The following is a 72,089-nucleotide window of genomic DNA, read 5'->3' as shown; positions in this document are numbered from 1 at the left end:
CCCCTCTCTTTCTCTCTCCCTTTCATTCTCAGATGTCTTATCTCTTTCTAGTTTATGTATGTGGCATGCATGTGTGAAAATGTGCTCGTGTGCAGATGCATGTGCGCGTGGTGCCGTTCATGTGTGCGAGGAAGGGGAGAAGCAAGAGAAGCATTGTGTGGGTGGAGCAACCTCTAAGTATGAGGCGATCCTTAGTATTTTGGTAAGATGTATAGTGGGCGGGCGACTGCCTGTCCAACCTCCGACAGAGGCCTGACATCTTTACCCAAACAAGCTCCCACTTAAAGGTGATGCACCGATGAGTGGAACATACTAACTAAACTACTATTATGTATAAGAAAACAGGCAAGAGACTCTCTCAACCTATGCCCACTGGCTCGCTTAGTCGATCTACATGCAGTCGTATCGGCTCTAGTGATAGGCAAGCGTGTGTATCCATGCTGGAGCATGCATGCAAATCCCGCAGAAAATTCTGTATGGCTTGCAAAGCTCCACAATGCATCACGTTAGTGTCATACACCATACAACTGACAATACATGCTGCAAACGCTCGCTCCCGCTACAGTTGATAGGTCAGGTCTTGACACTACTAGGTTGTACATGAGACGCCCAAATGTTGAATAAATCTGCACAAACTTGGATGTACTAGCCTCTCATGTGCCATCTTCATGCACTGCATCATCAGGGATACTCATCACATATGAAGGTGTCATCATCGACACTCGGATGGTTACGTCCCTCTCACCCATAGACGGAACTATGTGTCTCGACATTAACTCATCCGCTCTAGTATGAACATATCAAAGAACTTCATGTCTGTCATCTCTGCATGTGTCTCTAGGGAGTAAACCCGCTCTACCTCTATCTGCATAGAATCTGACAACACCTGTTGTGTCTCACTAGAGCAATGTCACTCTACCTCTGTCTCTACAGAGTCTACTTGCATGTCTTGCATAACTAAATACTCTATCTCATGTCCACCCGTCCTTAGAATTTTTTCTTCATGGCATTATTCTCCCAGTTTCCACACTGTACTCACACCACTTTGCTTGTTATTACCACATTGTGAAAAACATTCAAGTTCTTTTATTTGTTGATGACACATGTTTGTTCCAGTCGCTTTTTAAACAATACTTGGAAAAAAAATGGAAACAAAAGGAGTTAGATCACTTTTCTCTAAGATACTCTTGGAATAGATTTCTTTTAGAAAATTTTACTTGCACAATCAGAACAAATTTGTATATACATTATTAAAAACCCTTGCCTCTTGAGCATCCCATGCTGCTTGGTAAGTAACTCACTGAGCCAAACTAGGCCTACTCACACCACAACAACATGCCAAGGAAAAACAAGAAGTTCGTAGTTTTCTATTGGGCCAATGTGGTCTTACTCATACCATAGCAATAGTGGTGCACTGTGGGTGTCATCGTATGCCACAACAACCGCTACCTATTATGAAAGCTAGTAAGTGGAGAGTTTAAGTGAAATTGTACCAAAAGGTTCCATAATCATTTTGAACTTTTAGGAATAAAACCTATGTTTTGATTAGTGATTTCTTAAGTTCGATCTCCTATTGACTTTCTAGGGTCACGTGTGCAGTGTATGTATAGCCTAAATGACATTACTAACATGCAAAACATATGTAACATCGGTGTAGGGTGAAAGCATGTTAACCTGTGGCGCTTTTTGTGCTAGTTAGCAGTTTCAAGTTAGCACATCTTCGAAAAGTTGGGCGTCCGGTAAATTTTTTACAAATAATATCAAAATTTGTCGGAGGTTGTACATTTGGATTCCTTGTTTCAAGTGCTTTCTATTGATATATCATATGTCATAGATCTTGGAGATGTAGCTCAAGTTATTGTACTAGTTAGCATATGTCAAAATTGTGCTAGTTAGCATTGTCCGGGACATGAAAAAGCATGACAGGTTAACATGCTTTCACCCTGCACCTAAAGTTGGTCGGTGCTGTGAAGAGGACAAAGCAATGCTATGGGTGTTATTGGTGTATGCCATAGTGGTAAAGTAGATATGAAGCTCAAGGGCAAGCAGGTGGTTGTAGTCAATAAGATGTGTATGCATTATGGTTTTTTAAGGCCAAGAGAGATCTATATGGGGCTAAATAGATTGATTTCTCAAGGTGCTCAAAGTGTTGAATGGAAGTTCCTCACCTCCCCCCTCGCGGGCCTACACAGGCGACGGTCTTGGCGCTACTAGGCGGTTTCATGGAAGCCGTTGGTGGCGATTGTTGATGGTCTCGTTTGTTGGTAGATTTGGTTATCACCCACAGGGGCTGCTCACACGAGGGGCCTTGAGGCCCTTCCTTTATAATGAAGATAAAGGTCCTCCCCCTAGTGGCATTGAGCGAGGGGTCCTTCCCACATGGAGAGATAAGATTAACGTGTCAATAAAAAAGGCACCGTACCTAAAGTGCAATTCTTATGGATGCATGAAAAATGAGACTCGTCCAATGGAGAGAAATTACTAAAAACAAAAATTCCCCCCTGTTAGTGGTCCCCTTTTGCTAGTTGTAGGGGGGTTTTTGCTTGGCAGTCTACAAGAAGCTAGAGGGGAGCTATATATGGTGTTTTTTTTGGCTAGAATCAATCACAATTTCCCCTCCTTACTATTGATTCCTCCACCCCCCTTCTTCTCTTTTGCTTTTTCTGTTTGGGTGTTGGTGCCAACATGTGGGTATGGCCCCTTGACCATTTTTTTGTGGTACAGAGAGAGAGAGAGAGAGAGAGAGAGAGAGAGAGAGAGAGAGAGAGAGAGAGAGAGAGAGAGAGAGAGAGAGAGAGAGAGAGAGAGAGAGAGAGAGAGAGAGAGAGAGAGGTTGTGTGATGGTGGTTTGCGTCATAGGAATAGTGCGAGTGGTGCATGGTTGTTGATTCTACAAAGAGTGTGTGTGTGTTTGTGGATTTTAACACAAGTGGAGACTTCATATAGTTACAAATAGTATTCAAGGAAAATTTTCCATAATAACACTTGATCACCTCATAAATCCACGATCGCAATGTGGTTTATGGATGCCCTTCTCTTGAGAAAAGTATATGCCTTGCCAACACCACGTGTATGTGAGTGAGGTATCTTGAACTTTTTGGCAAGCAAGGGACTTTCTAAAAGATGCCCCTCTATTGCAAGAGCAAGCCCCCAGCTTGCAAACTCTCTCAAGCTTGCTAATTTAGTCAAGTAAGATTCTGTAGGAGACCTAGAGCTTTTACACTATCCATTTGGTCGGTTCTAGGGCTTTTAGGTCTTACTTGATTCCCTGTTTTCTTTGAGAACTGCACTACCCCATTGAGACTACATATGCAACCCATGCGATACCTTATCCACTCTAGCCACCCTTGAGATTATAAAAGATGTGCAAAAAGTCTAAGGTTTGATTAAAGCTTTATGATGGTGTCCGATTTTACTAGTAAAAAGAATTATGTGAAGTAATGATAAACTTAAGATTTATAAAATATCATACTTTATCTAATTTGAAATTTCTTTGAGCCATTTCTAATAAAAAAATTCTAACTTTTAGCTGATAAGAAAGTAGGTAACTTACACTTTACCAATGGTACAAAGACCATGGAAGACTATAGCCATGGATCTTATCTTTGGAGTTCCTACATCTGTTTATAGAGACAATGGTATTAAGACAATAGTAGATCAGTTTAGTAAAAAATCTCATTCTACATTTTTCACATAACTATAAGCCTCATATATCCCATGGCTACTCTTTATAGTGTCAAATATTGGCTCACAAAGCTGATTGCCTCTAATAAAGACCCTTGTATGACAAGTCTCTTTTAGAGAGCGTTATTTGCATCAGTTTTCAATGAGCTAGGGTTTCTCTATAGTCAATTTTAATTTCCTTATCATAATGACCTCATATACTTTTTCTTTACATACCATGAATTAGCAATATATGTGACAAGGTATTGATAAAATATTCAAACAAGGTATAAGCGGCTTAGTTTTTAAAGACAAGCAGATTAACAACATTGGTAGAGTTTCAAAGGTGATATGAGGAGCTTCATGTTCTCCTTCAAACTTCGTATAGGCAAATACATATACAAGAGGGATGTTCTCATATCAAAGGATGATCTTTTTCATACACTTGGGAAGAGAACACTCATATAATACAAGCTCCTTTGATTTGGGTGACAATTTGTACATGTGGAGATGTCTGTTATTTTTGTGCTCATTGCACATATTTACAATCCCTAAATTGGAAATAATTAAAATCGAGGCACAATGTCAGGAAATCATGCATGTTTACCCATACAGCCTATGGACTTTGCTATCATCACAATGAGACATCTGAGGAACATGCAATTGGGATGCTTGGGGGCCTATGGATGTTTTAACCATCACAATGAGGCATCCCAAGGAACATATTAGTATGAGATTATGTAATTGGAATCCTAGTAGCCAATGAAAGAAAGGAAACTTAAGAATGAGAAGATATTATTGGCACATTAGTATCCGATGCATGCAAGAATTCCCCTTCGGTACGGTAAAGAAGTCCTCTTCGACGTGTTTTCCTTCAAGGCACGTCGGGGATTATAGGAAAGTGCACGTTGGGCATTGTAATGAAGTGCATGATTGGAAGGTGAATTGTGCACAAAAGTTGTGGCCTTCTTGAGATATGAGTGACCATTACATGCTTGACCTTCAAGTGAACTAACCTTAGTTCGATGCGGAGGCTCCTTGAGCAATTGGGTTTTGCTTGAAGGAGAAGAGCATTCGTCCTCAGCGTGGAAGACCTTGCGCAAAGGCAATAAAATAGAGAGGGGTTTTCTGGATGCCACCTTCTTAGCGACAGATGTACGTGCCAGCTCACTATTCTGACAGAGCGGGTTGGAGGCCGCACGTTCGGGCTCTGCTCTATGATGAGAAGTGCAGCAAGGTGCAATAACTGTGAGAGATGGAGAGGCAGCAGCTGGGTGAGGACCCTCATCAATATGCACTTGCACTAATGTTTCCGAATGGAAAGAGTCTGCATATAGGGCCGTTGCTTCGACGATGGAGAACTGCAGCTGATCATGGAGAGGCCGAATTTTCCCGTTAAGGAAAATCTCGTCTGCGTAGGCAGATTGGGTCTGACAGTGGCCAGCTTGCTCATGTCCGCCTGCTGGTTTGTACGCGGCAGAGAAGCTGAAGTTGCTGCTTTGGCCTTCGGATCTGCACGAGGACGAGATCGAGGCGCTTCTGCTGAGGTACGTCGCGAAGCTTGAAGGGGAGTCTGCTGCAGCTGCTAAACATGGGCGCCGGACTTCAATCTTGAATTCATCCTGGATCAATGCCAGCCTATCCAGGTCGAGGTATAAATGGAGAGGACTCATGATGTTGTGTAAGCCCAGGGCCGGATGGCGCAGAAGCGCTCTCTCTCTCTCTCTCTCTCTCTCTCTCTCTCTCACACACACACACACACACACAAAAGTGCCTCTGTTTCCTCAAAAGTGGCCGAGGCTCACATGGGTAATCCTAATCTCTCTCTCTCTCTCTCTCTCTCTCTCTCTCTCTCTCTCTCTCTGCTGCCCAGGCCTGCGCATGCAGAGAGGCAGACGAGGTGCTCGAGGTGTAGGACTTTAGCCCCCTTCCTACCAACCGTGTCTGCCCGCCAGCACACTATATACGTGAGCTGCATGCATGTACACACTCTCTCTCTCTCTCTCTCTCTCTCTCTCTCTGTGTGTGTGTGTCTGTACGTGCACCAGCTGGAGTATGGTGGCTTAGTAGCGGATGAGAAGCCACCCAACACGCTGTCGAAATGATAGCAGGCAATTTACAAACGTGGGCAGGGGCGACCCTTTGCTGGTCTTTCATCTTCATCAGCCCTCCTCGACAACAACAGCTTTTGTAAATTGTCTCGATCAGCAAGACCAGTCCTCTTCCTCCAGTTCAGCAGCCGCTCTCGGACTCACTCCCCTTTCTTTAATTGGCTTCTAACCTTTTTTTTCCTCGGTATGTTTTGCATGTTGCCATATAATTATTCCCCATCATCGTTTGCTCACTAACGTTTTCCACTCCCCAATCATTTGTCAATCATTTCTTGCACTAGTGCCCATCATGTTCTACAACTTTTTTCTAGGGCCTCCCTTGATTCCCAATCGTTGTCAACAAAAACTTGTTTACTTAACCCTCATTGGTCAATCATGTATTTCTCTCTAGACAAACTACATTGCTAGCACCCATTGCACCCGCAGGACTAAGTGACACGGATCATTTAAGAGGAGGTGGGTGAGGGGATCAATGGACAGGAACTCCACGCGCGACCATCGAGGTGTTCTGGATCGCAGATAGCTTATTAAAACTAAACCCGGTCAAGAACTAAACCCGGCCAAAGGCCCCGTCCGGGTGTAGTTCTACGCCGTCCAGGTTTATCGTTTATATCATTGTGTAAAATGGGAGTTCTTTCACATGTGCACGGACGGGTGACGTGGTTAGTCCATGCTTCCAAAAGCATTGGGGTGGGACGTCGTGGGTTCCAATCCCAACCCCTCAACAATGCCGCCATTTTTTGAGTGCACTCCTCCACCTCCAGATGCCCGCCATAACCCTTCGTAAAGATCCCCTTACCCGTCCCCACGTGCCCCCATGTGTCAGTGTTGTGGCCCATTGTACCCCAAAACACAATCATTACGTCCTTATAGATGCACTACAAAAACTATCATACTCGTCTTGTTTCTTCTACATACTCGTCTTGTTTCTTTTGTAAGGTGCCCCAATTGAAAAGCTCTTCAAAAGGCAGAGTTGGCTCCTATATGGGCTTCTAATGGCGAGAATAAGCCCTAGATGCGATGGTGTTGCCTTGCCACCTTGCAAAGGATAAAGCCCTTTCTGCCCTCTCACCAACTCCAATTCTTAAACAACATAATTTTGCTCCTCTCTTAACTTCCTGTTTTTGGTAAGTTTCACTCCTAGCTGAAAGCAAGCTTTGGTGGTAAAAAAAAAGGCCCATTTTTTTTCCATCACCTAGGTACATTTAGAGATGAAGTCCTTTTGTATTTTGGAGGGAATACCTTGACTTCAAGCTTAAGGATTTTACTTCTAAACAAAAGAAAACTTATTAAGATTTAGGATCAAATGAAGATCATGGGCCTCGACCACTTTTGTGAAGGGTGGTATCATCATTTAGAGTAGTGGTGAGCGTTTGAATGTGACCTAGGATGTCCTTTCTACTTTTGTGTTTCCTTTTCCCTGCTCTACGTTGCTACACTCCTCTACTGGTTCATGCCCTACTGCCTACTCCTTATTTTGTTGCGAGAGTTGCTCATTGTGACATGGTGCGTAGTCCCATTGTGAGCTCTTGACCTATTGTGTTGTGTGTGCTCTTCTTTGGGCCATGAGGACTCCATCCCGCAAGGTTGCTCCCAAAGCCTCACCACAAAGCAAGCCCAAATCAAAGGGCAATGAAGATGCAGTGAAATTCCCCCGCAACATCAATCTAGATTCTACACTATCACCGTCACCTGAGGTGCAGCCCAAAAGCATGTCAAACATACGAACAAGTGTTAAGCAAAGGCAAACGTAGACGACTCCGAGTGAGCCTTTGTGCTCCAATATGATGGGGAGAGAAAGGCATCTAATAGGAGAGGTGAAACTTTATTTGAGTTGTTGTACCTTTGTTAGTACGTTTTGATGTGTTGCATGCATGCTTGAATGAAACATTTTCATGGAAGTTTGGTACATTAAAGTACCAATTTTGGTACCATTTGTCAACAGTTTGAGGAGGAAAAGGGAAAGTCTAAATGGTCTTTATCCTCTCATATTTTAGACCAAAAAAAAATTTATACACACTTGAAGAGCTACATGAGTAGTATGAATTAAGCCTTGAGGGAAAGCTTGCACAAGATCCGCTTGATGAGGATCTCCCTGTAGACCAGTGGCTTACTATTTTTCAAGCAAAAACTCAATGATATACTTGAGTCATCTACATTCGCACTTGCATGATGACTGCAAGTTTTTATACTACAAAGTATATCAATTTCCCCCCTCGTGTGGCGAAATAACAAGCAAGTTTTTCATGGTGCTGTGCTTATGAGAGATGACATGTAGCCATAAAGGACCCTAGGGGCCAAAAAGTGGCATGGGCCTACTTTGGTGAGTGTGTGGTGAACCACTATGAGAGCTATCCTGCAAGGATGGAGAGAAAAATATAAACTGGAGGAGAATGAACGATGCCTTCCATGGAGGTCAACAACATGCTGACAACAAGAAGCCTCCTCTGACACAAAGTAGAAGAAACATCTACATTGAAACATGGCATCTCTATTCAAAGGTAGTTGTAAATTATGTTGCTGATTTGAAGGTAGTTGTTGAAAGGATTCCATGGAATAGGCTAACATTATTCGTTATTCGGGAGATGGATAATACGCGAATAATGGGCGTATTATTTGTGTATTTGAATTATACGGTCGTATTATACGGTGCCACATTAGCATAGACGGCCAAACGTATAACTTCTTAGTTTTTCGATCGAAAAACTTTTCGAACGAAATTATTTTCGATCTAAAATAATAACGATCAAATATGTTAGTATATAAAGCAACACGCGACATCTAATTTTCACACCATCATTCACAGTCAGTGTTTTCCATGTGAGTATTCTCACCAAACAATTAAAAGAGTAATATGTAAAAAAATAAAACAATTTGAATTAGATAAAAATTAAAATTCAATGGATTTTAAGTTTTGTGTTTCAAATTTATAAATTTGTTTTGAATAAATTAGTAAATAGTTGAAAGTTTGTATTTTGTGAAGAGTTTAATCTCTCACCTGATACAAAACGTAATTATAAGAATCACTTGTCAATGTGTTCAATTAATTGACACTTGAAAGTGACTAATTAAAAAAATTAGGATATTATCATTGTGTGTAGAGTGTACTCTCATATGAGATAATTAGTTTAAAAATTCTATGCAATTTAAAAAAATTCTATGTAATCACTTGTCAATGTGTTCAATTAATTGACACTTGCAGGTGACTAATTAAAAAAATTAGGCTATTATCATTGTGTGTAGAGTGTACTCTCATATGAGATAATTAGTTTAAAAATTCTATGTAATTTAAAGTTCGATTTTGATGTGTAGAGATTTTCTCTCACTTCAAAATGAATATAATGAAACAAAGTATATTTTACGTTTTGTGTAGAGCTATTCACACTGCTATGCTCTCACTAGAGTATAAATTTAGGAAAAACATGTCCAAAAATATTGATATTCTCTTATCTTTATTTGGACTGTAAAATCTATCGTACTGTGTGAGAGCATACACATGCTCGCATGGTAGATAGATAATTGCTTAAAAATCTATGGTAAAGTGTAATAACTTTTTGTTTGCACTTTACATAGATACGATAATTATCAAGTATTTTAAGTGATTATCGTTTTGACATTTAAAAATGTCACTTATAGCTCTTGTAGGTATAACAATTTATAATGATAATCATTTAAATACTTGATTTAATTGTAATTATTGATTATCGTAATGTGTTAAAGCTACAAGCTTACACTTTAGATAAATCGATGCAATTTATATGTAATCCAATGGTATTGTTTTTTATTATTGTATTTTTGTTCAATCATTGTTTTTAATTATTTTAATTTCGTTCAATCATTGTTAGTTAAAATAATTTAATGTTTAAATTGATTTTGATTATGAAAATGATGATTGACTTTGTTTTCACTAGAAAATTACTTTTGTGCATCATGGTGAAAGGACAAGAGTGGAGTTATGTGCATGAGTTGAAAGCTGGGAGAAATACATCTCAACTTAAATGTAAATCTTGTGGCCACCAGTTTAGTGGTAATGCAACTAGAATTAAGGAGCATTTATTTAAAGTCCTTGGCAATGTTGAAAAGTGCGGGGCACCACCAAAAGATATTCATGAAAAATTTCCTATGTATTCTCGCAAAGTAAAGTTGATTCTTGCAGCTAAACATAAAGGTGATGTTTCTAAAGATATTCATACAAATATTGAACCATCTGTATGCAATGATGCAACAGAAGAGGTGTGTACCACTCAAGTAAACGATCAGAGTTCTGAATTGAACCCTCTTCATGGACATGCTTCTACATCAAGAGGAGTTCCTAGCACAAGCAAATCCGGCAGAGCGTCATCCAATGGACAGACCATGCCTGAAGCATTAGGTAAAAAATGGTTGCTTGAGTTGCATTTAAAATGGACACAAGCATTTGTTGCGTGTGGCATATCGTTCAATGCTATGCGCAATCCAATATTTCAAGATGCTTTGATGAGTACAACCAAAAAAGGATTTGTGCTTCCTGACTATAACAATATGCAAACTGAATATCTTTATAAAGTCAAAGACAGTACTGAAGCCATTCTCAAATGCACAATGCTAGAGTTTGTTCCAGCATATGGATGCACCATGGCATTGGATGGATGGACTAACTGTCAGAAAAAACCTTTAATCAATGTAATGCTTATTAACCCTAGAAGGGGCTATGTTCGTGGAAGCAATTGACAGCTCATTGAAAGAGAAGACTATCACCTACCTAGTAGCTAGGGGTGTATGAGTGTGCAATTGCAAAGGCAGGTGGACCAAAGAATGTGACTGCTATTGTCACAGATAATGCGGCCAACTACAAAGGAGCAAGAAGAGCTATTCAAGTCAAGTATCCGAAGATTTCTTGGGTACCATGTGCAGCTCACACTTTAAATTTGCTTTTAAAAGATATTGGTAAAATGGCATGTGTGAAGCAAACTTTATTGGATGCAAATCATGTGGTGAAATTCATTAGAGAGCATCAATTTTTGTATGCTCTTTTTCGAACCAAGTCACCAAATAAAGCTTTGCAAATATTTTGCGTGATAAGGTTTGCTACGGCATACTATGTTCTTGCTGCTTTGCAAGAGTTGAAGCCTGCATTGATGGAAACCTTAGCAGACAGAAGATGGGATGGATGGCTCAGCAAGTATCCAAGTTATCAGGAAGGAGCTGGTCGATGTGCGCAAATAGTAAACTCGCCAGTCTTTTGGCGTAATGTAGAAAGAATAGTAACTATGTCAAATCCATTTGTAGATCTTTTGAGAGCAGTTGACACAGATTCTTTTATTTTTGGTCGGGTCTACTGGTATATGTCAAAGGCTATACGCAAGCTAAGAGAAAATGTCAGTTTTGGTGCAAAGGATAAAGTTACCATTGCATGGTGCGGCTTTTGTATTGGATCCTAGGTTTCAAATGCATCAGCAATCCGCCAACAAAGAAGTTATGTCCGACTTCAAAACAGTGTGCTCCCGCTCCCAACTCTTAGGGCACGAAGATGGAAAAGTAGCTTTTCATCAGCGAGTAGATTATGCCAACAAAACTGGTATGTTTCAAGATCCGTGGCATATAGATGCCATTGGCAAAACAAGTGCACCTTTATGGTGGAAGGAGTACGGTGGAGAGAAAGTGGAGTTGCAACACATCGCAGTTAGAGTTTTATCAGTAGCTGCATCAAGTGGAAGTTGTGAGCGAAACTGGTCAGCATTTGATTTTGTGCACACTAAAAAGCGAAACAGACTTCATACTAAACGGGTTGCTGATTTGGTGTATATTTTTTGCAATATGAGACTTATTCATAAGCCTCAAAACATTGCAACTAGAGCCGCTCAAAAGCAATATGGAGTCTTCCAAACGCATGAAGCTATTTCTGCAGAAGTTGATGATGATGATGATATGGAATGGGAGATAGTTTCAAAATGCTAAGATATGGACGAAGTAGATGATATGCAGTTTTTGAAGATGGAGATGATTTGTGAGAGTACCATTGTAATATTACTCAACAAGTTTTTGTATATGATGAAAGAAAGTGTTATCTCGTTGTCATTCACATCAAAACCTCTCTCTCCCTCTCTCTCTCTCTCTCTCTCTCTCTCTCTCTCTCAGACACACATATTCACTCACACTCAAATATATACACAATTAAGAGATGTGGTCTCTTCAGTTGAAAGTAATAAACTGCCAATAATATCTTGTCAAATAAAAGTTACATAAAGTTGATGTAGGTTTGAAATTACAACAAGGTTCTGGGAAATTACTCAATCGAAAAGAGTTTGATATAATTTTGAGATTACAAAAAGCTTCTGAGTGACTTATGAGTTTGATAGATTTTTATAAGTTCGTCTATGGTAAAATCTGTAATTCCTAGCTCAGGGGATAGTTCAACAACATCTTTATGTGAAGTGGCTGTATCATCTGGCAAAGGTCCATACAATGATTCATATCGTTGAAGCTTTGCTTGTGTATCACTTAACTCTATTTCAAGCTCAAGAATCCGGCCACGAAGCATGTCCGGTGTTTCTCCTTGGCTGGCAAGGTCTTGTCCTTGGCTGGCTAATTCAGTCAGTGTTTCTGACTCTTTAGGAAGTAAAACAATAGGACGCTTGCGAGGAGGCATTGGATTACTTGCATTGCATACTGCCACCTTTTTTGCAATGCGTCCACGTCCAACGCCAGTGGTGCCTGGACGATCTGACCAATCCACTCTCTTCAGCAAAACATATCGAACATAGCATTGATGGATAAAGTAAATTGCTACTTGGTTGTTGTTTGGTAGGCATCTCTCTTGTCGTATAGACCTTTGCAACAATACACGTGTCAGCCCTTTATGTTGTAAATCAGAGAGCTTTAACGGAGCTGTATCTTTTGCATTGCCACTTATTTGAAATAGTTGATGGCGTACAAAGTGATTAGGGCAAAGCTTTTTGCACTCTTTAAGGGTTAATGGTTCGCCCTGCAGCTCAGATTCAACTTCTTCAATGGTGGCAATGGTAGAAAGATCTGCTTGTCCACATCTAACTTGTTCTTCTTTAAAAATTACCTGAGCGTCAGCGTGGTTGAGTTCTTCTTCCATATCTACATATCAGGTGAACATGTCATTACTTTTAAATACCCATTCAATTAATTTGACAGTATATCGAATGACAAATATAGAATTTTTGCTCAATTAAACATACAATTAAATCTAACACCAAAAGTAAAACAATGATGAAATCATGAGACTGCGTTTTCATTAATCATCAACTGGTCGTAAGCCAGATGTCATTACTATGTTGTAGCCCACTCTATGGGCACCATTTAAACATAATGAGAGCTCAAAAGCATTAGGCCGGGTTTTGGGGTGAACGCGCTTGCCACTTTCAAGATGGGCAAGTACATTACTCAAAAAATGTCTCTTGCTTTGTTCTTGGGGCTCTAGTAAGCACTTCAAAATGCATTTACATGTATGACACATGGAATAAATATCCATAGCTTTGGTCCAGGAGGGAGGAATACTAGATATATATTCAGGGGCTGCCCATGGATAATCTCTCTTATATTGTTTTCTAGTTTCTATATGCATATCGCGTAGAGGAGGAAAACTGGCTGTCGTATTTGTTTTGGTGCATGAACCCCAATCCACAATGCCGGCGTAAACACCTTTTTTGCCAAAATGTAGCATCATGTTGCGAGAGTGTAGATCATTGTCGAGGTAGTTATGCGTATGTATATACTTCAGAGTTTGGAGGGGAGCATTGATGATCTGCAAAATATTCTCCTGGAATAGCTCTACTGTTCATGCAGTGAGTACGTAATCGTGAATGACAGGATGGCTGCCGTCTGCAGTGCATTCTTTTATCCATTGCTCCACATGGCCGCCATTCCAAAATCGAGAAATGAGCATAGGTCCCTCCACGTGGCGCACCATGGCAAGAGGGTAGATAATACCATAATGTGAAATATCCAAAATTATTGCTTCGTCTTTGACCTGTTGCTCCATGGTGGGCCCATGTAAGTGTACTTTGAACACTTTTGCAGCATACACTTGATCTTTGAAAGCGGGATGTGTGACACCCACACGCTTCACATGTGCCCATCTTCCCTCTCCCAGCTGTGGAGCTTGGATATTGAAGACGGCTGTGTCGGGTAAAAGGTGTAAAATAGGTGGTAGCTGAGAGAGGTCTAATGCAACAACGGATGATGCTGCAGGCTCTATTCTAAGAAGGATTTCTGGTTCAAAAGCAGCTTCGGAAGAGCTGGCTTCCACTCTTGCACGCTTTGCTACTCTTTCTAACTTTTCCTTACTCTTGAACTCCGTATAAAGCTGTTACACAAGATGTATGCGCTCATCTATGTTTGGCAAGGAAGTAATTGCAGGATTTTTCAATTCTTGAAAGGTTTTCATGATCTGCCTAATGGTTTGTTTGACCATGTTTACTAAAGCACCTGATGTCAGGAGGGCTATGTCAAAAATAGCTGGTGCAAACTCTGCCTGGAGCTGCTCAAACACAGACTTGGTCAGAGTCTCTATGAGCTGATAAAAATGCTCCGGAGCGACAGGGTTTAAACAATGCCTAATCTCTGCCTCTGACATGTAATGAAAGTGTCTCACAATCACTTCGGAGACGAACTTTCGTTGATGTTTCGCTAGCTTCGGGTCTGCCATATCTGTATGACAATATTATAAATTAAGAATCTTACGAAAAGATTGTACACCACAGTAACATAGTTATTATATAATGAGTGTTAACCCTATATATATTAAATGATGATACAAATTTATTAAACAATATTAAATTATTGCAAATTAAAGAGAAAATCTTATGATTACAAACCACATTGTGCGAATCACCATGAAAATTAAATTAGAGAGAGAGAGAGAGAGAGAGAGAGAGAGAGAGAGAGAGAGAGAGAGAGGCCAGGAGTGTGAGATGCTCTCAGCACAAGAACTAGACCCTGCTATGTGCAGAAGTGTGAGATGATGAAAGAAATCACATCTAAAGGATTGGAAAATCGTACATGTGAACAAGTCAACTAGTGTGAGATATTCTCAACACAAGTTCTGGATGCTGTTGTAAAATAGATTGATAGTTTTTATCAATCTAATCCCTCATAAAGTGTGTGGAACTCACAACACAACTATCAACAGATAAATAACAATTGCAGATATAAGTTACCTATCGTATGTGTTTACGTCCAAAACAACACCAAGTCATTTATTGATGAAAAATGATGTTCCTTTGGAATATGAAACACACGAGTAACCAGTATGTCACATTAAGATGAAGAGGGCATGAAAATATGCATCTCTTCACTCTTAATATAATGAGTGGTAACGCTTGTGTTTCTATGTAACACATATGATAAAAAAACTTAATCTAAAATTGTAAATTTTATAATCTTTTTCTAATGGAGTGTGTGGAACGCACAACACAACCATCAGCAAACAGCTCAACAATCTCAAATGTAAATCAATTGTTGTATATATCTACGTTTAGAGTAACACCAAGTCATCTGCTAATGAACAATGATGTTACTACAAAAATAGAAGCACAAAAATAACGAAAGTCACATTAAGATGAAGAGGGCATAAAGTATGCATCTCTGTACTCTTAAAATGGCGAACATTAATCTTTGTGCTTCTATATAGAATAATCAACAATGACTTAATTTAAGATTGTAAATTTTATAAGCCACTCTGAAGTGAGAGGTGTAGCATCATGCCTACTACACTCCATGAGTCGACCTCTAATCCTAACTCACCTCTATGGTGAGAGGTAGGGATTTAATATTTACGTAATTACCAAAAAATTTGTGTGATCACAAGGTCTTGTTGACATATTTACATAATCACAATTAACATGATCACAAACAAGCCGGTTCAGAGCAATCTCGAAACCCACAAAAAGCCCGCCGGGCATCTGCGTTTTCCCGTCGGGCCCCGCAAGGGTTATGCATTTTCCCTCCGGTCCCTCTGGGAAGACCCTATAGCCCGGCGGGCTGTAGCTTAATATCATAGAGGGCCCAAATCGGGCACGTTCGGTGTTTTTTGTTGAGACACACACACACACACACACACACACACACACACACACACACACACACACACACACACACACACACACACACACACACACACACACACACACACACGCACACACAGTTGACCATCTTTGTAGGTACGTCGAGAGGAGAGAGGGGGTCATGAGAGAGAGAGAGACAGAGAGAGAGATCAATGACTATCTTCGTTGTGGAGCTACGTAGTGTCGCCACAATTATAATGACTACTTGCACGCAAAAAACAAACATCATTTGATACACTTACAACCATAAATAGCTCGTAGATGCGTTAGCACATGTGCTCCAATTTGCAAGGAATGGTTGGCATTGTTGTGTAGCTCTCTCCAAGCCAATTGTGATGGTGCAGTTGAATCTCCAATGCAACGAGGAGGCAAGAAGTAGAGTTAGGATGAAGTGCCATTGCACCCTGGCTTCTACAAGTAGAATAACTACTCATTATAAATGATGTTTTTAACCATAATCCGCATCATATCATAACTATCAAAAAACAAGACTTTAATATGGGAAATTGAGTTATGTCGTGTTGTTGACCCATGGGTCAACACTCCCCCCCTCCGAATTCATGTCCTCTCTGACATCACCTCATTGTCAATGTCGGTGCGGTCTTTGTTGTTTTTTTTCTTTCTTGTGATTTATGTCCTTCATATCCATCTATTGTTGTCATTATAGGGCTATTGCTAGATCTAAATTCAAAAGAAGCCAATGTCGTTCAGCTTGACTCTTATCATCATCGATAGATAAAGCTGCAAATGCATCCATTGGAAGTTGTTTAGTAACTTGATCACAACCTCTTTTTGTTTCCATAAATATGATCACTTTACTTGCCAGATTTGCTAAAGCGAATGATGGATGGAAGTAAAGTGATCATATTTATGGAAACAAAAAGAGGTTGTGATCAAGTTACTAAACAACTTCCAATGGATGAAATACAATCGTTTTGATTTGAGATTCAAAACCCATGTTTGCTAGGGGCTTTTTAATTCTTTGCCTTCTTCGTATCACTGGTGCTGACATTTTTCTCCATTGCTTTCAATTTAATACTACAGACATAAGAACTAGATGTTCAGTTAAAATAAATAAATAAAAAATTCAATATATTAGAAAAACAATCACTAAGAAAGCAATCAAATCTACACAATATGAGATTTGCAATGCACTCTAGTCAATTCCACATATCGACCACATATGTTATGAGAGAACATACACATTGCAATGCACTCTCTACATGACATTATGGAAACAAAAATAATATGAAATTGTCAATGTAATTATAAATATAATGTTATATATCCTCTGCCATTTGAAAACAATAAGACACAACTATTTTCACATGCTACAAAGAATCATCAACATTTACATTGAAATGATCATAATTATTTGCAAAACACACATGAAAGAAATAATGTCGATGATTGACCGTCTCATGCACTAACAATCTTTTAAATATAATACATAATTCACTCCCTATATAAAACAATGCATAAAACAAGGCAATGAAATATTCAATACAATTACACAATTAAGCAATGAGGACTACTTGTACCCAATCAAGGATTGTAGCCCCCTTATGCATCCAATTCAATATATAAAAGCTACTTTCACCCAATTAAGGATTATAGCTCTCATATTGTGGAGTGGAAATGTTCAAATCTATGATGTGGAAAAATGCAAGACTTCAAGGATCTTTATATACCCAGTACACTAGTACAGGACATCCGACCCTTGACTATCAACTCGTTATTTAAATATTCTCATCTTCTAAAACCAACTACAACCCTTTTATGGACCAATGGCTTCGTCACAATGAGCATGACTCTCCAAATTCTCAATTGTTTTGGTTTAGTACCTTTATGTTCGGTGAAGAATTTAAATATTTTTAGAAGTGTTTACCGAATTGAGAATCACGTTCGGCCCAAAAAAAGGACCTGTGACTCTGTAACCTTAGGTCAATTCACAAGAAGATGACTATACCCGGTGCTCGGATATACTCCCCAGGGATTTGCCTAGTTAAAATGCCCGGCGGTAAAACTCTACAGCCCGGCAGGGTCCGCCGGGAAAATGGGAAAGCCCGACGGGCCTACTGGCTCTATTGGTTTTTGCAGGTCACCATCAAGATCACGTTAACAATTAACGTGATCACGTGATTTTCTTGTGTAAATACTAGAGTTATTAACGTAATCACACGATTGTGATTACGTCAATGAAATCCCTGGTGAGAGGTATACTACTACACCATACGAGTGAGAATCTAAATTTACCCTAGGCCTTCCCTGGAGTGAGTCATATGACTACACACCACGAGAAAGGAGACTATATTCTACACACTTCTGGAGTGATCCATATGGCTACACACCACGAAGTGGCCTACTACCTGCAAGCCAACTTTGTGGTGAGAGTCAAAACTACTGCACCACACAAGTCTGGCACAACAAAAAAAAAAGTTAGTATTTACTGAAAATTAAAAAAATATATCTGAAAACTGTTGTAAACCGAAGGGGCTATCGCTATCTGCTAATCTCTCAAAATCTCCAAGCTCTGCAAACTCCCAAAAGCTCCAGAATGCTTTTCGATCGAATACGGCGACGGTTGTATATATATAGAGGTTTTCGATCGAGATATTTTTCGTTCGAAAAATATCTTGATCGAAAACTGTTTTATACGGGTATTCGGGTATTATTCGGAAATACGACGTATATTGACGTTTTATACGTATAATTTTTGTTATACGGGCGTATAAATGCAACGCAGGGAATAGGTTGGATGCGGTGGCACATCAGACTGGTCTTAAGGCTGCTATCCAAGAGAGGAAGGATGAGTTGCTAGTGTATGGTGGTAAAGAGTGTGTGGCAATAAGCATAATGGAAGATATCGCCACCTTGGAAGTGCGACATGAACATTTGCTACGAGAATGACCTTGTACGAGATATGGGAGGTGGAGGCTAAATTGGTTGCAAGTAGACGATTGTTGCAATGACATGGAGTTGTCAATGAGCTGAAGAGGCAGAAATCAGAGCTTCACCACCAAGAGATATTCTACCCTTGTGGTTATGTACTGAGTCGGATTCTATTGTTGTTGTTTTCCTCAATGATCATTTGGTGTTTATGTTTGTCCACTCTTCAATTTCTCATTGATCATTTGGTGATTATGTTGTTATGGTGCACATGCGATACTCTCGTAAGTTATGTCCAATTTGTACTTTATCAATCCCTTGGGTACTTATTGGCACACTACAAGAGGCTCTTCATATTAGCGACGCTCACACAGCGACGCTCAAAAAAAATAATTCCCGGCGTCGCTATGAGCGTCGCTATGAGCGTCGCAAATTTCTTTGTAAATTTGCGACGCTCATAGCGACACTTATAGCGACGCTCATAGCGACGCCGGCTGGGGTAAAAAAATAACCGAGCGCGCCCAAAAACTCAGATCTCAGATCTGAGTTTTTCGGCGCCCTCAAGCAAGGAGCAGGTAACGCTCTCCCTCTCTCTCTCTCTCTCTCTCTCTTTTTCTTCTCCACACACACACACACACACACACACACACACACACACACACACACACACACACACACACGAGGAGAGGAAGGAGAGCCAGGTATGCTCCTTCCCTCTCCTCATTCTCATGTTCCCTTCCCCTCTTTCTCTCTCCCTCTCTCTCTCTCTCACACACACACACATACAAACACACACATAGTGTTTTTGAGAGAGAGAGAGAGAGAGAGAGAGAGAGAGAGTACAAACAAAAACAAAAACGCACACACACATACATAAACAAAGAATGCACACACACATTGAGAGAGAAAAAGAGAGAGAGAGCATGCATAAACAAAAAACGCACGCATTGAGAGAGAAAAAGAGAGAGAGAACATGCATAAACAAAAAACGCACACATTGAGAGAGGAAAAGAGAGAGAAAACATGCATACGATCCAAAAAAACGCACACACATTGAGAGAGAAAGAGAGAGAAACTAATTTAACGTCGTAGGAAACTAATTAAAATTAAAAGACCTAAAGATCTAGCCGACGAGGAGTTGAACTCAAGACCTATTATTCAAGAGGGAAATGGCATAATCAATCTATCATACTTGGCATGGGTGATAGAAAGGTTATACCATTTATCTCTTTTTATTGGCACACACATCCACACACGCGCACACACACAAGAAGAAGAGAGTTATAACGTCGTAGGAAACTATCTTAAAAGACGTTAAAGATTAGGTTATATGTAGACTTACATTAAATTAGATTTAGGTTTATTTTTAACTAGATTTACGTTTATTTAAGCTAGATTTAGATTTACGTTATATTAGATTAGATTTAGGTCTCCATAGACTGCGATGCCTGCATGAAGCGGGTGAAGAAAGCCCTCAATGGAATATAGGGTATTGCTGCCTTCACTCATGGTGGGCTCCGTCGATCCAAAAGTACTGGTGAAATGTCTTCAGAAGATAGGGAAGAAGGTGGATCTTCAGGGCGGCAAGAGTCACTACATCCCCGACACAATGACCATCTAGACAACCTCTAGTCATTAGACTTACGTTAAATTAGATTTAGCTTTATTTTTAGTTAGATTTACGTTTATTTAGATTTACGCTTATTTACGTTAGATCGAGTCCACGCAAGAATTACTTACGGTTTAGGGTTTACAGTTAGACGAACAGTGAAAAGATCTACTGTGAAAAGATGTTAAGATGAAGTGAAGTGCTACAGCTAGAGAAGAGGCAAAGGGGTTTTGTCCACTACATGCAGTATCATGTAGACGTGGGTGTGTAGATTTCTTGTACCCACAAATATAGGTATTGACCAATAAAGACGAGATTATAACCCGATGGTTCTGATCTCCATGCACCTCTAGACCGAGGTGTGCGGGGATTGGACATGACTAGAGAATGTGAGGTAGAGAGAGAGAGAGAGAGAGAGAGAGAGAGAGAGAGAGAGAGAGAGAGAGAGAGAGAGAGAGAGAGAGAGAGAGATAAGACGAAGAATGCCAATAGAATATTAAATTTGTTGTCCAGGTTATAAGTTTTTTATCCTCATTATGAGTAGCGACGAGGATGTGGGACCGTCCAACCGAAACACCTATCTCTCAACGAGGGTCTTATGTCCTTGTAATCAATGCAAGCATGTTGTGCGACGGACAAGACGTGTTTCCTTGCAGCACGTTCGCGAATTTGGCGAGTTCGATCCATCTATTATAGATCGAGTTGTTGCCAATTATAACTCGTCGGACTCTGACGCTGGCCAACAAGCAGCAATCTTGCAACCCAATAGACGTGTTCGCAGGCGCTTTGGTCAAGCAGCATATGTGAGGCGACAAGATGTAGCCTCTGACAGCTCGGGGGATGATCATGCAGAGCACATTCCCAACGAGGCAATGTTTGAGCGCGAGATTGATGAAATGATCGAGACGATCATGGATTCAGAAAGGCTTATCTATGATGATATGAAAAGTGAAGCCGATACGCCATTGTATAATGGAGCACGTATGTCTAGATTGAAAGCACTCCTGGTTCTTCTCAACATGTAGGCAAAGTTTGGATGGAGTGACACTAGCATCACAGCGCTTTTCAGGTGATCTATTACAATTAGTTTCCTTTAATAGAACTCTAAATGTATAATGATCTGATAGATTTTTACACGACTGTATCATATTTTTATGTTGTGTAGATTGCTGAAAGAGCACATACTACCAGCTGACAATGTGATGCCAGATTCCCGAGATGAAGCAAGAAAGATTTTGCGAAACTTGGGGATGGATTACAATTCTATCCACGCTTGTCCTAATGACTGCATTCTTTTCAGAGGGGAATACATAGACATGGAGAAGTGTCTGAAATGTGATTCCGAAAGATATCGAGTAGATCTCCACAGGACAAAAATTCCACAAAAGGTTTTGCGACATTTCCCTCTGCTTCCTCGCATCAAGCATTTCTTCGAATGTAAGTCCATGGCCGCCCTAGCATCATGGCATGAGGAGAATAAATCTTCGGATGGTGTGCTACGAATTCCTGCAGATTGCGTAGCGTGGAAACATATAGATGGAACATGGTCGGATTTTGCCAGGGAAGCTCGAAATTTGCGCTTAGGCCTAGCTATGGATGGCGTAAATCCATTTGGTCAAAGATCAACATCTTACAGTGTATGGCCCGTTGTCATCGTCAACTACAACATTCCCCCGTGGTTGACTACGAAGAAGGGGCACCTATGGCTAAGCTTGATTGTGCCAGGGCGATATAAAGTGGGGAATATGGATGTGTATCTTCGTCCACTATTGGAAGAGCTACAACAATTGTGGATTGGCATAGAGGTGGTGGATATGAGCCGACACACAGGACGACGGAATGCTTTGATCAGGGGCATTCTAATGTGGACCATGCATGACTATCCCGGGCTAACAGAATGCTCAGGTGATCTATTGACACTCCTCACTCAGACACTGTAAATCTTGTTTTTTCCCATAGTTGATCTATTATCATGTGTATACATGCAGGGCTTCAAACAAGCGGATACAGAGCATGTGTCACATGTGGACCTAGACTGAATGCACGTAGGGCACCCTCACTGAAGAAGCAAATCTACGAAGGTCATCAAGCGTATCTTCCAGAGAATCATGTGTTACGCGACGGCTTTTTGGGAAGAGAGCCACCAAGGATGTCTGCACAAACATGGTTAGAGCAGAAGGAGATGTGCGATGACGGATTGCCTCCAGGGATGAAGAGACTATCTCTATGGTACGAGTTACCATACTGGCCCCGACTCATGATCAATCACTTGCTCGATCCAATGCACATATTCAAGAATGTGGGTAATCTACTATGGGACCATCTGACCTGCAAGAAAGATACTTTGGGAGCCAGAGTTGACCTTAGAAATGTGGATCGTATGGAGCAATATTGGCCGCAAACAGCGTCTGATGGATCGATAAAACTCCCTAAAGCACCATGGATTTTCACAGGAGCCCAAGAACGCAAAGTAAAAGAGACCATTCGATCTTTGCGGACCCCCACTGGCGTAATGCACTCGCTCCGAACGTGTTTTACTAAAGAAGGAAAGCTTACCGGTTTGAAGTCACACGATTGGCATAAAATGTGTCAGGTACGTTCATAGTGGACTTTAATATCATTGCATAAAATGTGGACTTTAATATCATTGCTGCACATACTTTACAGTTTATTTTACCGGTTGCCATTGAGGGATGTTTGTCTCTCGACATCCGTAACACAATCTACAAACTTGCAAAGCTGGTGCAATGGATCTCACAAAAGGAGATCAACGTAGACTCCATACCATTCGCCAAACTAAATGCTGCGGAGCTTGTGTGCATGTTTGAGAAACATTTTCCTACTACAATGCTAACCATTCAGGTGCATCTTCTTGTTCACATAGTTGATGAGGTGGAAATAGCTGGCACAGTTCATTCCAGATGGATGTTCTTCTTAGAGCGTTTCATGAAAACGCTTAAGGGATATGTGCGTCAAAAGGCACGTCCGGAGGGTAGCATGGCAGAAGGTTGGTTGGTATCAGAGTCCCTAGTGTACATTGGAGAGTGGCTAGACGGATTTGATAAATCCCGGGACACGCTATGGCGAACCATAGATGATGAGCGCATATTTGGGATTGTCATGTGCAATCTCGGTGTTGAGAAGAAGATGACGAAAGATCTAGAGGCTAAAATCAACCGATTTTGCATGCTTCACAATCCAGTGATGCAAAAGTGGATTTCACAATATGAGGATGCAAAGCAAGAGCGACAAAGGGCACGAATCGAGTGGAGACGGGGAAGACGACCACCGGTGCACTATCCAACGGTTTTGGAGAGCCTACCAACCTTCATGAGCTTAAGATGGTTGCACAACCAATTGAAAAGCGCACAACAATGCGGTGACGAAGTGACTGAAGAAGAGTGGGAAGAATGCGCGAATACTGCAAACACAAGCGTTCCGAAGTGCAAAAAGCAATCAAGAATGGGTGGAACAGGCCAGATTGGCTGGCCAAAGAAGATTGGAAGAATGCGAAGAAAGCAGCGCGCGAGAATCCCGACAAGTGGAAGCAACAAAAGGATGCAGCCAGAGCGCGAGTAGAGGCAGGGAGCTCGCACCACTTGGGGAGCGGTGGATGGGCATCATTTGAGGCCGATTTTGTAAGTGTTTTCACATTGCTCTTTATGCATGTTCGATAGTTTAGGGTTTATGAGTTTTTTAGTTTTAACATAATGAAATCTTTGTATGTTTTGACAGTGGTCGATGACAGGACGTGATCCCACACCGTACGAGCGCGAGTACGCAGGCAGGAAGGGCTTAAACGCCCTGATGGACATTCTCAGTTCTCGCGGCGGCATGGTTAGTATTAGGGTTTACTCTTTTTTATTTTTTGTATTGTTTTATAAATGTCGTTATATGTTTATACTTACTGAAAGCTGTCTTATTGTCTTTTTTTGCAGAATCCGATAGATACGCCGCTTGGACGCGATGAGACGTCTGACTAGACGACGTCAGTTTAGCCGTAGCTAGATAGCATTAGTTTAGGGTTTCTCACAGCTTATGTATCATGAGACGGATTTTATACGTCTTTTTGAACCATGTATATTATTACATTTGTCACCGCAGTTCCTTTTGCCAATCAATTCTTCATGCCTATGATGTTGTACAATTGTCATTATTACATTTGCCAATCAATTCATTTTGCCTATGATGTGCACAATTGTCAATTTTGCAAACAATGCGTCTTGTGGGTGACTATTTTGGTTCTATTATCTACCCTTGCACTTTTTTTAAAAAGTGAATCAAGTACAATATGGTTGATGGGTGGTAGGGCATTCAATGCCCTGCCACCAAAAAAAAATTCTCTCGGGCGTCGCTATAAGCATCGCTATTTATGGCTCTGTAGCGTCGCTATGAGCGTCGCTATAGTCTTCTGTGTAAACGTCGCTATATACGTCGCTATAGGCGTCGCTATGAGCGTCGCTATATAGCGACGCTTATAGCGACGTATATAGCGACGCATATAGCGACGCTCTCGTAGCGACGGTTTTGGCGACGCCGGGGGTTATAAAAACCCAGTGTATTTCCGTCGCTAACAGCGTCACAAGAGCACACAACCTCTTGTAGTGGCACTTATTTATTTTTTGGAGTGTTGCCCTCTTTGATGGCCATTAGGAAGAGAATGGAGTTTAGGAGGGCCTCTTTATTTGACAGTTTAAGGAAGTCAAACCTTTAGTATTAAGAAAGCAATCAAAGGATAACTTTTGAATTCAAACAGGTAAAACGGCTAGTTTATTTGAATTCAAATTTTCCCCTCAAAATGAAATTTAAAATCTAGTTGGCAAAAATATATCATGTAGCATATCTATGGAAAGAGCTCGACGTGTAGATTCTAGATCTATAGTCTCCGCTCAAATTAAAGATCATATGTAGGAGTTATGGAAGGCCGAAAATCATAAATTTGTCCTCCTCCTTTTTGGGGGGAAAAGTGCATCCTTTGACCACTCTTACACCTCTCTTACACACCCACCATTCTTGCACACATGGCATGTATCTATTCGTCCAAATTTTAATCACCTCCATAATCTCATGGCAAATAAAGAGGCCCACCTCGACCCCATCCTCTTCCTAATGCATTTGGTTATTTGGTACACTATCAAGTACAAAGTTTGCATTGGATATCTTTAGTACTTTCGAGGACACTGCTTGAGATCTTTAGTTGCTTGGCTCTCATTGGTGTTTCTTGATATTAAGGTACTTTATATGCAATTTTAGTACTTTTTAATATGTTTAAACTTAATGGAATTTCTTGAAATTTTTTGTTTGTTTGAGTCTACTCGATGTTATTCGTTGATAATTTGGTATTTTCTGTACGTCTTGTAGCCTTTTTAATCAGTTGGTACTTTGTGACACTTCTTGAGGTTGTTTGATTGGCTGGCTTGGTGTTGTTTGGTACTTTGTCACCTTGGTACGTTTTAGTCATTTGGTTCTTTTGGGCACTTCTTGAGGTTTTTTCATGCTTTAACTCTCTTTGGTGTTGTTTGATGATTTGGTACTTTTTTGCCTTGGTGCTTTTTAGTAGTTTGGTTCTTTTGAGTACTTCTTGAGGATTTTTTAAACTTTGATGCCCCCTTTGATGTTGTTTGATGATTTGGTACTTTGTCACCTTGACACTTTTTAGTCGTTTGGTACTTCTAAGAGCTTCTTGAGGTTTTTTTGGTGCTTTGGCTCTCTTTGGTGTTGTTTGATAATCACCTCGGTACTTTTGAATTGTTTGGTACTTATTGGTACATCTTGAGGCTTTTGGTGCTTTGACTCTCTTAGTTTGTACTGTTTAATTAATTTGGCTATTTTCCATCTTGGAACTTTTTAAGCGTTTGGTACTTTCTCACACTTCTTGACTAGGTTTTTTCATTTTGGCTCTCTTTGGTTTTGTTTGTTAATTTTAAAACTTTATGTACACTTGGATACTTTTCTAATGGTTTTGGTATTCCCTCATTTTGGTACTTTCTTGCATCTTCATGTCTATATTTTTTAGAAAGAGTATGAGCAACTGCAAAACAAGAGCATGGAAAGAAAAATACATGATGAGTTGAAGCCAAAAGGTTGCTGATGTTAGGATTGATAAGACATTCATTTTTTATCCAAGAAAACATACCCTCAATGTAGAGAACAGAATCGATGTGTTTGACACATGTGTGGCTTGTGGGGAGGCCTTGGAGGCTTCTGTTGTCATGGGGAGCTAGCATGCAGACACCAATACCATTTGCTATGCTTTAATCGTCTATTGCATTCAAATGTAGTTTATGCAGCTAACCTGGTTGTAATTTTGCAATTCTTGTGGAGGCAAAGGCTTGGATTTCTAGAGAATCCATTTTTAAGAGTATATCTTACATGAATCTTTTTTTGTTTTGTTTGTGCGTGAGTATATTTGAGCACAAAAGACTTAAATTTTTTTGTGATAATTCCAAGTCCCTCTAACCCATATGTTTAGCTTTACCTATAAATGTATTCTCAAAGACAAAATACTAAAGATGATTTCTTTTTAAACTCAATCAAGACTTTAACTATAAATTGAATATATGAACACTTTGGAAGTGCCTAATGACAAAATTGATGAGAAGCAGGGATTGTTTTCCATTAAAAGAGAAAGAAAGTACGAAAATTTGAGTACAAAAAAGCAGATAATGGAGATGCTATATAAATTTACAGAATGGTTTGCAAATTTAGAGTAATCAATGGATATCATTTTTGTGTCATGCAGTGCTAAGCTCAATTAATAATACCAAATGAAAAACCAATCTAAGTACTTAATTTTGAGAATTGTCAAAAAAAAATTCCTAAATACGACCTTGTAGATACATACTTACAAGTTACACTTGGTAAAGAGTTAAAAGCATGAAGCTAATCCATAAAGAGTAATTGAACTCGTGTTGAAATACAAAGATATGTGATGACCACCTATTAGGATAGGCTATAATTAGGTCTCATAAAGGTGTTGGTATCAAATTCTGGCATAGAAGTAAGTACCCTTCAATAACCGTAACCATCTCTATGCAGATCACAAAATCTTGTATTCTGGCCTCTAGTGATTCTTTGTTTTCAAATTTATCTGATTGCATGGCACAAAATATTATAATCAAGAGACCATGCCACTATGTGAGGAAAACTATGGACTTGAAACAAAGAAACTTTGCCAATGGGAAAATGGGTGCAAGCTCTACTTTTGTGACATTGTAAAATGGCATAAAGCAGTCTAGAGCCCAAGATTGATTGAAATTAATAACCACATCAACATAAAGATACCCCCTAATATTCCACTTAATTCTCCTTCTCCATAAAGGCCCCAACATTGTAAAACCAATGAAACCAAAGCACCAAGGGTCTTCAAAATCATAAGTTGAACAATGCCAAATTTGAATGCTTAACAGAATTCCATTTCAAGATCCTAAGATTGCAAAGTATAACTTAGAGGAAGTTATGTTTAACACCAGCTCAGCCTGTAGTCTGAACAAGGAATTGAGTGCAAGGACCTGAAACTGCTTGCCTCCCCATTGATTCCATAGAATTTTCCTCTCCACCCAAGCAGGCGATGAGATAGAGTCCAAATGAATACAATGCAAAAGCCCCATAGCAATCACATATGATCTCAAATACAAGATGAATCGCATGGGAGCTGCATAAAGATACATACAATTCAATTGCATACAATGGCCACAATTAAAACTACTCCTATAATCCATTTTTTCTCCTCTAGATTGTTGTACCAAGAGAGATTTTCAAATATCAAAAAAGTTGAGAGGGTAATTGCAAAGAGTACAAAGGTCCCTGCTATGACAACAATGATCGTGTGGACCCCACTCAATGTTGAGACTCAATTATATAACCCACAGATTTTTAGGGGTTTATAAGTGCTATCATACCCAACTTAGTGCTTTACTAAAAAATCGACCTGCAGCTTGACCAGCATGAAACACACATGAGCTGATGTGCACTCAAAGTTTATTAAGTCGTAACCCAAAAATACTTCACAAGATTACGCACATAAAGCTAGACTTCGACCAAAGCATCAGCTTTAACAAGACTGACTGCGTTTCTGCATCTATACATGAGAGGCCAACTTGCTTGTGTACCTTGTGTGAATGCGAGCACAAACGATGTGTGTGTGTGTGTGTGTGTGAGAGAGAGAGAGAGAGAGAGAGAGAGAGAGAGAGAGGAGGAGAAGTAATTCGGCCCATGCATCCTAGCAACGAGGAGTGCAAACAACCATCAACCCGGTAAAGCCTGGGGCATACAAGGGCGGCCAGTAGCAGCACTTGGTTTCCATGCAATAGACATCGTCGACAAATGATATGGTCGTCAACTAGAGAGGGGGTGATAGATCAACAAGTGGTGTATCCCACATTGGTCGTTGGCATGCTGCCACAGCCATGAAGGAGTCGAAGATGGCTAGATGGTGGCTATAAGAAGAAAGAGCGAGAGAGAGAAAGGCTAAGCTTTCAATGTAACTACATGTCGAGTGGGAGGGGTGAAGAAAATAGGAAAAAAACAAAGTGATAATAAAATTAAAATAAAAAGGCGCAACTGGGTGGTCGTTAATCTACATGCATTTGGGTGCCCCATGTTTCTTGTGCATGTTGTTGTTGTGATGATGTGGTCGGCTACAACTGCTAGCGTCAAGTGCAGTTCATGTGGTGGAACATGCAGATGAAATGTAGTAGGTATCCCTCATTGCATCGCATGCAAGATGTCGTCGTTAGACACCACACACCCCATGTTGTTGTTGCACGTCGAGGGAAAAGTCTTCACTACCAAACTAATGATCTCCCTCCTGAATCCTCTATTATTGCTTCCAATCCACTACCAGTAGGTAGCTTCCGCATCTTGTGATGTCCCTTTGGCTCTTAGGTAGGGAAATGCTTACATGTGGGTCTTGAGATGATGTCATCAAGAAGAGGATGGGTTCTAGGAGGGACTCTTTATTTGCCAAGAGATAATGGACGTGATTAACATTATGACAAATAGATACATGCCATGTGTGCAAGAATAGTAGGCATGTAAGAGAGGTGTAAGAGTGGTCAAAGGATGCACTTTTCTTCCCAACAAAGGGGATGGACAAGTTTATGATTTTCGGCCTTCCATAGCTCCTACGTATGATCTCTGATTTGAGCGGAGAAAATAGATTCGTAATCTTCACGCCGAGCTCTTTCCGTAGATATGTTACATGATATGGTTTTGTCCGTTAGATTTTAAATTTTATTTCGGGGGGAAAATTTGAATTCAAATAAACTAGCCGTTTTGTTTGTTTGAATTCAAAAGTTGTCCTTTGATTGCTTTCTTAATACTAGAGGTTTGAATCTTTCCATTGATATGTTGCATGATAGGGTTTTGCCCGCTAGATTTTGAATTTGGAGAAAATTTGAATTCAAAAAAACTATATGTTTTCCCTGTTTGAATTCAAAAGTTGTCCTTTGATTGCTTTCTTAATACTAGAGGTTTGACTCCCTTAAAATACCAAATAAAGAGGCCCTCCTAGACCCCATTCTCTTCCTAGAGTGTGATGAGTTTTGGGTTATGCCAAGCTAATGGGCACATTGTGATCGGTTGCGATGATGCCAAGTTAATGGGTACGTTGCTTTTTTTTTTGCAATGGTAACCCAAATCATTCCTTTGAACGAAGGGTAATTTTGACCTCACATTCATTAAATTATGAGGTTGTGCAACCAATTTGGACAGAGAAATATTTGTGACAAAAAAAAAGAAAAAATTATACTTAGACAAAGTGCCTCAATTTGAGGTCAACAAAGGCCAGTTGGGACTATTCCTATGACATCAAAGGCTTTCTCTAATTCTTCTTCTCCAAGGCAAGGCATGTTGAGGATCATTTTGGAAATCAGGGAAGCTAGAACTCACAAATTATGGGTCGCTAAGATAGGTAACTATGGAATTACGTTTAACGTTTGTACTCTCTAATTTGCAAAGCTTTCCAAACACAACAAACATACATAGCTTTGATGATGCAAAGGCAAGATCTACTACTAGCCTAAATGAAGAGTGCAAGATGTTCCGCGTGGCTAGCTCTTGGTTGTTCAAGAAGCAGGCATAGATATTTCTCTACCTACCTTAGAATTTTGGGTTTGACTCTTGCTACGGCAAGGCTCCTAGGCAAGTTCTTCTGAACAAGATGAATCAATATAAACATGAGCTATCCCCTTTCAATACTGGGTAATCTACGGTACATTTTTTATTATCACTAAGATATATGAATCGACAAGGTTGAGTCTCTGTGAAAGCTAGACAAGGTCAGTTTTATTTTGCATTGACATCTGTATGTCAACAGCAGTACATGTTGGCTAGTACATAGGATCTAAGATGTTTCATCTTTCAGATATATTTATGTGAAGCAAGGCTTCAATTTTAGAAAATATTTCATAGAAGCTTCCAAATTTAAATATCTAGCTCGCGTACAAAATTGGAAAAAGATTTGCATGCTTTTTCATGGAAGGTTACCACCATCTCTTCATTTATCAACATACATGGCTATGAGCCACATTCAATCGAAGGCAACGGTGTCGTGCAGCTCCGCTTCTATGACAAGAAAATGAGCAAAGGGATGCCAATCAGGTTTATTTGAATCCTACATGATTATTCAACAGTAATAAGGGCTTGCTAACAAGCCAATTTTAGGTTAAAATTATGCCGATGCGGCTCTAGTGGGCCAAAAGATGTCTTGGTAATTCTAACAGTGAGTATACTTGAAGTGGTCATAGCTGGGATTTTACTCATTAGAGTTGAAGTACTTGAAGTGCTCTACAGGCCTATCTTTATGGCTCGTCAATTGGAGCTACAAATAGGAAGTTATGTCAGTTTGAAGTTGAGTTAGTAGCAGATCCGTACCGGATTGGGTAGCTGCTGATAAAGGGTCAATGATGATATAAATGCATGGGCCTGAAGTGCTCACTTCCAAGAGCATGTCGGTCTTTCCAGTTCGTCAGTTGGGGTTTCGGTTGACAAGATATGGCCAGTTTAAGTATCACCGGGGGCTAGTTCTGTACCGCTCTGGTCGCCTTGATCAGTCAAGTTCATCCGATAATGTTTGAGCTTCGGCCAGGTTCTAGGAAATGGAGCCGACGGAGCAGAATGTTGTGCCTTGGGAGATGTAATCACCAAATGTGATGCTTTCATTAACACTAGTTTGGTACCAAAAAGGACACTATAATGTCCTTTTTAAGCGTTTTTATTAAAACTCTAGCGTCTTTTTTGTATACCATTTGACCACTAGCTTTGGAGGGAGTGTTATATACAAGATAAGGACTTGAATAAAAAATTTAGACACCCAAAAAAATGAAGATGACCTTTTCATAAATCCTCCCAAAGTGGATATGGTATAAAACAGCACACTAACTCCTACGCATACGGCATTTTCTGCTCGAAAAAAGTCAACTATACAAGCACTAAATTCACGAGACCTCTATACAAGTTAGGGAATGTAACATGACCAATGATTACCACATGAAAAATCATTTTTGCAATGAAACAATTCCTTTCTTTTGGTTGGATTTATCAAAATAGCAACTCAAAGCTGCACGTAAGAGAACAAGTCGACATCAATTCATATAATGCATATATAAATGTCAAATACAAGTCCAAGAAAGAGGATCACAACCAAGGGAGAAAAATCTTGATGTCACCGTAAATGAGAACACCATAAACCAAATTGCATTAGGGAACATAATGTTGGAATTAGGGTTGAACAGAAACGCACACAGCTTGGAGAAGACGAAGGAAGCTCAAGGCACACAATAGAGAGTGTGTTTCTTAGTGTGCAATGGAAAGATAGATATCCCTAGAGTGATGGGCGTATATACAATGCTCGGGGGAAAAAACCTCCTAAAGAGGGAAAAAATGCCCCGGTGGTCCTAGTGTGTTCACACACATCACTACCACATGTATATGGTAACAAATCCCCCCTGGAGTGATGCGGTGAACGAGAGCTGGCACATGAGTAAAGGGAAGTGCCATGCCTTGAGGACATGATCAGTCCACAAAGGGGAGTAAGCCCAAAGATTTGCGGAAAGCTTCAAGCTTCTCACGAGAAAATGCCTTTGTGAAAACATCTGCAAGGTTATCCTGTGTTGGCACATAAGCCAAGCTGATCTCTCCTGCTGAGAGCCTCTCCGTGACATAGTGGTAATACACCTCAATGTGCTTTGTGCGAGTATGAAAAATTGGGTTCCTCGCAACTGCCAATGTGTTCTGACTGTCAGTGTAGATAGTGTTGGCAGTGTCCTGTCCAACACCCAAATTAGCCATAAGGCATCTGAGCCATACACACTCAACCACATGAACTGCCAAGCATGAAACAAAAACCACTTGTGGACACTCGCGTGTCAAAACAACCAGCCCAATCTGAGTCCGAAAAAGCATGTAAGTTTGGCGGCAATGATCCCCCCTTGGGATAAAACAAGCCAAGATGTAAAGTGTCACAAAGGTAGCAGAAAATCCTCTTGACAGCCTGCCAATGCTTAGACCCTGGGCTATGCATAAATTTGATGACCTGTGAGACTGCAAACTGAATATCCGGCCTCGTGTTGCATACATAGATGAGGCACCCAACAGTAGTTTGGTAAAGAGTGACATCAGCAGGATCGCCAGCATCATGTAGACTCAACTTCAAACCTGTTTCCATGGGAGTGGAAATAGGTTTGCAATCCTCAAATCCAAACTTACATAGCAGTGTCTCTATGTAACTTTTCTAACACAAGGCAATACCACCATCACACTGCTTAAATTGTATACCCAAGTAATGATGCAACAGCCCCAAATCTTTCATCTTGAAAGTAGCATTCAAATCAGCCTTAAATTCAGCAATATGTCTCTCATTTGGTCCAGTGATCAGCAAATGATCGACATAAAGAACCACAATGAGAAGTGCATCACCCTCACGCTTTACATACAATATGCTTTCTGTTGGACGGTTACGAAAGCCTCGTTTAACCAAATGAGTGTCAGCTTTCTCATACCAAGCAGGAGGAGATTGCTTCAACCCATACAAAGCCTTCTTACATTTGCACACTTTGTCCTTTTATGACAAAACCTCAAGGCTGCGTTACATAAACTTCCTCAAATATGTCACCATTCAAGAAAGCAGTAACAATGTCTGATTGATGTACATCCCAACCAAAATGAGCTGCCAATGCACATAGAAAACGCACAGTAGTCATACGACAAGTGGGAGCAAAAGTCTCTTCATAATCTATGCCTTTTTACTGTGCATAACCCTTTGCAACAAGTCGAGCCTTATGGCGATCGATCTCACCATCCGGCTTGCGTTTCAACTTGTAAACCCACTTCGTACCAATGGCCTTTTTACCAGGAGGCAAATCACATAAAGTCCATGCGTCATTTTCTATAAGTGCATCATATTCTGATTGCATGGCAGCCATCCAATTTTTTGAATTCTGTGCTTCATCAAAAGACAGAGGCTCCTCAACATCATGTAAACTAGACACAGCCAAAGCATAACAATTTGATGCACAAGATGCATGGAGAGAGCCTGAACGAGTACGACTAGACAAAGGTGCATCCAATGTACTGTCATGCAAAGTGTGCACCAGCCATTTTGGCATACTTCTAGTCTGCTCATTTTCAGCCCTTTCCTCATCAGGTACATCATGTACATCTGCATCAGTAATAGGCTGGTCTATAACATTTTTAGAAACCCCCATGGGCTGTAGATTTGCCTCATTGGAACTTACATTCGTATTTCCACCATTGAAAAGAGGCAACAAAGTGTCATAAATGTCCTGTGAGCTTACATTACTGTCTCTGGTACATGACAGCAAGGCCTGAACAGAATCTTCCACAAACACTACATCCCGTGAAACCAGAATACGTTTTGTTTGCGGATGATACGACCTGTAACCTTTGCTTTCAGCACTATAACCAACAAAAATACATTTGATAGCTTTATCATCCAATTTTCTGCGCTGTGTTTGTGGCACCAAAGCATATACCAAATAGCCAAAAACACGCATGTGCTCAATAGGAGGCTTTCTATCATGCCATGCTTCATATGGGGTAATAGACTGCAAAGCTTTTGTAGGACACCTGTTAAGTACATAAGTGGCACACATGATGGCCTCAAGCCAAAAAGAATGCGGCAAAGCTTGACTTTTGACCATACATCGTGCCATTTCCGTTAGTGACATGTTTTTCCTCTCAGCAACACCATTTTGCTGAGGTGTATAAGGCACTGTACATTGGTGTTTTATCCCATGACTAGCCAGAAATGCCTTAAATTCATGAGACATATACTCCCCCCCTTGATCCAAACGGAGGCTGCCCATAGTACATTTCGAGACATTTTCAGCCATAGCCAGAAATTGTTTGAAGCACATAAAAACTTCGGACTTCGCTTTAAGCGGAAATACCCATGCATTCCTAGAATAATCATCAATGAAAGTCACGAAGTACAGGTAATTTCCCAAGGACGGAGTTTGCATGGCCCCACAAACATCACTATGCACAAGCTGCAACCTGCATGTGGCCCTAACTTTGAACCATCCTTTGGAAACTTAGAACGCTGCATTTTACCCAAAATACAGCCTTCACAAACATGTTTGACAGGTGCTTCAAGAGGCGGCAAAGAAGCAACCATATCAGATTTCTGCAAACGCAGCAAACTAGCAAAATTCAGATGACCAAAACGTGCATGCCAAAGTTTTGCATCTGAAATAGCCCTTGAATCTGCAATAACATTTGCAAAATTTTGACCACACTTGTCATACAAAGTGAGCTTATATAGCCAACGGTACAAGAGGCCTGATGCAACAATTTCATCACCAAAACTGAGATCATGAATTGTACATTTGTCATCCACAAATTTGACTACAAGTCCAAGTCTAGCAAGTGCTGATACAGACAAGAGATTCTTCTTGATCCCAGGTACATAAAGTGCATCAACAAGTGTGAAAGAACTGACATTAGCAGCAGTAAGCACAATCTTTCCAACTCCCTGAACAGGATAAGAGGCATTGTTGGTGGGTGAAAGCATGAATAGGTGGAAAGCTATATATGTGATATAATTAAATAGCATAGCATGACATTGGGGGTGTGGTCACTGGAGCCATATTTAAAACGTCCAAATTTATATTCTAAAAAATGTTATACTGAAAAATTCAGCCTTCACACACCCACTTTGTTTCATGAGTAGTTGGCAGTTTCAAACACCGTGCCCCCCCCCCCCCCCCCCGACCCCTCGCCTCTCTCTCTCTCTCTCTCTCTCTCTCTCTCTCTCTCTCTCTCTCTCTCTCTCTCTCTCTCTCTCTCTCTCTCTCTCTCTCTCGCGCGCGCGTGCTCAAGGTCTACTATTCTTAGAGCTTCTATTGTGCAAGCTTGGCTGCTTCAAGGACGATTACAGTAACCGCCCTCTTCTATTCGAGGTATGTCTCTCCCATTGAACATGTACACTCTCTACTGCTTGAGCACGCGCGCCCCACCTGGGATCATTTAGCTACATTAAGCTGCATTTGGAGCTGCATGAGTGCCACACCTTGCTCATTTGCAACAAGAGGCGAGCAAAACCTAATGCTGCTGCTGGCTGCATGAGAGGACATAGACTCCCAAGGTAATTTGCTAGTCCACAAGCTGCATGCAATCTTGGGACAAATCCCATAGCACATCACCTTGAATGCCCTGCTTACAAGAGCAGGCCCATGAAGTTCTTGTTTCTTTTTAGCAGGGATGATAAGCGAGGGCACACCACGTCTCATGAGTTCATTGGATGATGTGCAGTTATATCACTTGAGACTGCATCATGGCACCTTCCTCAAAGCATCCGATTCAAGCAAGCAGCAGTCTAGTTAGGAACATTGAACCACCTCTGCATACGAAGTTTTGTCATCTTGCCAAGGAATTTCATATGGAGCGTGGATTGCCATTGGAGGGAGTTGATCTGTGTTGTAAGGTTTCCAGTTTCTGAAACCTTAAAGATTGTACAAAGCTTGCAAAACTTAATAGAAAACACTATTGAAGGATTCCAAACACTATTAATTTTGGTATTTTTGGAATCATAAGCAGAGCTTTACTATGTTTAGAAATTTTCAGAATCTGAATCCGATTAAAACTGGAAAAGTTACGGGCCCTGGAAAATTACAATAGAAATTCAATTAGTAACAAAAATTGGATGGTTCTAGTATTAATCATTAACAAAGACTCTTTACACTAAGGTTCTTGAATTGGCTAGAAAATTCCAATTTTCATCATTAAGGATCTGCAAAAATCAACCAAGTAAATTCTGGAAGGTATGGGGGGAGTGTGGAAGCTGGGGAAACCTACCAAGGACAATGATAGCAGCAAATGGCGCAAAATGCAAGATGGGGGGCTGCTTGGAATGTGGAAAAATTGCAAGAAACTGTCCGGTGCCCAAAAAAAGCTATAAAAGGACCCCTTCTCTTCATAATTTCACAGACTCGAAGCCTTGATACTTTCTCTCTCATCTACAGAGAACACTACGCAGAAATCATTAGAGATTAATCTCTAATTGATTAACCCTAACGGTGATTAGCCTAATCCTTCTTAATTAGCAAGGTTACATTAAGCTATTTGTTAATAAATCAAAGATTAGGTCTATGTATACTCATAAAACCTCTTTTAATTACTTAATCTCTGATGATTATTATAATTAAGCTTAGTAATATTAAGCTAATTAATTATCCTATCATATTAGGACTGAAATTAGCCAAATTAACCATGCATTAATGGTAAATATATTAATTAATCTTAGATTAAGTTGAAGTAATTATGAGAGTTGCATTGGAAAGTCATTAATCTAAGAAAATTATCTTATAGTTTTTTGAGTAATTATCCTAATTAATTAGGTAGAATTACTCTGTTTTTTGAGTAATTTAAATTGGGGAAATTAGTAAATGGATTTCAAATGTTGTGATATATTTATCAATAGTTAATTAGATGTTCAAGAATCCATGATAATTAGGAGAAGCTCAGATAATTAATCTAGCTAATCACTTTAGCAGAAATACTATGCTTTTTGAGTAATTTAAATAGGGGAAATTAGTAAATGGATTTCAAATGTTGTGATATATTTATCAGTGGTTAATTATGTGTTAAAAAACCCTTGATAATTAGGAGAATCGCAGATAATTAATCTAGATAATTACTTTAGCAAAAATACTCTGTTTTTTGAGCAATTTAAATAGGAGAAATTAGTAAATGGATCTCAAATGCTGTGATATATTTTTCAATCGTTAATTAGGTGTTAAAAAACCCGTGATAATTAGGAAAACCTCAGATAATTAATCTAGATAATTAATTCGGTAGAATTACTCTATTTTTTGAGTAATTTAAATAGGGAAACTTAGTAAACGGATTTCAAATGGTGTGATATATTTACCAGTGGTCAATTAGGTGTTAAAAAACCCATGATAACTAGGAGAAGATCAGATAATTAATCGATCTAATTATTTTAGTAGAAATACTCTATTTTTTGAGTAATTTAAATAGGGAAAATTAGTAAATGAATTTCAAATGTTGTGATATATTTATCAGTTGTTAATTAGGTGTTAAAAAACTGGTTCTAATTAGGAGAAGCTCAGATAATTAATTTAGCTAATTACTTTCGTAGAAATACTATGTTTTTTGAGCAATTTAAATAGGGGAAATTAGTAAATGGATTTCAAATACTATGATATATTTTTCAGTGGTTAGTTAGGTGTTCAAAAACTCGTGATAATTAGGAAAATTGTAGATAAATAATCTAGCTAATTACTTTAGAATAAATACTCTATTTTTTGAGCAATTTAAATAGGAGAAATTAGTAAATTGATATTAAATGTTGTGATATATTTATTAGGGGTTAATTAGGTTCTACGTAACCCATGATAATTAGGATAAGCTCAGATAATTAATCCAGCTAATTACTTTAGAAGAAATACTCTATTTTTTTAGTAATTTAAATAGGGGAAATTAGTAAATTGAATTCAAATTCTGTGATATATTTATTAGGGGTTAATTAGGTGTTAAGAAAATTATGATAATTAGGAGAAGCTGAATTAATTAATCTAGTTAATTATTTTAACAGAAAAACTTTGTTTTTTAGACAAACTAAATAGGGGAAACTAACAAATAGATTTAAATTGAATTGAGATATTTATCACAGGTTTATTAGACCTTAGGGAACCCATGGTAATTATGCTATCATTAGAAAATTAGTTTAACTATATATCCCAGTAAAATTACATTAATGTTTGGGAAAAATAAAAAAGGGAAATATAGTAAATTAAGTAAAAAACCTTTGATATCAATACCAGAGAAGGAATACACCTTGAGGAATCTATGATAATTATCCTAATCCTAAACAAATAGTTTAGGTATGTATTTTGGTCAAAAGTAACCGATTTTTGTATATAATGGACAAGAAAAATTAGGAAATAAATTTATCTAATTGCCAAATAAATAACCGAGGTCCAAAATACTTATTGAAGGGTGGGAGAAAAATTACTTACAACATAATTAAGTTTTAGGAGGAATAACTTATCAAATCGACTATTAAAGATCCCTATTTATTCCAAAAATCCTTATTTTTTGGTAAACAAGTAAAATAAAGGCTATTCAATTAATCTTCTAATGGATTAAGTCTTTTTATAAGGCTACTCAAATGGCTCCCAAGAGAACCAAGGGAATCCTCTGACTGAAGAAGAGGATGTTAGTAACAAGCGCAACAGAGCAACTAATGACCATGAAGCAGGACCTAGCCAGAGGCCAACAGAGGAGAGTCTATGGACACCTGCCCCACAGCACATGGACGAGCAGTCCCAGGTGGATTTTTATTATGTTCACTAATAGCTTTTAAAGCTCATTTTAAGTTAAGCATTGCATACGTAAGGTTAGGAAGGATAAAACTGGCTGTAAATGGAAGGTAACTTCTACGAAACCCACGAGCAATGATTGTAACTAGGAAAGAAATGATTGGGTTATGACTGATTGACCTAGGAAAGAAATGTTTGACCATCCTTAAGACAGCTTGTCTCGAGACACCTCTGATTCCTTGGAAATATTTTACTCCAGGTAATGAGTAATGATGGAGATACCATCATGGAGGAGTCGGTTACCTCGGCACGTGTGGAGTCTTTACCCCGTGCTTGTTTATGTTTATGGATAGTACTTTTAAGTTTATCCTAGAGGAACCGCCTGGTTGTATGGGCAACTGGTTTTGGCGTATGGGCGCTCGGACTTTGGGTGAAGACTTTTTCCACCCCGGTTTATATAAATAAGGAATGGGTGCCGTTTTTCACCCCTGTATAGGTGGTCTTGAGACAAGTTAGTACTGGTCAGTGATACTTTAAAATGACAGTACCTTGTCTTAAGTCTAAAGATGTTTGTTTTCTGAAAGAATGTCTTCAATACTGTTTTCAAAGGTTGTCTTAAGGAAATGTAGTTTGGAAAGTTAAAAGGAATCATTGTTTTTAATTGTGAAAAGAATGTGGTAGTAATTAAACAACAATAGAATCATGTGTGAGTGTGGGGTGGTAAGTGGGGATTGACTAAGGTTGTCAATCATGGACGGGTGGACCTGATTAGTCAGGTAACTATCCATTCCCTCACACTAAAACGTTTAGAAACTTCTTCACTTGGACGAGGAATCCACCAACGGCTGTGCCCTCACATATGCTAGGGGGAAAAAAGCGTTGGCTAAGGAAACCTTAATTTAAAGGACGAAGACATAGGGCCGAAAATTATTTTTTTAGGTCCAGTTTCCACTGCGAGACAGGACTAGGTCTCTTCTAGGGCTATAAACCTAAACCATTGCCAATGGTAAGGGTGAATTCCCTGGAATTTTTTATTGTTTAAGGCTCTGACTTTAGTAGGCCTAGAGACCTGTCAATGGTACCATCCCACTTTTGGTGTCAGCAGGATTGGGAACCTTACACGTGTAGCTTGACAGGAAACAATGACATCTCTGAGGAGGACTGGGAAGCTGTCTTTATATGCCCAAAGCCTGTTCCGGGTAGCTAGAAGAAAGTGAAGGCATACCATGCTCGATCGGAGTTCTTACAAAAGCTTGTGTGGAGACACTGGGATGTCTACCAGGAGGGTCCCTTCATGTATGAAGTAGGGACTCAATTTGCAAAGGCCTTTGCATTGGAAAACTGCAGTGAATCTGGCAAACATCAAATTTCTTGGGCTATCTTTGCAGAGAGGGCAATGAGAGCCTCAGAAGAAAGACACAACTTGCAAAACAAGATCAAGAGGTGGGAAGAGCAGATGAGTGGTAGAGGGAGAGGTTCCAAAACCACTACTACCTCTATCAGATTATCATTGAAAATAGAAGGTACGTCTGTACCATTGTCAAGCATGCCTACAGGAGGATGCCTGGTACAATTGAAAGAGGAGGATAGCAGGGCACTTGCAGAAATGAAGAATATTGTAGAGGGCAGATTGCAAGGCTATAAGTCAAGACTTGAGGGTGCAAAGAAGCAGGTAGAGGATCAAGTTAGAGAATTGCATAGGGGTGAGGGTGCTCAAAGCTCCAACACTTTGGCCATAAAGTTGCAAACGGAGATTGATTGCATGCAAGACCCTGTAGCTCGACAACGCCTGATTGATTTGATTGGACAGTTCTCGAGTACTACTAGAGAGAACATTGCTAAATTAGAAGCCAATGTGGCTAAAGCAAAGGTGCATACCCTCCTACATGTGCTTCACTTTGTTTTGGAGCATGTGGTTCACTTCCATGTGGTTATGTGGTTAGAGTGTTTTGGATTGTATGGTTATGTACTGCATGAGCATATTCTATTTCTGCTATGTGCTATATAGCACAAAATATGTGCTATATGGTCACAACATAGCCATCATCTTCATGGACTGGGTGGTTATATGCTATGTGCTATGTGCTATATGGTCACAACATAGCCATCATCTTCATGGAGTGGGTGGTTATATGCTATGTGTGGTTATGTGCTATGTGCTTTATAGTTCAATCTAGGTGCAGCATGTTCACAATAGTACCCTCATCTATTTGGAATGTGTGTGATTCTATGCTATGTGCTCTGTGTGGTTATGTGCTATGTGATACATAGCACAATGGATATGTGTAATATGTGTTATATAGCATAACCTGTATGCTATATGCTCACAGTATAGCCCTGAAGTGTGTGTTATATATTGATATGTGCTACATAGCACAATCCTTTTATGTGCTATGTGCTAAATAGCACACTTTAGTGTGTTATATGTTCACAATATAGCCCTGGAGTGTGTTGAATAGTGAATTGTGCTATATAGCACAATCTCTATTTTTGCTATGTGCTACATAGCACATCTCTAATTGTGATATGTGCTACATAGCACGATATTTGTGCTATATGCTATGTGCTATGTCTCATATAGCCCACTGCATATCATATACCCAGTAAGCTTGTGCTATATAGCATATAGAGAAAATGTTTGAGCTATATCTGCTACTTTAAAACGTCTCTCTGCTATGATCTACAGTGCATACTCTATGTAGCACTTATAGCACATTATACTTGGATTGTGCTATGTGCTATATAGCACAGTGCATATCATATACCACATCAAGCTTGTGTTTATAGCATATAGAGTAAGTGCTTGTCTTATATGTGGTATTGCAAATAAGGGATAAGATTCACGCTGCATATTCTTTTCAGCAATCTGCTTTTGTTGGGTTATTGAGACTTAAATTAGATGTGTTGTCTTCTTTGTTTCACAGGCACTACTTGCAGAAGTAGAGACCAACATAGCACAGGAATCAGAGCACTTTAAATTTTGTGTTACCATGGAGAGGACTTCACATAACGTGGGAGCCAGTTTGATGAAGCCTTTTCCTCCTATGGATTTTAAGCAGAGCATTAGCGAGGTGGCACTTAATGGGTTCTACCATTGTGTAGGATGTGGATTCCCGTTCGATGCCAGAAGCTTGGATGTATTCTCCCTGCCTTGCACCCATGTGTACCATATGCTATGCTTCGCGCATGTACGTAGGGACTATGGCTATTGTGTTTCACTAGATTGCAACATGCCTGTTCCCCCTAGAGCTAAGCATATGATTGGTCTGAAGGTGAAGAGTGAGATGAAAGAATCAAGTGCATGTAGTCACTGTGTCAATATTTACTACTACTATTGTAGGCCCACTTTCCAATGGTAGTTTAAACTCTTGCATTTAATGAAATCATTTGCAGGTATAGACATCACGGCAGAGACTTTTATACAAGAATCATTGAGGACAAAAATAGAGAGAGTCTCTACACAGGCCACTGGTAGGTACCAAAATCAGTATTTATGTGTGTATTTTGGGATACTCCAAGTGAGACTTTGTAAATAGCTTGCTTTGTAGAACAATCATCGCATGCTTGCTCCAACAAGACGATGCATTCCATAAGGAAGAATGGCCTGATTACCCCAGGGATGTAGCCAAGCCTTGAAGCGGAGTCTACCCGAGGGATGCAGCCAGCCCTTGAAGCGAAGTCTGCAGTGGGGGATGTAGTACGTGGAGTAGTTGAAGACATCTTGATGGCAAAGTCTTCTGCAGACAAATCACCTAGGCAACAACTAACTCCAAGAAGGCTGTTGCGTTCTCCGTTGAGTGCCAAAGCATCACCAAGTGTGGACACTAAAGATGAAGCATCAGATGAGGCAATTGCAGATGCGGTGAAAGCAACACCCCCTGCAGCGGGGAAGAAGGCAACACCAAAGCGCAAGAAATCGACTCCCAAGAACTTACATGGAAGTCCCACAATGGATATACCTCTTGATTCATTTAGGAAGAGAAAGAAACCAAATGCAAAGCAATGAGTGTGTTTTTGTTGTAACTTCATGCAATTAGAAGATGTCTTTAGAAGGCATGTGCAATCCATTGCACCCCTATTGTATTCATACTCATTGATGAATCAAGTGTTGGAATTTGTTAGTGACATGTCTCTTAATTCTTTGCATCGAGTAGTTGCAAACTATTTGATTTATTTTCTGTACATGTTTAATAATATGTTTCTACTTTCTCTTGTCGTAGATAATCAAGAAGTTGAAGAAAGAGGAACTTGCATGAGACGCACTCGCTCTTCAGGGTTTCTAGATGAGGGGTCTCTAGGTTCACTGGCTCAGTCTTATCCTATGAAGAATCCAAGAAGGGGTGCTATAGCTTCCAAGGGGGTTACAGGAAAAAAAAAGGTGTCTTTTGATACAGTTGAGGGGTTTGTAGGTTCACTGGCTCAGTCTTATCCTGTGAAGAATCCAAGAGGGGGTGCTACAGCTTCCAGGGGGGTTACAGGAAAAAAAAAAAGAGTCTTTTGATACAATTGATCCCTGCACACCTACTAGTACTGCTGAATTTGTCCAAATGTGCCTAATGCAGTTGATGTGCAGGTTGCGCATGATTATGTCCATACAGATGTTGACCGTGCTAAACTTGAAAAGGGTACATTACCCGCCCCCACCACAGTTGAATCTGGCACAAATTCCATTGATGATGCTATGGTAGTTGATGCCTGCATAGATGCCATTGTTGATGCTACGCTAGTTGATGCCTACACAAATGACATTGTGGATGCTATGGAAGTTGATGCTCGCACAGATTTTGCTACTGATGGTAATGTTAATGATGGTGGAACAGAAAGTATTGTTCATGCTGTCATAGATGCCCTTCTTGATGCAGTTGTGGCTATGGGTATAGATGCCGCTGTTGAATTTGGCACAGATGCCATTGATGATGCTACCACAGTTGATGCCTGCACAGATGCCATTGTTGATGCTATGGTAGTTGATGCCTGCACAAATGACATTGTGGATGCTATGGAAGTTGATGCTAGCATAGATGCTGCTGCTGATGGCAATGCTAACGATGGTGGAACAGAAAGTATTGTTCATGCTGTCATAGATGCCCTTCTTGATGCAGTTGTGGCTATGGGTACAGATGCCACTGTTGAATCTGGCACAGATGCCATTGATGATGCTACGGTAGTTGATGCCTGCACAAATGACATTGTGGATGCTATGGAAGTTGATGCTAGCACAAATGTTGGTGCTGATGGCAATGTTAATGATGGTGGAACAGAAAGTATTGTTGATGCTATCATAGATGCCCTTCTTGATGCAATTGTGCCTATGGGTACAGATGCCACTGTTGAGGATACCAAGGCATGGGGTGAGGAGGTCCTCATTGAGAGAGAAGCTGGAACACATGAGGTAGTGGGTGCAAGTGATGTCACAGCCGAAGCCGAGGTGGTATGTCCAAGTGATGTAGCTGATGACATTGTTGATGCAAAGGAGGCAAAGGGTACAGATGCCGCTGTTGAAGATATGGGAGGCTTGGGTGAGGAGTACCTCACTAAGAGAGTACCTGGAATAGGCTGAGCAGTGGGTAACGGTGATGTTGCGGCTTCTGCCGACATAGCTGAGACAGGTGACAGAGCAGTTCAATCCAGAGAGGCAATGTGAGAAGTTCTCGTGGCTGCTACGGACATGAAAGAGGCAAATACACATAATACAACTGAGGCATGTATAGAGAAAAACAATGAGGCAGGGAAAGGCACAAAGGTGCCCACTGACAGAGCAGCTCAATTGGGAGAGGCAATGGGAGAACATTTCATGGATGATGTGGACACGAAAGAGGCAGTTGCACATGATACAACTCAGTCTTGTATAGATCCCACTATTGGGAATACCAAAGGTAAAAGTCCAAAGGTCTCTATGGGTCGAGCGGCTGCTACAGATACAAATGAGGCAGGTACAAAGAATGCTGATAAAGAGGTTAAAAACGGACATGAATATGAGAGGCAAGAGTGTCTTGTGGTAATGCCAGTACAGATTTTTGCTCTGCCTCCTGCATCTTTTGAGGACAAGAAGAGAAGGGACAATTTATGCATCATATTGGATGTGAATGGGCTTCTCATAAGGAGGTATAAGGTCTCCTTCTACAAAGGAATAGCGAGAAGCGGTACTCCTGATTGGGCAAGATCAAGGTATCAAGTAGTCACTGGGCCAAATGCTACAGGAAAGATGCAATTTGAATATGTAGTCAGGCCCAATGCATCAATCTTTTTGCACGCACTGCTGCAAAGAGCACAAGTTGCACTATGGAGCTGCATGACCCAGGACAATCTAGCACTTGCTTTGAGTGCATGCTTTCCTAGGCTGAACAAACAAATTTTCCTCGATATTATCGGTCAAGAGGGGTGTAGAGAGGCGAGCTTCAATCTAAATGAAGTTCCCGGGATCCCTCCATGTAGAGATAATGCAAAGCCCATATTTTTCAAGTGTTTGAAAGACTTTTGGAAGCACCATCCTAAGTTCAACTCTAATAATACACTGGTGGTGGATGACACACTCTACAAGTGTCTGCTCAACCCTCCCGGGACTTGGGTCTGTCCTGCTTCATTTGAACCAGCAGATATTTGTCAGTCCCCAATTTACCTAGTTAGCACATTGTTCCCTTGGTTAGTCAAGTGGACAGTCTCACCCCGCCCTAATGCTTATGCAAAGATGAACCAATTTGAAAATCCTTCAGACATAGTGTCTGCTCGTGTCATCAGCCACTATAGAAGTCAACGAGAAGTATGAAGGGAAGGTTGATTGTGGTTATGGAATCATGTATATAGCATTCTGCGCACTGAATGTACTTGCCTTTGCTATACAAAAAACTGACATGTTCAAAGTTCTCTAAACTTAATGATTGAATGATGTAATTTTATTTTGGTGATATGATGTTGTCATACTCTGATAGAGTCCTGCTACATGGCACACATAATAACATAGACAGGACCATCGGGCTATTATTACACATAGTTATGCTATATAGCACTCATACTGCAAGAAATACTATGACATAATAGCATAGATAGGGAGATTGGGCTCTTATTACACACACTTACGCTATATGGCACACATAGTGCTCTCAATATGTAATATAGCTCTTTCACATACCACACATCATATCATAGACAGGAACATTGTGCTATGTGATACACACACTTTTACTGTATAACACACATGTTGCTATCTTACTACAATAGAGTCCTTTTATAGCATAGAAAGGGACATTGGGCTATTACTACACACACTTGTGCAATATAGCACACATAATAGCCTAGGTAGAGACAATGGACTATCTTGACACATTACTTGGCTACATATCACATATAGTAGCATGTACACAACTCCATAACACCCAATGGGTAGCTATTCATAAGAGTGAGATGATTGTAAGAATGAGACATGTTTACCTAAGATTCAGCAAGAAAGTGAATGGGATGCTCTTGATAATGTTTTCTTCCCAATCGTTTCCGACAAATATCTTGGCTAACTTTTTTCAAGGCGCAACATGTTCACAATAGTAACCTCATTATCTGAAATGTGTGTGATTCTATGCTATGTGCTCTGTGTGGTTGTGTGCTATGTGATACATAGCACAATGGACATGTGTAAGGAGGTACTGAATGGTGAAGGCTATATAGAACATAATATAAGCCTGTTTAATAGGTATCATGCTGCTTCAAAGGGCATGGCATTGTAAATGGTTTCATGTAGTTCCGGAGATAAATAATATGTCTTTGAGGTAGCATCTACCAAAGGCATGTCAAACTTGATTGCCCGAACAAGGTGAGAGTACAAGTTAGTAACTCCCTTATCATCAAGTAGAGTGTAGTGATTTGGGTCCCCCTCTTGTTGTTGATAATAACACCTTGTGACAACATAAGTGTTTTTATCACATTTGTTTTTCCACTTATCTCTTAAGATGCAATCTGTCATCCATTTTCTCTTTGTACATCTCAAAAGAAAGAACTCTACACCTTCTACATTGCCAGCGTCTGCATTGACTGCAAAGTTATCACCTTCAATGAGATACTCACTCAGCATATCCTGGGATCGCTCAAACATTGCAGCTTCATCTTCTGGTACCTCAGTCTCTTCTTCTACCTCGGAGAGTGGTTTTAATGCCTTATGTGTCCACTTGCCTGCATATGATTTTCTGGAACAAGTCCTCCAATGGCCCTTCATGCAAGCATCACAAAAACAGGAAAGCCGCCTGGTCCTTGATTGAGTAGGATCATGACGACAAAAGCCTGAAATGCAATGGAGTGATCGAGATCCTGGTACTCTCTCACAACCCCATAGATTAGACCTGTCCACTTCTGTCTCTTATACTAGCCAAAATTTCCTATTTATAGTAGGACCTGCTTTAGTGGATTGTGCATAAGAGCTACATGCAGCATTGGACATTGTTCTCGTAAAAAATGCAACCACGTCTGCAGCTTGCCTAAGAAAAACTCCATTACTCTTGAGTTGTTCATGTGTAAGAGCTCTCTTTATCACAGTGCCAGCGCCATCATGCTCCCCCTTGCCATGGCCAGAGCCAAAAAAATTCCATGTCATCTCTGTACCTGTTAGTTGGTAATATCTAGCAACAAAGTAAAATGGCCTTGCAGCCTTGAATTGGAGGCTGCACCATCTGACCACACCCAGTGCTTCTTGAAATTCAGCCCCTGGTCTTTAAGCCACTGATCACAAAGAAGAAAACAACGCTAGACAAATAGCGTATCATGTTGCCTATCATCGCAGATGTAGAAATGCACATGCTTGAAATTACTGTCATCTTCGTTGTCACGCATGTACGTTATGTGAACAAGGATGGTGCATTGATCTGTATGCCAATGCATGGATTGTACTTCATTTTGCTCTTTGAACGAGTAATTTTCAGCAAAGTCTACTACAGATATAATGGTATCTGAAGGAAACACCTTCAAACATTCTCTGTATTGATGTGCCTACCATCTGTAAGTGAAATTGTGCTCGATGAAGATTCTGATGTCGTCCTTTATCCTCCCTGTCAGCTCACGTAAAGCCACATGTTTGAGTGACAACATCTTTCTCTGACTTAGACCATGCTTAGTTTGAACTTTGAATTCCTCGAAGACTTGCAGTGGGACTGTCTTTGTCATCTCTGCAAGTTCTCGTGGACAAAGGCTGAGCTTTTCCACAACACAGTTTTTGCATTGGCCCATCAAGCAGGTGTGTTTATGGAACATATCCCTCTCAGCCTTTGTACATATGCATGATTCCCACAACTTCGTGATCCCTGAAAATGAGTGCTCAACAGCAAGACATTCTGCATTCACCCCATTTGATTTGCAAACATTGCATTTACATGTACATGACCTCCCATGAAAACCAAAAGCAGATTGAGCGCATAACATTAAACGCATCTTTGAGATTCATCAGTTTTATATGATAAACACAACAGCAAATATTTCGATCTTTCAACTTTCACACGAACCAAGGCTTCAGCTTCTCAAAGGACCTTTGCCCAATTGTCACATGTGGGTGGCTATCTTTAAACTTCAAGAAATACTCTGTCTGCTTGAAAAAAAAAATGCATTAGAATTACATTTTGCTATATATCACACATAATAGCATAGCTATAGATGCATTGGTATAAATACATATAGCTATGCTACATAGCACAGATAATAGCATAGATAGATAACTCAGTATTCATTACATGCTCAATTTTTTTTATAACACATAATAGCATAGATAGGGATTTTTAGCTGTTATTACACACACATCACACACGTCTGCTATATAGCACACATAGTGCTCTGATATTATAACACAGTTCTTCTACATAACACACAAAAGAGCATAGACAGGGATATTGTGCTATTATTACACATATCACACTCTGCATAGCACACATAATAGCATAGACATGAATATCGTGCTACTATTACACCAACATCTGCTATGTAGCACACATACTGCTCTCATAATATTATAAAATTTGATAGCACACATAATACCACAGATAGGTATATTGTGCTATTATACACACATGTCTGCTATATAGAAGACATGATGTTGTCATACTCTAATAGAGTCCTACTACATGGCACACATAATAGCATAGACATGACCATCGTGCTATTATTACACATAGTTATGCTATATAGCACTCATACTGCAAGAAATACTATGACATAATAGCATAGATAGGGACATTGGCCTCTTATTACACACACTAACACTATATGGCACACATAGTGCTCTCAATATGTAATATAGCTCTTTCACATACCACACATCATATCATAGACAAGAACATTGTGCTATTCTTACACACACTTTTACTGTATAGCACACATGTTGCTATCTTACTACAATAGATTCCTTTTACATGTCACACTTATAGCATAGACAGGGACATTGGGCTACACTTGTGCAATATAGCACACATAATATTGTAGGTAGAGACAATGGACTATCTTGACACATTACTTGGCTACATATCACATATAGTAGGATGTACACAACTCCATAACACCCAATGGGTAGCTATTCATAAGAGTGAGATGTTTCACTTGAGAGTTATTCATTGTAAGAATGAGACATGTTTACCTGAGATACATCAAGTAAGTGTATGGGATGCTCTTGAAAATGTTTTCTGCCCAATCGTTTCCGACAAATATCTTTCTTGTTTGGAGACACCCTACTGTGCTCTATCCAAAATGTAATAATTGTCTGCTTCAATTTCCCGATAAGGACCCATCATTTCCAGACTTCCTTTTTCATAAGTCGAACCTCAGCATACTTGACATAGGATCACTGTCAAGTCTACCCAAAGCTGAATATAAATTCCTTGGATGAACATTTAATAGCTTTGCCACTTTATGTAGAGTAACACCTCTACCTTGGCTCCCATTATCATGCAGTAATCCATTCACCAGCATGCTGAATGTGCTTCATTTTAAAAACATCTCGTCAGCTGATTTTGGAATCTTTAATTCCTGTAAGGAGACCTTGAGTGCAGAAATAAGGCCATTTGCAGGAAGATACAAATCTTCACAGAATGGCAAGATTCTATCATCACTGAAAACACCTTGAAGAATTGCATTCTTATCTTCTTTCCCATAACTATGCAACTGTCTCACAATGTGCTGAACAATATTCTGAATAGTATGTTGCTTCTTGTCTTCCTTTGTGTGTACATAGACGTCCTCCCTATGACAATCTTCCGCTCCAATGTTGACGCTTGGCTGTACTTGATTTCTTGCACGACATCGCTTTCTGTACTCACGTTTAGCCTGTGCTTCATACTTCCTCACTGTAATAATTTCATCCTCATTTAGACAAGACTTTCTCTTGGAGTGCACCTGCGTATGAACTATATCTATTCCATGTCCCTCATCATAAAATCCGTCGTCCACCATCCTGGAACAGTCTGCAGTAGTTTGAAATAAATGAAGTCATACAAAACTTCCTGATTGTAATAGTGAACTGAAATCCATTTGTGCTGCATTGTTGAGTTCAAGAAGCTCCATTGCTGCTTGTGAGGAGGTATGAGCTGGAACCAAAGCGAGAGAAAGGAAGTCTCCATCATCCATATGTTGAATAAGAGAGTAGGAGAGAGAGAGAGAGAGATGGAGATGGGCATTGGAGGCCATCTGAGAGAGAGAGAGAGAGAGAGAGAGAGAGAGAGAGAGAGAGAGAGAGAGGGAGAGAGGGGGAGGTCCACGTGTGCTAACCGCTCCATGTCTTTCAATCCGAGTAGTAGAGTCATGAAGTCAGTTATCTTACCTATATTCTTTTAAAAATTATTGACTTAAAAGCCCAGCTATGGTGCCATCCATAGCATCATGCTTGGTGTCCATGGACACCAAGTATTTAGACACCATTCTATGCTTTCACCCTGGCACAAGTGACTGAATTTCCATGAGGGACAGACTTGAGAGAGGTAAACAATTCACGATGTGAGGTAATGTGCTTTGTAGCACCACTGTTGAAATACCACACAAGTGAATCTGCAGTACCTGATTTGTAGTCGACCAGCATTTGCAGTGGAACCACCCTCTTTCTTCTTAGCCTCTTTGGCCTCCAACTTAGGACACGACTTGATCAAGTGATCATTAGCTTTACAATAATGGCAACGCATCTTCTTTTTGCCCTTATCACCAGAAGTGCCAGACGAAGTGCTACCAGCAGAAGCATTAGGAAGAGAAGTTTTGCCACTCCCTCGTAGCAGAACCATAAGAAGTGGCTGCATTTCTGTTACCACCCTTTCTTTCAGAAGCAATAAAAGCCTGTTCAACTGCACACTGTCTAGTCCTGTTTTTTCTGGAAAGTGACTCTTGCAACAGCAATGTGCATAATGCATCAAACTTGACAACTTCTGGATTTCCTTGGGTCATAAGACTCCAAGTACTAGCAAAAGTCTGGTAGGAATCTGGTAAGGCATCAAGGACAGTCTGCACAAGGGAAATGTCTGAAATGACTTCAACTGTAGAAATAAGCTGCTCATTAATATCCTTGACACTAGCAAGGAAAGTGTCCATATCATCTTCCTCATGCATAATCTTCGACTCCAGCTCTTTACGCAGCAAAGCAATTTTAGCCTCATTGCGGCTTGCATAAAGACCTGCTAGAATATCCCAAGCCTGTTTTGTAGATTTTGCTGAATGGATGTGAGGAAAAATGGTGCGCTTCACAGACAACTCAATCAGTGCATGAGATTGCGCATCCTTAACATCCCAAAGAGCTTGTTCTATCGTAGGCAAAACAACTCTAAAGCAGCAATCCTTGCAGCAAGACCTGCAACTTCCTCAACACCGCCTACATCCTCAGAACCAGGACCTACATCAATGCCTTGCACAATGTTCCAGACGCCCTTTGACACAAGAACATGTTGCATCATATAAGCACACATAGGGTAGTTGTCCCCATCCAACCTGTCCTCAATAGCAAACATCTTGAACACATCTGTGTAGTTGTTGTCAGCCATGGTAAATGTTGCACCTGATGTGAAAACTGTTCAAAAATAGGAGAACCGGAGCGAGAACAACATGTGCTATATAGCACAAATCGTAGAAGACTATAAGGCACCGGTTATGCAGAAAACGACACCAACAAAAACTCTGCACAAAATGATGAAATAGCCTGTGCAGTACTGCCTATAGTGGAAATGGAGGCCGAAACGAGCCCAGCTCACTGAAATCGAAGAAAGTGAGCAGGCGTGCACTGGATCAGTTGGCGACTAAGCCCGGGAGGACGTAACCTGCTCTGATACCAATTGTTAGAATTAGGGTTGCAGAGAAACACACACAGCTTAGAGAAGACGAAGAAAGCTCAAGGCACACAATAGAGAGTGTGTTTCTTAGTGTGCAATGGAAAGATAGATAGCCCTAGAGTGATGGGCGTATATACTATTCTCGGGGGAAAAAACCTCCTAAAGAGAGAAAAAATGCCCCAACGGTCCTAGTGTGTTCACACACATCACTACCACATGTATATGGTAACACATAAAACAATAGCAAGAGATGCCAAACTCTATATCAAACTTCCACTGGCCGATGAAGAGATCGCACAACTTGCTTGGCACTAACACCCATGCGATCATATCTAGACATTGCATGATACTTTGAAAAGCATGGATCCACACACAAGTATTTCTTGCATTTGGGACAGCCATAAATTGTCCTTGATGGCTTTGATCCAATAACTTCATTTCCATCACGTAAACACCTCTTCCTTTCAATTGCACAAACATAGTAGTACTCTTTTGAAGTCATCTTCACTAAGGTATGTCCATCCATTGGACCACCCACATACATAATGCATCTAGGTGCAACATGCTCACCAAAATGGTTGTCAACCAATTGTTCTTGAAGTCTCACCATAAACTGAAAGCGACTTACATTTTTCTTACCATGAAAACTTCTCCAAATAATGTATGCATTTGCCAAAAATGAATCCAACATACCCCAGAATAGTGCATGCCACCACTTCCAGCCATGTATGGTAGTCTCTAGACTATAGCCAGATCCCAACACCATACTATCAAAGACATCACATCCAGCTTTGCACATGTTGTATTGAATCGCAATCTCTGGACATGCAAGTGAAACTTTGTGGCCACTTCCAACTTGCCCTAGAACTTCACCTCTCTTCATACCAAATACATTGGAAGCAAAAAATATCGGCTTTTTATCCATCCAACTACATGCAAGAAGACCTCCCTTTGCATCATACGAAAATCGAGTTGAGCCACGCTCACAACGCTCAAGAGACAACAATTGCATATTTGGCATATTCTTCCTATTTTTATATACGAACCTGTGGCTCCACGTCCCTCATTAGTCAAATGCATCAAGAGTTTTGCTGATGTAAACCATCTATCAGAGTATACATGATGACCTTTCTGTTTCAAATCATTTACAAGCATGGCCACAACATGATAAGACAATTCTGTGCATGGTAACTTGTCATACACACGGAATGAGTAGTTATATCCAATTTCTGAATCACACAAGTTCCATAGTTGTATTCCAAATTTATGTGGCTTCTTTGGATTGTACACTCTACATGGGTTTAACTTGCATTTGAAAGGTATTATTCTCTCATCCACTATTACATTCTTCCCACAATTGTAATGCAATTCAATCTTTCTTCCAATGGAAATATCTTCCATAACTTGTGCTCTCTAGTACCTCTTACAAGTGGCCTTTGCGAGTTATCTCTTACATGCAAGAAACATTTAATTTGCTGGTATTCCGTCTGACACATCTTCTGTGCATAATTTGGATAGTGCATCACCCCACATGTCTCTCCTTTCCAATAATAGTTCTTATTAGGCATATATTGACAAGCCATGCCAATAGACACACCAAGAAACCGCAGAAAGGTATGTCTATCAATATCACTCCACCTTCTTGTGGATTCATGTTTGCATAAGACACGTTCTCTGCTTTCCAATGCATACCTATTTGTTTCATGAACAATCATGTCCACCAAGTCCAACAAAAACATAGACAAGAACAATTGAATTTCAATGAACTCTCTCGGGATCTTTCCAAGGTCAAGACCACTTATATCCACAAAAGATGGAAGCTTTTTAAATGTCCGGTCTAGCTCCAATCGCATATTGTCTCCTCTCTTCCATTTTGGCATGCATGCATCAAAAAAATCAGATTCATCATCACTCTCACGCAAAACTGGCCCTTCGGCCTCCAAAAGCTCATCCTTGCATTCGTCTTCCTCTCCCAAAGACGCATGTTCATCACCTGAATCATCAACTTCTTGCATATCTGAATTGCGGCCTTTTTTCACAATAGGCTTTTGCATTTTTTCCCGCTTCTTAAGAAGCTTGTCTCCCTTACTATGAGCATGAGTGGTCTTAGCTTTGCATGTAGCAGCACGAAGGTCAACATTCTCACTATTCGCATGGCACTCAAAAACCTTCAGCCGACCTCGTCCAATAACTTTGCACTTTGGAGGACGACCCCTCCCACGCACAACAGAAGTATGTGCTGACAAGCATGGATCCTCTTCACCAATATCTGATGCATACAAAACTTCCTCATGTGCAGACATTGCATGCGTCACAAGAGTAGCATCTATTGCATCCATATCATACATCATGTGGGAATCATCAAGAACGGTAGCAACCGCATCATAAACAAGAGGAATATCCACATGATGATGTACATTAGAGCGTGTAAATTCCCTCTTCTGACTTGCTAGAAAATCAGCTAAAGAGAGCTCATCATCATCACTCAAAGGAACTGCAACTGCATCAACTGTCGTGTGTTCCTCCGGAGCAATATATGGTCGTAGGGAATCCCATGATAGAATATACATAGTCTCATCTCCATCAAATACGCATTTGAACAACTTCTTCCGTGTATTGAGTGCAACAATTTTGACTCTATAAAGTTTTGTTTCCCAATCAATGGGATGGTCTTGCTTTGCCCGATCTGCGCCAAATTCAAGAGCCGGGTATAGGACCTCGCGGCCTTCTAAAGAGCTTCAATAAGCATTGGAAGGCAGCCCACCAAGCATAGTTCTTCCTTCCATGGCGAGGAGAGGCAAAACGTGGGCCCTTGGGTGACACAGATCGAAAGAGCAGGCATAGGTTCTGCGCTCTGGTTTTCATGCAGGTTATTTCCAGAGAGCGTAGGTTCAGTGCAAATTCAAATTGCAGGGTTTTGGGCCGTAGGCGCTTGACCCAATGTTAATTTTTGCATGAAACATGAGCCCTTGGATTGCTAGGATGATCCTATGGCTGTGAATTCTCCTCCCCCCATGCTCAGGCCTCCATAGCCAAACATGAAAATTCCATAATTTAGCACTAAAAATTGATTAAATATATTAATTTTGATTTTTTTTTTTGTCGAGACAAAATTCTAAGTTCATTTTCGAGGCATGGGCCTTTGTTAAAAATAGTTTAAAGTCAGAATTGGCAAAATTCACATGCTTTAAAAAATATGCAAAGTTTATCTATTTACAAGACACTTTAGTGTCCCAAGACACTTGAATGTCCGATTACAGAACTAGTGTTAGCATCTCGATGAGTTTATCACGGCAGTGCCTTGATCAATATATGTGCCAAGTATGGTGGCAACCCAAGGCCGTCTGCACTAGCAATGTATTTTCAAGTTGGCCAACATACATGCTTAATGCAATGCATTGCCGATATGTATGTTAAATGTGGGCCGATACGGAAGCATTTTTTATATACATAATGCCTTGCCTTGACGGACACATAAGTCAAATGGTTTGTGCACAGTAACAATTACATGCCTTGCCGGGTGCGAAGGGAAGGTTTTTTTTCTCTAAAAGCATTCACCTATGCTTGCACCTAAGCATGTGCACCTAAGCAAGGCCGCCCAAGGGCCAACTAAGCAAGGCCGCCCAAGAGCCAACTAAAAAGGGCCACCCTAAGTATTAAAAGTGGGAAACAAAAATAAAGAACGGAGGGCAATGGTGGGTGGCAGCGAGCAGGGATGGAGCCGAAGGAGAAAAGAGATCTCATTGTCTGATCTGAGCAATGGATGAGGTTGCCGTAGAAGCGAAAAAGGTCTAGCTTGCCAAGGCGCCTCCTATTTGGAGTCGCTCCCAATCGTTTTGGTGCAGGTCCAAAATCACCATGCCACATCATCAAGGAGCTGTGCCCATTAGAGATATCACTAGTGGGATGGCCAAAAATAGAAGGAGGGTTTCCCATGCATCCACGAATGGCTATTATGATTAAAGAGAAGGCGGCTCTAATTTGGGGATTATTCATTCCTTCTTCTTCTCTCCCAACGAAAAACACCAGCGATCTTAAGCTCTTGAAACCTGTGGGACGCATGTCTAACCTCACCATCCTATCTTATTGCAGTATTAGCGAGAACCACGATTAATTTGTCAAACCATGGGACGAAGCTGACTCGAACAGTGCATAGAGGCTACAAGAGGTTGTCAATCTCTCGAAAAACAACTAACAACTCGCATCTAACTCAACCTACACTCAAGTGAGTGAAATCACCAAAAGCCAATCTCTCATCGGCAAGCAAATCACATGCGTTACAGCATCAAATGACATCCAAACGTAACGAAACTTCTAGGACAAGTTTATAAGACCTAAGCACACATGCCTCAGGTCTCATACCCCACTTTAAGTCAAGTTGCAAAATTGCGATTATTAATAGCAATGGATTTTTGACCTAGTCGTTTTTGACGTGGAATGCATCTAAATGCTTAGCAATGATGCCCCAATACCCCGCCTATGCTTAGTTTTCGATTTAAAAGTTAAATTCCTAGTTATGATGAAATTAGGCCGCGGGTCGGCGATGCCAAAAGCTACGAAATACTGTGATGGCTTACGTCAATGCGTAGAGCTCTTACCTGCGGTTGCAATGCAACAAACGCATTTACAATGTGACAACCGAAGAGCAAGTAGGAAGCATGAGAATGAGAGAAGTGAGCGCCGTTAGCTCACGTTGTGTATTTCTTATCCAAAAACTCATAAAAAACTTACAAAAATTGGCTTTTATACCTTAGCCAAGGTTTTTGGGTGGTAAAAACTAATAATCTGGAGTTCTACCAAAGCTGAGAAATGACTGGCTGATACAATCTGGAAGCTTGTAGCCCCGGCTCATTAATTACAAGGTTTATCCGATAAAATAGGAGTTACAATATTCTCAAATTATCAGAATAATAAATGTTTTACAAGGAGAACTCTGAAAAATGGTATCCGCGTTAGCTTGCTGCTAACATTCCCCCCTCCTCGCATGTGTCGTCCCTTGACACAGCTTTATGGACTTAAGTAGTCTTCGGGTTGACGGCGGGCGAGGCGGTCTTTAAGCGCGTCCAGTGCCTTCTGGTATCTGATTCTTCATTCTTTGCCGGGCACTTGCAGAAATTGCATGGTGACTTGATTCTTCAGCTCCACCGCTGAGTAGCCTACAAACCTGGATGTTAGGTTGCTTATTCACCGGCACAAATATCTACGTTCGCCAGGTGAAGAATCCAGTGTAGAATGCTTCTTCAAAAGCTAGCATATTATTCGAGGGCAAGAACATGAATCTGGCATAGAATCCGTAAAGGACTTCTTCTAAAGGTTGCCCACTCAGATCGTAGCATAAGCCTTTGTTTCCTTCCAAGAATGAGAGTCATGGGGCTCCTGTTTGCTCAAGCTCATTAAAAACTTGTATACATGTGAGTAGCATCCTGCAAATCTTATATAACATTGCAGAGGAGAGATCTGCCAGACTCTTGAAGAAAGACATGGCGCCCGTTAGGGTTTTCACCATGTATTCCTCTGTCGCTTGGCCTCTCTATGGAGCTGGCAGCCTGGGGAAGTTGAGCCAAGTTGGCCTCTTCTTTTGCAGTGCTTCATGCGCTTGCCATGTCCTTACTCTGGGTACAGGACAGAATGTTGGATCTCTTTGTAGGGTTGCAGGTACTCTTGTGAAAAGAATCAGGTATCTCGAATTCTTGTTCTGCCAGTTTAACCTCCAGTTTGGGTGGTCTTTATCTGTGCCATCTTCTTGCATATCCTTGTACAGCCTTTCTTTTACCTATGATTGTTCTACTTTGATGAGAGGGTACGGCAGGGATTGTTGGTGCCATTGAGCGTTGATCTGATTGGGAGTGAGTTGAGTGACATTGACAGAGTGTAAAATTCTCAACTCCCAATTCATAGCGGCCTTCCACTGCTCATCCACCTCTAAGGTGATCTTCTCCTTCTGTGCGTCTTCTTCAGCTTTTGACATCTAGACCATTGGCATTGTATCTGCATCTGCGATGTGAACCTAAAAATCTTCATCACCACTCGGCTCTGTTGTGGACTGCGTCTCAAACTTAGCAAACGAGACCGAGGGTATGTCTATTTGTGGCGGCTCTGAAGTTCCTGTCTCTTCCTGCGTGTCTGGTTTTCCATCTCTGAGGAGTTGATTTATCCGCTGAGGGCGAGCTTTTTGAAATGGGGCCTCTAAACCCAAACCAATGGGCCTACCCTCACAAAATGTTCGTAAAGAGGTACGCACACTACTTAGGGCACTACCTTCTTTTGGGAGTGGAGAAGGAAACCAATCAAAAAAATAACACTTGCACTCACCCACCCAAGAAACACACTTTGAAAACCCCCTTACTCTATATACACTTTGGACACTTGAACACCATCAACGATTATGCAACCCAATGCCGTGCATCAAAATGAAATATGCAATTTGTGGAATAGCATTCACCTTCTCCCCATAAGAATACCCATAATACATCCAAACTCTTCCTCTCTCAAGCACTCATCAAAAAAATCATGCGCGCAAGAGTTGCCTCTCAAACACACAAGAGAATCACTTACATCAAACTAACACACTTTGCATAGAGAGCTCATCTCCATCTATGCAATGCCGTGACACAAATAAAATCACCATGAGAGGTAGCCACATGCATATGTAATGAAGCAAAAGAGAGTTGGAGTGAGAAATTTCTTTAGACCAATTGAATAAGTGTGGAGAAACAAACCAATGGTAAATTGAGAATAGAACACTTACTTGATTTCTCGCACACCTTTTAAGGGGAGGACAGACGCTGGCTAACCATCACGAATTGCGACACTTGAAAGTTTTTAAAGATGATTTCATGATCATTAACATAACCATGAGAGAGATCATGATGTATTTACAAGTTATTGAGGTGCTACAAATGATTTATTGGGTTGATGGAGTAAGAGATTGTAGAATGGAGAGAGTGGAGAATAGAGTTGCACTTCCTCCAAAGAGGAGGGTTAGGAGGGAGGATGTGAAAGAGGGAGAGTTGGGGTTTTCTCTACTATTGATCAAGAAACAACATGAAGTTGAAAATATAGGTGTATGTGTCCTTGAGTCTCTCCAAGGGGGGCTATTTATAGTTGTGTAGGAGTGGGATTATGCTACACTTAATTAGAGTAAGTGATTAGACCTAATTAAGTGTCCTTTGACCACTCATTGAATATTGGACATAAAAGGGACTATTTATTCACCAAAAATATCATTTTAGACCGTGAAGGCTCCATAGGGGTGCATAATGTAGGTGGGCCCCACCATGAGGCCCTACGGGTGGCTCCTGCGGGGTATCTCAACTTGTCTGTCTTGGCATTTAGAAAGCATCTTTAGGTTGGTCCCATCACATGCAAGTGACCTTGAACACTCATTGCTCTTCTAGAAGATGAGTAGGGGAAAAATAAGAACTCACTCTCTTGATTTACTTGATTTACAGTTCCCTTTTGCTGCGAATCTGACAGATTTACACTATTTTGACCATAACTTTTTACCTGTAGCTCGGAATGACATGCTTCAAAAGGAAAAATTGACCTTCTCAACATGTTTGATATGAATTTGGACTATTCTTCACGCCCATGCACCAAGGAATTCGGTTTGGAAGGTCCACACTAGGCTAGGGAACCTTTTGCTTCCAAGTCTTCTTGTATGGGCCCTTTGCTTGTATGCATCCAAGGGGAATCATGCTTTTTTAAAAGGCTATGATGCTTAAACAAATAGAGGAGGGCCCAATATTATTTTCTTGTGAAAAGAATATACAATTGGAGTCTTTTTGAAAGGAGAGAAACTATATGTATATTCTTAAGAGATATTGGGCCACCTATGTAGGGGGCATAGAAGACTTGTAGAGAGGGACCATAATCTTTGGTAAAGACAAGTGGAGAGTTGATTTCCATGGGAATTTATCTATAAGGGGTGGAAGATGGATATATTATTTTTCTACTCCTAATTCACAAGAGGTAAGAAATTTTGGGGGTATATAGTTGGTTATTGTATGCTTATTCTATTTACAAAGCAAAAAAGAAAAGGGTGGTAATATAAATATATGACTAAGGTGACATTTTTGGGAAGAGTATAATGTACGTGTCGCCACAAAGGTTAAACGAAGAGGGGGAATTTACTCTAGATAACTTAATAGCATAGAAAAATATATACACATATGAGGAAGAGGACGCTGAGTAGGCTGACAAATGTTGCAAAAAGATGGTTACCATTTTATGCCACTCACCGCTTGAGTTCTGCTTTCTCCTTTAGGAGCTCCTCCTCTCTTTGAACCCACATCAATGCCAGGTCTCTGCGATGTGATTGTTCAAGCTTTAATTCCAGTTCTAGGTCTTTATTTTTCTTTTCAAGTGCCTTGTACACTTCATCAGTTCCCTTGATCGAGGCCACGGCTGGGTTTTCTCTGATTTGCCATAAGAAAATGGCTTGATCATTGATTCTCTGTTCAGAATATTGCAGAGAAGCATTGGCAACATCTAACTGCACTTGAATTCTTTGAGCTGACAGAGAGGTCGTAAGAAGTTCATTCATGACTTCTCTCAACTGCTCGTCTTTTACCTCGCAGGCATCATATAATTTGGTGAGGAGATCACCTAACTCCTCCATTTCTTTTTGTTGTTTATCCTTGGCTATTTGATGTTGTTGCACTTCTGCCTTCAGCTGTTGCACTTGCCTTTTGAGATCAGTGATGATAGTCATCCTATCTTCTAGCTCTCCTTGAAGAGCGTCGATCACCATTTCCAGTTCCTTGGCCTTTGTGCTGCGGTTTAAAGCTGCTGAACGGAGTCTCTCCATCATTTCCTGCATCTGACGTGTATATTCATTGACCTGTATTATTACTTAATCATTTGACTGCCACTCCTCCTGTCGTGCCAGTTGGGATGTGCCTGCAGCCTCGTGTGTTGCTTCTTGCTGCATCGTAATTGCTGGTGGTTCTTTTGTGGAGGTAGATGGTCGGTCTTCTTCTTGGCCATCCTGAGGCTTTGATGCCTTGGCAGTTTTTGGTTGAATAGAAGTGGATAGTGTTGTCTTAACCCTTGCTGTCTCTTCAGGTGCCGGCCTTTCTTCCTTCTCTGGCTTGGGCTCCTTCTCATGTGTAGTGGTAGTCTCTTTTTCTACATCTGCTTCCTTATCAGTTTCTTGTTGTGATTGACTTGTCTTATCCTCTTCCGGATTTTGAGTCTCGTCTGTTACCTGCTCCGATTCTGGCTCGGCTTTTTTTTCTTTTGTCCGTAGGGTGGTCAGCTTCTTGTGTAGATTCTGGCTCTGTTTCTTCATTGGTATCTTTGCCTGCTGGTGATGGTGGTGGGCTAGGCATGGGATAGTCTTGTTGTTTCGGGGTGAGGTGGGTTGGGGAGATCCATGGCATTGCTCTTGGCTAGCCGTCTCCTCGGCTTGCCTTTGGTCTTCCGCTTCCTTGGCTTTCTTTGCAGCTTCTTCTACCTCTTTCAACTTTAGGGCTTCGGCCTCTTGGTACATTCTTTCTAAATATTCTATTGGATCATCTACCTCTTTTCTGGTATGATGCTTTGTTCGAGGTCCTTTCAGTCCTGTGGGTACCCACTTTTTTGGGTCCTTCCCTTGTGCTTGCCTACTGCGCTGGTAAGCCTGTTTTTCTCTTTCAAAACGCGCTTGTTTTTGAGTTGGCTGCTCTTGGTGTGCAGCCACAGCTTTCCTTTTCATCTCTTCTCTCCGAGCTCTCTTTTCTTCGTTGTCAGAGCTCTCGCTACTGCCGTTCTGGTGAGTTGTCAGCTGACTCATCATCTGATTTCTGTGACCTTTTACCTGACCTTGTAGCTCGTGGAGAGGGTTGTGCTGCCAAAATCCATGTATTCTGATCAGAGGCAGGCGGTAGGTTGTCGGCCATGCCGATGGCATGATACGCTATTCTAGTCAACCCCTCTGGCACACCCAAGTATGTGATTTTGCCTTCCTTCTTGGTGCCCTTCAAGGTTGTCAAGACAAACTGCGCGTGGTCCATGGGTTGTCTTCTTGTCGACTTAAGAACCTGAGTGAAGGTGGTGGCCACGGCGTGATTTGGTGTAGTGTACCTTGGTGGCCTTTTTGCCAGAAAATGGAAGTGTTGATGGTACAAACGGACTGGCTCTTCCACCTGATTGTGGATAAGATTGACGAATGTAGCCGTGGTTGTCTCCTTGGTAAATGTGCCTGCAGTTTTCCTGTCTCTTCCCCGCATGGTCATTCCTTCAATGGGCAATCTGAGTGCCTCTGCCACTATCTCTTTTGTGATTACTACCTCGACCTTGTTCCCTTGGGTGTCGGACATTTGTGTGGTTCCTTCATCTTTGATGGTGGATAGAAGGTAGAAGCTCGTAAGCTTTCTGGAAGTCCACTTCGCAAGGCTCTTGTTCGTAGAAATGCTTGAGCCCCAACCTACGGTTAGCCTGTTTTGTCTCTGGCTTGGCAGCTACATCATAGACTTCTTTGGGCAGGAGTTGGAACTCCACCTGATGCCCCTCTTCACTCTTGAACCTACCAGTGAAGACCGTAGTGTGGCGCTCTTCCGGCTATTCTCTAGAAAGGTAAGATGCCTTTGCTGCTTTGACCGACTCGGGGTCTAGTTGATACGCAGGTAGTTCTTGTAGTTTTTCTTTTTGGTTTAGCTTCTTCTTGGCCCTCTCTACTGCTTGCATTGCTCCTGTTCAATGAATAGAGTGCAAAGTTAGCAGATTTGTTGGATTTTTCTCTTGAATGTCCTTTTAGACTACTGACAATGTCCAAATTGTTTCAAATCAATTTTTGAACAAGCAAAGATGCATAAAATCATGCAAGGAATAAAACTGTATGGTCAAAACAAAAATTTGCAACCAAAGTAAATAATCGCGATTATTTACAGTAGAGGAAAATTTCCAACTTTTTGCAAACTTGGCTTTATAGGCTTGAAGTATATACCAAATACATGCTCTCAGTGAATTATGGGCTCATTTGGATGCACGGGGTGAAACTAGTACCAGATTTTGGCTTTAAGTCTCTAAAACAGTAGATATAAAGGAATTTGAGATTTTGAACTCCAAATTGATTCAAAGTTGGCTAGTGGGCTTATCACAACATGTACTTTGGATGTATGATGGCAAAATATCAAAATTTCCTAATTTTGACCAAAAAGTAAATAATCGCGATTATTAACTTTTCTTTCAAAATTGACATATTTTGGTAGAATTGGTTCTAGGCATGGTATAGACCTTGGATATGAGATATGAGGTGATTTGGATCAAGAAAAGTTGTTCATTACCCAAATTTTGGCTTGCAAAGACTTCTTTGTGTTTTTTGGCAATTTCACAAGTAATAGGTGGTCATTTTGGCTCATACTTGATTTTTGGCATGTAATGGGTGTGTACACATGATAGGTGAGGTGATTTGACAATATCCAAGCAAAACTGATGCAAAAGTAAATAATCGTGATTATTAACTACAGTGAAAAAAACTTTGCAAAACCTACAAATTTTGAGCTAGACATGTTTCATACACCTATACCAATCCTAAATTGCATTTGGTCAAGTTTAGTCATGCCAGCATCACTTTGTGCTATGTCGACTTTGAAATCATCGTTTTTTATGGCTACTCTATCTGTTGGGTTGGTCGGTCAACTTTGAGGCTTTGGACTTGTCCGTAACATAGTCGTGAAGCAATCTGTCCAATTCTGGCTCATTTGGAGTCAGTTTGGCCTCGTATGTCGAATTTGAAGCTTTGTAACCTTCGAGCCATTTTTTGTTTTTCGAGGGCTTTGCTTGATGGATTTCAACAAACCAATCATATACATTGTATATAGACCTCATTAGCAAGCCATCTGTGGAGTCAAGTCGGAATTCAGGCATTTTCCAAAAACCTAAGTTTTCTACTGGGGACACCCTTGACCCCAACCGACCCCAGCCGAATGGTCATCTGATGGTATAGAAAGGTTCTACTATGTTAGGGCATGCTATGGTTCTAATCTCATCCGATTTGGTCAAGCTGTCAGGCCGCTATGGTCAGTTTTAGGTCATAGGTCTTCGTGCACTGCTCGATTTCTGGGGTTTTTTCTAAGGCTTTAGACTAGCTACTGACCGTACAAAATGGATCATTATCGAGTAAAGAACTTACCCCTCACGTCTCGTGTGAGATGGCGCTGAAAATGGTCAACTGTGGGCTCTGGAAATGTCCCACGAAAGAGATCGAAATCTCTCTCTGCAAAGGCTCCAAGTGGAAATGAGGTGGTTTTAGCCTACCTTGGATATTTATACCCGGACTTCCTGAACCAAATTTCCCCAGATTCCCCCCTTAGTCCTACTAGGCCGTGAAATCTATGTTAGACTCAAAAATTTCTTTGATCGGATTCTTGTAGCTCATTCTGCAAGAATTTTGCAAAAGTAGGCATGGCCGCCTAATTTAGGCTTCCTGCTTCCATCTTCTGATTTCATTGAAAATTTTTGTACTTGTCCGTCTTATCTTTCTAATCACCATCGTATTTTCCATTTTTACATATGAGCTTCCTTGCTATTTATTTATTAATTTTGACATGTTTATTAGAAAAAATCAAAGAAAATAGCAAAATGCTCAAAAGAGTAAAGTAAAAATCCAATAATTAATAAAATCCCTTGAAAAACACAGCTTTATTGTTTTTTGTTGGATTTCTCCATTTTTAAGCCTCCTTATCAACAAAAATGATGAAAAATATCCCAAAAAGGACTATATTTGATTATTTTCTGATAGTATATACACTATTTACACTCATCGGGAAGATATTATCAGTGAATTTTTCCTCGATGATGAATTATAAGGGATTTATTAGGTAATTTTGCAAAAAATCACACGTTAACATAGAACTTTTTCCTCCCTCTTCAAACATTGCCCTTAATTACTTAGTACTTAGTACCCTTCCACCCCTCCTAGATGGGGTACTCTGGAACGATTGTGTGCATGGCTTGAACAATTGTGTCTATGCATAGCCGTGATTGGCTCTACCATGATATGAAGATCAATGCAATTCATACCAATATGTTGTGCAAATGTTGGGTCTTGACTAATTAACTCAAGGTTTACGATGTCGAGGTTTGCTGCTGATGTCTTCCAAAGAGCAAATCTTGTAGCTCTTGTGCTCTCTGTTTGATTGTACCATCGGGGTGCTTTAGCACTTTGACTGCTTGAGCCGTTGGTAGCACTTTTGACTGTTGTCGAGATTTTTCTCGCCATTGGTAACTTGGTCGGCTTGGTGCTGCATGGTGTGGTGGAGTCTGTTGAGACTTAACTCGCCATTGCTTGATTGGTTTCGCGGGTTGTGGAGAAGATAAGTACTCCCTTTTCTTCCAAACCATTTTCATGTTAGGTTCCTTGCTCGGAGATGCTCGTCTCTGTGTTCGAATCCTTGGAACCTTCTTTTGTTTTGTCGGTGAAGTTTTTAGGCATCCAGATTTGAATCGGTTTATCCTTAAGCTGTGCTTTTGGTACCCAAATCTGTCTGACTCCTTGCATGCTATATGTAGCGTTTGATTATCGAGGGGATGGAGAAGATTGGCTTTGTGGATTGGTCTGTTGATTGCTTCTTTTCCATTCCTCCTTGCTTGGTTCAATTGGCACAATGAATTGCCCTCCTTTAGGTGATAGCTTTAGTTGATTCATATCCCAATCTGGTACTGCTTTGTATGTACGCATCCAGGGAATTCCAAGAATCATCGTCTCATTCATGTGTTCATCTGGTAAGCATACAAACTGATGAGGACATGAACATCCATGTACTATCACGTTCAAGTTGACTACTCCCAATGTTGGAGTTGGATTCTTGTTGCATCCTTTGATTGTCGCTATTCCTGCCGTCAATGCTTGACTTGTTTCCTTCTTGTATGTGGAATAACTGACTGCATTCACTCGAGCTCCTATGTCGACCAAAGCATTGGTGCTATGATTGTTGAGTTCTACTTTAATGCGTAGATCCATTCCATCTAACCAGTCATTATCTATTGAAACTGTGTCTTTAGGTAATTCCCATTGTCGATCATCTATTTCCAAAGTGTTGATGGGAATCGGTATCTGTTGATTCTTGAGAGCAGCTTTCCACTTGAGTAGCCAAAGCCTAGCTTCCTCTTGGGCTTCATCAATAACTTGTTGTCGTTTGATCTTTCTTTGTTTTGCTACATGCATTCTCTCTAGAAATTCATTGGTTAGTGGCAAATTGTATTTCTTTAAATGACGTCCACTAATACAATTAGCCATTGGTTCACCATCTAGGGTGGACAATTTTACTGCTCCACTGAGAGATACATCTTCAACGATAAATGGTCCGTTTTCCTTTTTCTTAAACTTGGAAATGTGTTGCTTAAGGGAATACACTTGAACTAAGTCCCCTTTCTTGAAGATTTTTGTGATTAAGTGGGAATAAAAAAAAAGTTCTTGTTTCCGCTTTTGTGCATAGATATGAGCTATAGCAGTTAGCCTTTGCTCGTCTAGCTTTTCCAAATCTTCAAGTCTTTCTGACAATTCATGTTCAGTCCACTCAAGATTCTGTGCTACCCTTAATGTCGGCTGTTAACTGAGCCAACGTCAGTTAACAGAAGCTGCTAAAGACCAAAGACGTATGAATGCACATCGAGGATGAATGCAAAGCAGTAAAGATTGGAATTACACATTTTTTACGCTTTCCCAAAATGGTCACGTATTGTGAATTCCCGATTTATTTCAAGCCATTGTAATATTTATAATGTGTTACGGGTTCAATGGGAGTTCCAAGTTGTAAAGAATAGATCACTTATTGTGCTTAGGTTGCAGATTCAGTAAGTGGTGAGCCCTAAAGGCCTTGGGCGCGCGAACATTGCATATTTTCAACCTAGGCATATAAGGCAGTGTGTAAAAGAAATTAGGATTCTCAAGTCATTTGTTGAGAGCACTCTTTGGTGAGAGCTCTTGAGGTGTGTGGCTATGGAGTCCTTGAGCTTCTCCTTGCTCATGAAACTTGATTAACACTAATCAATGATTCATTCTCTCTCACTAGGCCTCTCTCTTACTTCTTATGATTGCCTATGATGCTTAGATTAACTAGATCTTAACTAACTAGTGGTTAATCCCTCTCTAATCTTGTGTGATTGTCCTCTTTTTCTTGTGTGTGCATGTAGGTTTGATTGGAGTGTGGTGCTCGATAGATCTATGTGTGTGTGCTTGCAGTTAGTGTGTTGCATGATAGGATTAGTGTTGTGTGTGTCTTGCAATCGTAGTGTGTGTGATTGGGTTGATTAGAGGTGAAGAGAAATGGATATGGAGATTGCCCTTCATTGCAGCTTAGCTCCTCCATAGGCCGAGAAGCTCACCTCGTAGAGTTAACCATTTGTGTTGCCACGATTAGCTCACTAACCGTGTGAGTGTTTCCATGCCCTAGCCGGGTAGCTCATCCCTCCGGATTGATAATTTTGTTGGTCATTGGAGCTATTGCAACGATGGGATCCCCAACATTTGGCGCCGTTTTCGGGATGATGGCCTACGCTAGTGTAATTGTGGCATAACCGAATGCATTCCCTCATTAATTTCACTTGTGTGTTTATAATTTGTGGATTTTGAATGTGTGTGCATGAAGCATTGTGTTCATAATTCCCTAATGTGTGACCATATCTTGCCAATTGTGTGTTTACACACACTAATTTCTCAAACCCTTTGCTAATTTGACTAATTTTTGCTAACTTACTAATGTGCTATAAAGGATTGGAGCAATCGACCATCCAATTGATCTTCAACGGAAAGGTAATTAAAGTGGTATTCTCAACCTCCTTAGAATCTAGAGATGTGTAGAATTGTGTAGATATCCCACCAAGATGCAATGTAATGCTATGCTATGTTGATGCAATGCAATGTTGATGTTAGGGATGGAAAATTTTGCGATTTTTCATTTTCACGCCGTCATAATGCCGAAATTTTTAAGAATTGGCGGGCATGAATTTGATAAGTTTCAATTGCTAATTGATGAATATGCGTTGCTAATTGGGTGCTTAATTGAGTTGACTGCATGCTTGGATGGTCAATTTTAGGTGTGTGTGCACTAATTTCAAGTGTGTGTGCATTTTAATTGAGTGTGTGTATGCTAATTTTAGGTGTGTGTGCACTATTTTGCCCATGTTTGAGCACCTAGAAATCAATGTGTGCGTTATGATTTGTGAATTGTGATGATTGATATGTGTTGTACTGCACATGCCCAACTATTGATTTGTGAAGTCATATTGCAAATTCGACAAATTTCACCCTTTTGTGTGCGCACCTAAAGATTGGCAAAAACTGCCAATTTTTTAGTGTATGCCTAAAAAGTGTGTAATTTGCATGGTTAATTCAATGTATTGATTCCATAAATGATGTGTGTAATGATGAAATGCTGCGTTTTTGTGCTCAAAACAGGGATTTTTGACCTATTTTTGCCGATAATTTTCCCGGTTTAATTGCCGAATGTTGATTTTATTGATAAAATTGTTGGCAATTGAATTGATGTGATTTGTGCAATTTTATTTCGCTGCACCATTTCCCAATGTGTGGAGAATTTGTAGAAATATTTTGGGTATTTTTCGGATAATTTTTGCAATTGCTTGCTAATTTTTGCATGAATTTTTGGATAATTCCATAAAAATTTGATTTTGCAATCTTCACGAGCTATTTTGTGTGTGCGTATTCACGGAATCATTTTGTTTGCATTCGTGCCCTCCATGGTGGAGTTCTGAGCGTTTTGCTATTTTCGGGGACCGGGTTGACGATTGTGTCGCAAATCGCATTTTTGATAAAATCTGCTATTTTCGGTGTGCTTTTGTGCTTCGGAAATGCTCGATTGTGAATTACAATAATTTTTTGAGATTCTTAGAATTTTCCGGGAGTTTTTGGGACTTTTTTGGAAAATTTTGGGATTTTCTGGCGATTTTTGGAGTTTTCGGCTAATTTTCGGCCATTATTAGCATTTTTTGGAAATTTGAAAAAAAAATAAAAAAAATAAAAGAAAGGCTGTTTCGGGCTTTGGTACCGTGCCTTATGACGCTCTTCCTCTTTCCCTCTCTCCAGTGTTAGAAAACAAACCAGGATCCAGTGTAATTTAACTGGCCGAAATTCTAAAGTCCCATTGAGATTTTGAGCTTGGCTTGAAGAAAACGGAAAAATTTTCACGGATTTTAGTGTAATTACCGGCAAAAGCTTTAAATTTTGACCTAAAAACCGGTGTTTGCCCTCGTTTTCTTCGGTTAGGAAAACTGTAATTTTTTCTAGCTCTGGTCCAACTCCGTACTGCCCGCTGTTGCACGCTTTCTCTCACAGTGCGTACACTCTACCTTGCCACACACACACACACACACACCCTGCTCACCTACTCTTTCTCTCTCTTCCCACTCTCTTGCGTGTGCACCCTCCCCTACTCTCCCTCTCACTCTCTCTCTTCGTTCCCTGCTGCCCCATGAGACGCCAACAGCCCTGCTCATTAAATGCATGTGCAGCCAGCCTCGGAATTCTCGCCGCTGCCAAGGTGCTGTACCCGCTCTCTACCCGCCAGACCCGCACTACGAGCCAGCTGCCGCCTCGCGCACGTGCTGTCAGCAGTCGTCAACGCGCAGGCAGGTGATAGGTAAGTTTCTTTTTAAATTTAAAAAAAGTAAACAAAGCAAAAAAACAATAACAAAAAAAGAAAATCAATCAATCAATTTCAAAAAACAAAAACAAGAATAAAAAATCCAATAAATAAGAAAAACAAATTAAAAATTCACAAAATGCAAAAATTAAATAAAAAACAAAAATCCCATTAAAAACTCACAAAAAAGAAAAAAATATGATTAAAAAATCAATAAAAGAGATTAAAATAAATTTTAAAAAAAGAATCACAAAAAAATAAAAAGAATTTAAAAATAAAAATGAAAAAAAGGGTTAAAATTTTACCAAAAAATAGAAAAAAGAAAAAAAATTCCCCAAAAAAATATAAAAGAAAAAAAAAACTTATAAAAAATTAAAAGAACTTCTTAGAAAAATTATAAAAATTCACGAAAAAATTAGAAAAATTCACAAAAAATAAAAAACACACAAAAATATCAATAAAAAGCCAATAATTCAGAAGAAAAATAAAAAACACTCACATATAAATCAAAAGTGACCAAAAAAATCATAAAAAGTTGTAAAAAATTCACAGGAAAATCCAAAATCGTCTGAAAAAATCAAAATAAATCAAAAAAATTCTAAAATTCTAGAAAAAAATCATTAAAAATCATAAAAAGACAAAAAAAAAGAAAATTCACAGAAAATTCCCTAAAAATCAAAAATTTCTCAAAAAAGTCGTAAAAAATCATTAAAAATACCAAAAAATTAGAAAATTAACCAAAAGAAATGTTTGTAGTAAGCTCAAGAATGTAAAAAGTCAAGTCGCCAGGGTGCAAAAACCACTCTTTGGCATAGTCAAAATCGGGTTGTTGAGCCATAAAATTAGCAAAGCATTAGTCCCAAAACTTCAAGTCATATTAAACTTTGTGCTAAGAGTCGTAGTTATTGGCTTACACTCAAGCTAGAAGAGTTGAGCATATCTAAGCCGCGTTGCTCATGCTGGATGAGATGAGCATAAGAGTCGAAGTCTATTAGCCTACAATTGGTGGAGTGTCGTAGAGTCCAACACTCACACACAGTGCACAGTAAGATGACAGCACATACCCTCGTCAACGAAAACCATTCTTAAAGGGGTGCGATCTTGCAAAGCCATGCCATATGCTTTTATAGCTACACCATCTTTCTGATTTAACCCTCAAAATCTCACTTGCACAGCATATTGTTTTTCATGCATTTCTGTGTATGCATATATAGGATGTCCCATCATTGGACATATGCATTAGACACTCTTTTTTCTTCCACCTATGCACCTTGAGTGGACTACAATAGGCAAACCAATATTCCATCATGCTACCCTCTCATATTTGTTGCCTCTTTAATTTCATATCTATCAGAAAATAATCCCTTCAGTACTTTATTAATATTTCCAGTGCAAATAAGTACTCCAAGAATGCGTGTATCGCAAAGGCACTTTTTTTCCATTGGGTTTTTACCCTTTGGTCATCCAGGTATTAGACCCTAACTTAGAACCTCATCATTCTACTTCCCTTGTACATACTTTTCATAAATAAACAGTAGTCTCATCATTATGCTATTACAACGGAAAAATGCAACATCATCTCTCACATCAGACATATTCAAACCAATGAAGATGCTGCAATAGATTGAGCCTCATCAATAAATCCAACGACAAATGAAGACAATCAGCCCATCAACAACCAATTAAAAACCTTCCACGGTCTCTACGGACACCTTTCAACAGTGCTCGAGGACGGGCACTGAAATAGGAAGGGGGAAATTTTAACTGAGTCAACATCAGTTAACAGAAGCTGTTAAAGACCAAAGACGTACGAATCACATCGAGGATGAATGCAAAGAAGCAGTAAAGATTGGAATTACACATTTTTCACGTTTTCGCAAAATGGTCACGTATTGTGAATTCCCAATTTATTTCAAGCCATTGTAATATTTCTAATGTGTTACGGGCTCAATGGGAGTTCCAAGTTGTAAAGAATAGATCACTTACGGTGCCTAGGTTGCAGATTCAGTAAGTGGTGAGCCCTAAAGGCCTTGGGCGCCTGGACATTGTATATTTTTAACCTAGGTATATAAGGCAGTGTGTAAAAGA

General features: G+C 40.2%; 1 protein-coding gene and 2 pseudogenes across 1 annotated transcript; all 3 read right to left on the bottom strand.

The window, feature by feature from the left end:
- Nucleotides 1–4,419: 4,419 nt before the first annotated feature.
- On the bottom strand, nucleotides 4,420–5,617 carry LOC147456157 (uncharacterized). Its single transcript, XM_086515411.1, has one exon. It carries the CDS (start codon nucleotides 5,334–5,336, stop codon nucleotides 4,470–4,472), a length of 867 nt encoding a protein of 288 aa, XP_086371537.1. The 5' UTR covers nucleotides 5,337–5,617; the 3' UTR covers nucleotides 4,420–4,469.
- A 21,693-nt stretch (nucleotides 5,618–27,310) lies between these two features.
- Nucleotides 27,311–53,437, bottom strand: LOC147456156 (uncharacterized; annotated as a pseudogene).
- A 690-nt stretch (nucleotides 53,438–54,127) lies between these two features.
- On the bottom strand, nucleotides 54,128–55,202 carry LOC147456155 (uncharacterized; annotated as a pseudogene).
- Between the last annotated feature and the right edge of the window lie 16,887 nt (nucleotides 55,203–72,089).

The sequence above is a fragment of the Adiantum capillus-veneris genome, chromosome 6 (assembly GCF_014529385.1).
Source record: "Adiantum capillus-veneris isolate H3 chromosome 6, ASM1452938v2, whole genome shotgun sequence".
Lineage (NCBI taxonomy): Eukaryota > Viridiplantae > Streptophyta > Polypodiopsida > Polypodiales > Pteridaceae > Adiantum > Adiantum capillus-veneris.
Note: the sequence above shows the minus strand (reverse complement) of the source record. Positions and strands in the feature narration are given on the sequence as shown.

What these genes read in the sequence shown, in the direction of transcription:
- LOC147456157 (XM_086515411.1), bottom strand. Translation starts at nt 5,336, where the DNA reads ATGAGTCCTCTCCATTTATACCTCGACCTGGATAGGCTGGCATTGATC.